Raw genomic sequence first — 60948 nt, 5'->3', positions numbered from 1 at the left:
GCTCCCTAGTCGGCGGGGAGCCTGCTTCTCCCTCTCCCTCTGCTGCTCCCCCTGCTTGGACTTTCTCTCTCTCAAATAAGTAAATAAATAAATAAATTCTTAAAAAAATAAAAATAGGGGCGCCTGGGTGGCTCAGTCGTTAAGCGTCTGCCTTCAGCTCAGGTCATGATCCCAGGGTCCTGGGATCGAGCCCCACATCGGGCTCCCCGCTCTGCGGGAAGCCTGCCTCTCTCTCTCCCACTCCCCCTGCTTGTGTTCCCTCTCTCGTTGTGTCTCTCTCTGTCAAATAAATAAAATCTTTAAAAAATAAAATAAATAAAATAAAAATAAATAAAAATAAATAAATGGCATTGGACATTTGGGTTAGTTTCAGTTTCCTCTCATAAATAAAACTGATACATAAAACTTGTGTGTCTGTTCCACCCTTGATGTTTTAATTCAAACCAAACCATTTACACAAAAATTCCATTACTTGTTCCTGAAAATATCTTTTCATCACTAACTAATTTTGAGGGCAGCTGTTTAGAACTCTTCTGATCCTACTTTCTAACCGCCAACCATTTGCTCTCTCTCTAGTGTCAAATTAATGACCTTATCTGGATTTACTATTCTCTCTCTCTCTTTTTTTTTTTTACTGGCGTTTTATTCATTGTTTCAACTTAGTATTTTTTCTCTATTTTCTACATTTAAGGGCACGTAGGTAGATGCTTAGAATACAATAGAAGACCAAAACAAAAGATATGGGCATCTAGATAGACTACTTTAGTGCCAATTAAAAGTTATTATTTGTCTCGTGTTTATTATGGGGAATGACCGTGCTCCCATTCTAGGTGGAGAGAGGGGCCTGAGAAGGTGAACTGCTCTCTATGGGAGCTGCTATCCATTGCTATTCAGCTTCCGTCTCAAATCTATTTAACCATCCCTCAGGGGAAAAAACAAAAATGAAAACAAAAAAAAGTAAAGAAAAGATTTATTGTCAAGTCCCTTCTCTTTCAAAGCGTTTTAGCCATACTTTGGTATGTCCTCCAGCAGCTTACGAAAATATTTTTTCCAAACATCTTCTGTATTCTTTGTCTAGGTTTTCCTGATTTCATGCATAATAATAACTGTCTAATGTTAAAATATACTCACAACAATGCTCAAAATTGATTGGTCTTTTGACATACTATTGAATTCAGTTAGATAATATTTTATTTAAGGATTATCCTTTTCTTTTTTTTAAGATTTTATTTATTTTTGAGAGAGAGAGTGGGGGGAGAAGGAGAAGCAGACTCCCTGCTGAGCAGAGAGCCTGATGTGGGACTCGATCCCAGGACCCTGGGATCATGACCTGAGCCGAAGGCAGATGCTTAACCGACTGAGCCACCCAGGTGCCCCAGGATTATCCTTTTCTATTCATAAATAACAGTAGTGTTATTCTTTCAAGGACTATCCTGAAGTTGTTATCTTCATAAGATTCATTAGATGCTGTCTCATTTTTTTCTATGCTCCACACAGAAAATAAATATGTCCTGAGACCTCTTGAGACTAGAGAAATTTTAGTAAGTTTTTAACTTCATTTTCTATTTTTTTCTATCCTTATTGATTCATTTAAGTTTCCTACTTCTAGATAAAAAAAAAAAAAAGATCTTTTAGTGTTTGAAATGGCGATTCAATTCATTCCTGTATTTCATTAAGAGTTGAGTTTTTCTTATTTCCTATTATAACCCCTTTATAATATATAATAGTAGTAGTTACTATCTAGTAAATGCTCACTTGGTACTCTGCCTGTGTTGACCTTAACTACATTTTTCTCACCTGAGCCTCACAATAATCTTCACTAGTCACAAATGATTCATCTGAGAATGAGTGGATTCAGCTTTATCTCTGAAATGTATTTCCTAGCTATCCACCCTCGTGTAATCCATCATTATTTTCCCTTGGGCTATTGCCTTCTACCTTGTCTCATTTCCACTTTTGCCCAGCTATACAACACATTGCACAGCAGTCAGAGTGATTTTTTAAAAGGAAAATCCAGCTTCCTCACTCCAATCTTTAAAATTATCTTTCTACTCTTTAGAACAAAACCAAATGTTTTGGTGTAGCCTACAAGGTCCCTCATGCTGCTTAGCTATCTCTTAAGCCATCCGGTAATTTCTTTCACCTCACTTGACTTTGCTGCAATGTCAGATTGCTGCTTTCCATTGACACAAAATCTTTTATTTCATTTATAGCCATCTGCTTCAAATTCTAATCTGTCTGATAGTTTAAATTCTGATTTTTACAATATTCATATTGTCATCCAGCTTTGCTGATATTTCCCTGGTTTATTTTTACTCAAACTTTTATTTTTAAACTTTCCGTGTTATTTTCTTAACCAGAAGTTTTAGTTAACTTAACCTAAGTGCTAATCTAAAAGAGTTTATTATTCCTATAAGATAGATCCTTTTAGAAGTCTACTCTATTTTATATTATAAATGTATTGAGAAAAATTATCCATAATAAAGCAAAAGGGTGGCTGTGCGTTCATTTAATACCATCCTGGAGCCCTAACAGTCTCACCTGAGAATTACTTATTCGTCTAAGGATTGTCCCTTTGTTTGATATGCTACTTACTATTGATTATGGCCCAATCTATAAGGTTACATATTAACTTGATTGTTGTACAAAAAGCTACAATTAATTTCTGTTGAGTAGAAGATATACCCCTAAAGTTATGGACATGAACTGGATCATTGTTATTATTAAGCCTAATAATTTGATTTCAACATTCTTTTTTTAAAACTCTGTGAATACCCAGTTTAACAAGTGCTTTTGAACCAACTTTACCATCCTGCTGATTTCCTCATTAAGGACCAAATGTATTTTGGACATACATTCTCTATTTGTGTCAGTAATCTTTTTAACTTTTTGAAAATTATACTTTGATAGATGTGGAAGTCTAGCAAAAGAATAACATAAAATAGGAAATTGGTTTTTATAAAGGAAAGAAGGCCAAATATTTCATTATCTATGTCCATCCTAGTCCTGGATCTTCCAGTTATTGGAATGAGAGTAAGAGAAACACACAAAATTTCAATTTCCTATCCAGTTACACCCATCTTCTATCCCCCTGTGTCCACCGTTCTCCCTGTGTTTACTCTGAGGCGGTATTAACTGCACTGAACTCTTTAGTCAGAGGAGGTTGTGTAATCTCAGGAAAGCAGAAAGCCATCCAACATCTCTGAGCTCTATTTCAAGATGGAAATGAGATAATATGTTCTTTTGTTTTATGATTTTATTTATTTGAGAGAGACAGAGAGAGCGAGAGAGAGCACAAGCGGGGAAGAGAGGGAGAAGCAGGCTTCCCACGGAGCAGGGAGCCTGATGCAGGGGCTCGATCCCAGGACTCTGGGATCATGACCTGAGCCGAAGGCAGACACTTAACCGACTGAGCCACCCAGGCGCCCTGAGATAATATGTTCTAACCCATAACATGTACAATGCAAATGTAGATGGATTACAGATGTAAGCATCAACAATTAAACTAGAAATAGCCTAAAAGAAATACGGTTGGGATGAGAAGAACTTTCTAAGCATAATGTAAAAACCCAATGGCATAAATGAAAATACTGGTCCATTTGACTACCCTGTTGTGAATATCTGTTTCACACACCTACACAAAATGCAATGATCAAAGCATATGAAAAGATATTCAAACTCATTAATAACCATGGAATTGTAAATGTACACAATAGTATGATAGCATGTACAGTTTCTGGAAAACTACATAAGAAACTTGCAAGTGTTGTCATTACTAGATGGGAGGATGAGAATTAGGGTACTTTTACTTTCCACCTTATAAACTTGGTGCTTTTGGACTTTTACCATAAACATTGATTGCATTATTTTTATTTTTTTTTTAAAGGTTTTATTTATTTGACAGAGAGAGACACAGCGAGAGAGGGAACACAAGCAGGGGGAATGGGAGAGGGAGAAGCAGGCTTCCCGCGGAGCAGGGAGCCCAATGCGGGGCTCGATCCCAGGACCCTGGGATCGTGACCTGAGCCGAAGGCAGACGCCCAATGACTGAGCCACCCAGGCGCCCCTGATTGCATTATTTTTAATCATCATTTCCAAAAGAGGTATATTTCTTGTGAGGTTAATAAGTTTATTAAATATTAAAATAATTATAGGGCGCCTGGGTGGCTCAGTCGGTTAAGCATCTGCCTTCAGCTCAGGTCATGATCCCAGGGTCCTGGGATTGAGCCCCGAATTAGTCTTCCTGCTCAGCGAGGAGATTGCTTCTCCCTCTCCCTCTCCATCTGTGTGCTCACTCTCTCTCTCTCTCAAATAAATAAGTAAATCTTTTAAAAAAATAATTATAGAATTTTAATACAATAATATAATACATATCCTATCTTAAAAAGCATAACAGGGGCGCCTGGGTGGCTTAGTTGTTAAGCCTCTGCCTTTGGCTCAAGTCATGATCCCAGGGTCCTGGGATCGAGCCCCTCATCTGACTTTCTGCTCAGTGCGAAGCCTGCTTCTCCTTCTCCCACTCCCCTTGCTTGTGTTCCCTCTCTCGCTATCTCTCTCTCTGTCAAATAAATAAATAAAATCTTAAAAAAAAAAACCAACATATAATGTATTATTTGTTTTTGGTGATGGGTATTAAAGAGGGCACGTATTGAATGGAGCACTGAGTGTTATATGCAAACAATGAATCATGGACTACATCAAAAACTAATGATGTAATGTACGGTGATTAACATAACATAATAAAATAAAATTTTTAAAAAAAGCATAACAAAATGAAAAAAAGTTTGGTAAAGCTAAGCTGGTACTCCCATTATATATCACATACTATAATTACAATTATAAATCTATGTAATTTTTCTGTTAGAAAATCAAGAAGCAGTTTTCAACCTTTCCATGTGAAGAATCTTTAATCCAGCAAATCCACTTTCAGAAATTTGTTCTAATAATAAGAAAATATCCAAAATTACATGTATAAGGATGACCATTTCAGATTTCTTAATAGTGAAAAATCAAAAACAATTAGTAATATTCATTAATAGAATACTGGAATACCATACAAGTTTTAAAACAGATGTGCTAGATATGTGTGAACTGACAGAAAAGGGTGCTATTTCATGAAAAACTCATCAGCTAATCCTGTCTCCTACCTTGTAATTAAAAAAAAAAGTCTGACAATGAAAAAATAATTAACAATTCAATTTTTTCCGTCTCTAGAGGAAAAGCTAAAAAGAAATGCTACATTCTTAATAGATTATGAAATATCTTTAAAATCCTTTCTCCCCTTCTTGATCATTTTCAAGGTCCCCACATCAGCGGTTTTCAAACTTTGGAGTACATCAGCTTCACCTGCAAGGTTTGCTAAAACACACACTGCTGGGCCCCACCCCAGAGTCTCTGATTCAGTAGGCTTGGAGTGGGGCCTGAGAATGTGCATTTCTAACAAGTTCCCAGGCTGTTGGACTAGGGACCACACTTTGAGAGCCCAGATGATTGCAAAAGCTCATGGTTTTCTTGTGTTTGTGGGTGATATACAGAAACTCAAACATTAGAACTTTTGATTTTTTTTCTTTTTTTCTAATTTTTATTGAAATTCTATTTAGTTAACATAAAGTGCAATATTGGTTTCAGGAGTGGAATTCAGTGATTCATCACTTACTATGACAGTGCTCATCACATCAAGTGCCCTCCTTGATACTCATCACTGGGCAGCCCCTCCCCCACCCACCTCCCTCCATCACCTCGGTTTGTTCTATGTTTTTAAGAGTCTCTTATGGTTTGTTTCCCTCTTTTTAAAGAAAGGAGAGGAAAAAACAGGAGGAAGGCAGAGATTCCTCTAGGAATCTAAGGGAAAAGAAAAAGGAAATACTCCACTGCAGCCTAGCTGAAGGCAAAAGGTAGTATGTAAGGATTTCCATGCAGGTGAGGAAAGCAGAAATCCGGGACGCCTTCATTTAATTTTCAGAATAGGATTCCTGTCTAGGCATCAAAGAAAGAAGGCTGGAGGTGATGATTTGGTTACAACTTTCCTTCTTAAAACCCACTTTATTTTGATTTTATTTATTTATTTGAGAGAGAGAACAGAGAGAGTGGGGGAGGAGGAGCAGAGGGAGAGGGACAAGTAGAGTCTGTACAGCGCGCGGAGCCCCAAGTGGGGCTCAATCCCATGACCCTGAGATCAAGACCTGAGCCAGAATCAAGAGTCAGACATTCAACCGACTGACCCACCCAGGTGCCCCTTAAAAACCCACTTTAAAAGGACCCTTTTAATATTATGACTCTGCATCTTTGATTTTTCTTTTATGAAGATTATATTTCACTGTCTCTGTAAAATTGTATTCAGTTTTTATTCATAAAACATATGCATTGGGGCACCTGGGTGGCTCAGTCGGTTAGGTGTCTGCCTTCAGCTCAGGTCGTGATCCCGGGGTCCTGGGATTGAACCCTGCATCGGCCTCCTTGCTCCGTGGAGAGCCTGCTTCTCCCTCTCCCTCTGCTGCTCCCCATGCTTGTACCCTCTCTCTCTGTCAAATAAGTAAATAAAATCTTAAAAAATATATATATATGCATCATACAATTGAGAAACAAGTTGCCAGTTCAGAGTCCGTTTACCATAGACGTCTCTCCCTTTATTCTTGCTAATATTCTCAACTCTGCCACCACTCTGCAAATCCCCAAACTTGTGTCAATATAATTATCAGCCCTCTTCAATTCTGCACCTACTGCTGAGCACTGCTGGGGAAGGTTATACTACCATGCTTATAAACTTTTTCTCCCAGGGAAAAGAGCAGGAAAGCAAGGTAGACTTCTTCCCAGAAGCAGGGGTATTGTGTGAAGAACACCTGAGGATGGGATGCCTGGGTGGCTCAGTCAGTTAAGCGTCTGCCTTTGGCTCAGGTCATGATCCCAGGATCCTGGGATTGAGTCTCAAATCTGGCTCCAGCAGGGAACCTGCTACTCACTCTGCCTCCCTCTCCCCCTGGTTGTGCTCTCTCTCTCTCTCTGACAAATAAATAAGTAAAATCTTAAAGGAAAAAAAAAGGAACACCTGAGGAGCAGAGTGTGATGGAATTTTCTTTCCATGACATCTCAATCTATAGCAAAAATAAAAATAATATGATGCTGGTATAATCTGATTTGTTGTGAAAGCTAGTAGGGGGTTCTCAGTTTGTCCTGAACTGATTCGGTTTTAAAGATAAAAAAGAGAGGATTAAATAAAGTCTAATTTTCAGAGATTGTGGATTGAACGTTAGATTCACCCAGGTTATGAATTAATTAGGAGTTTGAACCCAATTTTGTCTCAGATTCTGACAGGGGATCACCTCCAACAAGTGATTCATAGGTAACTTATAGTTCCATACCTCTCCAAACTTACACTTTTCAAACTGCACTGGGTCTTATATAGCATTATAATATAGTATAACGTACATAATATAAGGCATATTATAGGGTACTGCTTGTATTTTTATGTTTAATTTCCTGTTCCTTCTTCCTTCTATAATTAAACACCAACCCTTTTCTTCAACTCATAGAACCTGATCTTCACTCCCATTTAATGAGAAATTGAGTTCATAAAGAGCAAATTTCCTCAAACTCCAGACTTCCTCTTATCACTTCAAAGCCAGATGCTTCATTTGGCCTCTTACTCCCCTGTTCGCCTTCCTCTGTGACATTCTGCCTGCGGTTACTCCTGTCTGTCCTTTATCTTCAAAGTCTCCTCTTTCAAGACTAAACTGCTCAAGGTTCTCATTTTAAAGTTGAGATAGCTCTCAAACCCACATGCCTCCTTGCTAATGCCCAAGGCTCTCCTAAAGATAGAAATTTACGCTTTCGCTCTCTATGTTCTCACTTCCTCAACACACTAAAATTTGAACCCTGCTTCCATGACCCTGACCTAACTTTCTACATATAGAAAGACTGATATACATGAGTACCTTAATTTTTTTTTCCAAAGGAGACAATCTTCCTTTAACTTTCTACTGATACGCCTGACCTTCTGATGAGTCCCTTCTTTGATGTCTTCTAATGTCTTCTAAAATATTGATTTCTGTAGGATGATTCTCTTCTGGCCCATTGAACCTCATTTTGATCTGTGTTGCTGGATTCACTTCCTCTGCCTGCTTTGTCACTATTCCCCAGTGAGATGATCTGGGCCTTCTCCGTTCACTTTGGGACTTCTCCTGAATGACTTTATACACTCTTGTGGTTTTAACTACATATGGAGTTTTTAACCACAGTTATGCCTCCCAACTGTGCATTTCTAATACTAATTTTTATCCTGAACTTCAAACTGCAAATGCACTTGCCCGGTATGTGGCCATATCTTGACATTCCACAGACATTTTAGGCTATAAATATTGAAGAATAAATTCACGATTTTTATGCCTTCTCTTTGACATCCCCCTGCATTTCTGTTTCAATCTGTGTTCCAATCGCTACATTCAGTAACCTATTTCCTAAACCTGGAAATCATCCTTACGGCCTCTCCTTCTTAACCCAGAGACACAACATTCAGCTGCACAGTTTATACTCTGAAAAAGGAGGCCCAGACCATAGGGATAGATTGGGAGTTGGCAAACTTTTCTGTAAAGGGCCAAATAGTAAATACCTGAAGTTTTGCATACCATACAATTTTTCTGTCACAACTACCCAAGGCTCTGCTGCTGTATTGTGAAAGCAGCCATTGACAATATGTAAACCCACAAGTGTGACTATGTTCCAATATAAGTTTATTTACAACAATAGGTATAGTGTGTCATTTCCTGGGATGGAGTTAGGATTGCTGAAATTCAGCCTATGTTCTACTTGTCTAAACCCTGGGTCCAGCACAGGCAGTGCTATTAGACTAGAAGCCATCTTGCCCTTAGCCCCCACCTCTAAATTTAATCATCTCATCATTTTAATTTTACTTTCCAAATATTTCTCTTTTTTATAAGATTTATTTATTTATTTGAAAGCAAGAGTGCAAGCAGGGGGAGGGGTAGAGGGAGAGAAACACAAGCAGACTCCGCCTAGCCGAGTGCAGAGCTCAATGCTTAATCTCACCACCCTGAGATCATGACCCTGAGATCAAGACCTGAGCTGAAATCAAGAGTTGGACACTTAACCAACTGGATCACATAGGTGTCCCTTTCCAAATATTTCTTGAATATTTCCTTTGTAAATTCAATGTCATTGCCTAAATTTAGTCCTCAAATAGTACTTCAAAGCCTTCTTAATCTGACCTTATATCTTCAAATCTTACAAACAAAATTATCTTTCTAAAATTCAAATCAAACCATGTTACCAACTAAATGAAAAGAAAATTCTTATGTAATTTTAAAAAGCACGTTTGATCTGACTTTCTGGTCTCATCATCAATCACTTTTTCTCCTGAGCTTATATTCCAATAACACTGAGTCACCTGTAGTCCCAGGAATCATAGTTATCTCTATATCCACTATGTCTTCTGTTTTACTGCCTTCCCATTTTCAAACTTCCCCCTGGCAAAGTCACTTTCAGACTCTAACACTGGCCCCACTTGTCATGTTTCTACAAATACTTCCCTTTAATTTCCCACAACTGCTGACAGAATTAACAACTTCCTCTTCTTTGCAAGTTCTTAAGCTTATACACATGTCAGTAATTGAACATATTACACTGCACTGGGATATATCTGACTACATTTTTTTTCTCCTTACTAGACCACATGCTCCTTAAGCCCAAGGATTGTATTTCAGTCATCTGTGTGTTTGCAATGCTTAGCATAGGGCCCAGCATAGAGTGAATTCTCAATACTTGTTGAACTGAACTGACCTGAATTTTAATTTAAAACTGAAATCTGTAAGCAGCTACTCCCGCAGGCTGCTTCCCCAAGAGGTCTAAAATACTGAGATGTTTCCATTTTGAATGCAGAAAGAACTTCCAGATCATTTTAGGCCTTGGATGGAAATTGCCAACGAACTCCCTCATTTGATTGAGAGTCACCAGCTTCAAGCTCGAGTGAACAAGGTATATATTTTTTTATTCTTCTCTTTAAGTTCTTCTTTTTTTCTCTTTAAGTTCTTCTCACCATCCTATTTTCAACCCCACACCACATATCTTTACCAGCATTATGATAGTGGGTCAGTGGACCCAGGGACACCCATCATTGCCATTGAAATTACCAAGAAAGCTACCTCACCTTTCCTGAAGAGTGGAATGATATTATATCATATTACACACGCATTTCCCTAAAATTCCCAGAGCCTGCCCAAAACAATTTCTGGAACATATTAAGCACTGAACAAATATTTGTTTAGAGAAGGGAGGCTGTCTGGTTAGGAATTATAGGTAAGCTGATGGATAAGCTCTAGCTGGAGAAGGGTAAGCAATGAAATTCTCAGTGTCCTCCTTGCATGTCACATGGTTAGTGCTCCTCTCCCTTGATTTTACCATCGGGGTCTCATAGAATAGTTGGGTCAAGAGAATTACTGAGTTATGAAGTCAGGTTGGTAGGTTCTGCAGAAATAATTGGTAAGAGGAGCAATATTTCCAAGAGTGAGTAAGAAAGAGTGAAACTTCTTGGTCCCCAGAGCACTGACAGTATCCCACAGTAATAATAAGAAGATGCAACAAGAAAATATAGACTCTGATTCAGGAAGACCTGAGTTTGAATCTTGGTTTTATCATAAAGTAGCTATCCAACTTGTAAAGAAATTATTTCACCCCTGTAATTCTGCCTCCTTTTTTACAGAAGGGGAGAAGTTCTGGTTTCATAGAATTGTTGTAAGGGCTAAATGACTTCCTAAATCCCTGCCATTCAACAGTGTTCAATATATATTTATACTTCCCTCTAGTCTCTTCTCCATGAGCTTTAATCCCACCAATTTGGAGTGCCATGAGGTTTCAGAGATACAAGAAAGGTTTTCCATTCTCCCAAATTCTCCATCACTGACTTAAATATATTTAATATCTACAAACACTAATGGATTTAAAAGTACTTACTAGATGCCTGCTAAGTGCAGGCACAAGATTGGAAATCCTGTAAGAGATGCAAGAGACTGCCTTCAGTGTTTATGAAGATGGCAAACTAAACCTAAGAATTTATTTTCCTGCTGCATAAAGTCTCTAATATGACCAAAGAAACACAAAAAGAAGAAAAATAGGAAAATATCTTTAAGTGCAGGAAAACAAGAGAAAAGTACCAAAGGTGGATAAAACTTTAAGAACATTTGTTCCATATTAAGCAAATTATATCAGAGTGTATGGTACCCATGCAAAGCATTCAACCAAAGCAAATTGAGCCTTTGTAGCCTCCTTCTCCTGTCTCAGATAGCAGAGCATAGAAGCAAGGTGGAGTCAGGAACAATTTGTAGAAGGACAGATTAAGGTTCAATTTGTTAACTACACAGATCTCGGCACCAGGGTTTCCTTAGGCTTTATTTGATTGAACTATCATGAGTGAAGTGAATAACCCATTGAATTGGTGCTTCTCATATGTTAAATATCAGTGAGAAAAGGCCGGGAGTGTACAGCTAACTTCTGGCTACTGAAAACATGGAAGTTCGGGAAAGAGTTTAGTGCAGCTGTGAAAATAATCCCCTGACACTTCTACTGGGTTGAATAGTGTCTCTCCAGAAATTGTCCACTTGGAACCTAGGACAGTGACCTTATTTGGAAATAGGGTCTTGGCAGATGTAATCAAGGTAACTGAGGTCATACTATATTAGGTTGCATTCTAATTCAATATGACTGGTGTCTTTATAAGAAGAAGGAAATGTGGACACAGACACACAGATACACAGAGAAGAACACCATGTGAAGACAGAGGCAAGAGATAGGAGAGACGGATCATCTAAAAGCCAAAGTGTGCCAAGAGTTTCTCGTAATCACCAGAACCTGGGAAGTGGACATGGAATGGAATGTCCCTTAGAAACTTCAGAAGGAACCAACCTTATAAACACCTTAATCTCAGACTTCCATTGCCCAGAATTGTGAGAGAATACAGTTCTACTGTTTTAAGCTTCTGAGTTGGTCTTCATTTGTTGAGGTGGTCCTAGGAAACTATTACAACAGTCGTGGCCAGTCATTACATTTCCAATTACTTATAAAACATCTAACTACATGAAACCACTTTTAAGACTTCACTGGGCACGTGGCAGTCTCAGTAGGTAGAGCATGCAACTCTTCATCTTGGGGTTGTAGTTTCGAGCCCCACATTGGGTGTGGAGATTACTTAAAAAAAAAAAAAAAAAAAGATGTCACCAGCACAGGCTGAGACTGAATCAATTGGAAATCAGTCATGAAAAGCAAATATTATGGCTTCCAGGACCATACATGGAGCTACAGACTAAAAAATTGTTCTCTTGAGTCCTTTACTTGGCACAAACAACACAATAATTGCATTTACATTTTTGATCTTAAAGTACCTCCAGGCAAGCCACCTTGCTCTTAGAAAGCTCCAGGAAACCTATCCATATTTTGGTAAAAAACCAACCAACAAACAAACAAAACTTGCTTATTGGTTTAGGCACATCCATCTTATTCCAGAAAGAATCCCCTTTCTCCACTCCACCCCCACAGAACACTACAGGCAATTGACCTGTTCACAGGAAGCTGCACAAGAAAAGATTCAGCAGCATTCTGGGAACATGATTAAGGTATGCTTTATTTTTTTATTTTTTTATTTTTTAAGGGATGCTTTAATAGCTACTAGTTCTGATAGAACTGACCACCATTCCTGAACATGAATCAATAACATCAAATTACCATATAATATGAAGAGAAGGAATAAGTCAAAACACAGTAGGAAGGGACTGGACATTCACAACTAATGGCTCTGATGGGATCAATGTTTTTAAAATTTTAATTAATGTCTCCAGTGTATTACTTCATAAAAATAGGTGAAATTGTACATAAAAGGAACTAATGGGGGAGCAAAGAAATAAGCAAGCAAAACACTCAATATAAACTCAAATAAATCAGAGAAACATTGGTTATAGAAAAAGGACACGCTTTTCATAAAGTATAAAGCAAAAATTAAAGAAACGCCAACTCTCAGGAAAATAAAGTATGTGAAAAGGAGAAATGGATGACCCAAATTCTACTAAATCGAATTTCCCAAAGCAGAGAGGTGTAGGTGGGGAAAAAACAAAGCTTCAAGCATGTAAGAACAAAGTTTTTCAGATCTTATGAAAGATTTGAGTATTTTATCAGAAAGACAATGGGGGTGCGGGGGACACATACAGATATCCTTGTGAAATTTCAAATTTTCTAGAATAAGAAGAAAACTTCGCAAGTTTTAATCAGGAAACAATAAAAAACAAAACTAGTTTACTTATGGAGTAATGGGATTATTTATAATAATAAGTATTAAGAGACAATTTAACACGTCTTTGAGCAACTAAAATTAAAAAAAAAAAAATTCAGCATTACCAAGTGCTGATGGCGATATGTACCAAAAGAGACACTCATTCATTTTGCTGGTGGGAATGCAAAATATAGTACAGCTACTTTGGAAGATGGTTTGGCAGATTCTTAGGAAGTTGAATATAGACTTTCCATAAGACCCAGCAATCACATTCCTAAGTATTTACCCAAGTCAACTGGAAATTGATGTGCGTGGAAAAGCTTGTATGTGACTGTTTATAGCAGCTTTATTCATAATCCCCCAAACTGGAAATAACCAGCTTGCCTCTCAACAGGAGAATAGTCAAACTGAGTATGTGGATGGAACGTTTTTATTGCCCCCAAACACAGATTTTGAATTCCTAATCCCCAATGTGATGGGATTAAAGGGTGGGGCTTTGAGGAGGTGATTCAGTCAGGGTTCTCTAGAGAAATAGAAGCAATAGGATATAGAGAGACATAGAGAAAAAGATTTAGTAGGAAGGACGGGCCCACATGACTATGGAGGCTGCAACCTGCAAGTTAGGGGCCAAGGAAAGCTGAGAGCCAAGGAAGCCAACAGTGTGCATCTCAGCCTGAGTCCGAAGGTCCAAGCACCAAGCCCCAAGAGCACCGATGTCTCAGCATAAGCAGACAGAAAATTCATCCTTCCTCCACTTTTTTGTTTTATCCAGGCTCTAATGGAATGGATGATGCCCACCCAAATCGCTAAGCACGATGTTCTTTACTCAGCTTACTGTTCAAATGCTATTCTCTTCCAAAAACACCCCCTCAGGGGCGCCTGGGTGGCTCAGTTGGTTAGGCGACTGCCTTCGGCTCAGGTCATGATCCTGGAGTCCCGGGATCGAGTCCCGCATCGGGTTCCCTGCTCAGCAGGGAGTCTGCTTCGTCCTCTGACCCTATCCCCTCTCATGTGTTCTCTCTCTCTCAAATAAATAAATAAAATCTTTAAAAAACAAAAAAACAAAAACACCCCCTCAGAGACATACCCAGAAATAATGTTTTGCCAGTTATCTGGGCATCCCTTAGCCTGGTCAAGTCGACACATTAAACTGACCAACACAGAATGTAACTAGGTCATGAGCATGGAACCCTCATAAGGAGGATTAGTGTGCTTATAAAAGTGGCTCCTGAGTGTATCTGGCCCTCCTTAGCTATAATGTGAGGTTACAACAGGAAGACAGCTGTGTGCAACCCAGCAGAGGACCCTCCCCAGAACCCAGTCATGCTGGCACCCCACCCTGATCTTGCTCTTCCAGCCTCCAAAATTGTAAGAATTAAATGTCCACTGTTTATAAGCTACCTAGTCTGTGGTACTTTGTTATAACATCCCTGACTGGATGAGACACCGAGTTATATCCACACAATGGAATGCTATTCAGTGTCAAAAATGTATTTTGCTAAATGAAACATGTCAGACTCAAAAGACTGTGTATTGTATAATCCCGTTCAAATGGCATTCTCAAAAAGACGAAAGTGTAAGCCAAAAACAGATCAGTGGTTACCAAGGACTGAGGAGGAAGAAGTGGGTGGTTGACTACTGCAGGAGGAGTTTTAGGATGTTAGAACTGTTCTGTGGGGTACTCAGGTGGTGGCAAAACCCATAGAATTGTATATCACAAAGAGAGAATTGTATGCAAATTAAAAAAAAATTAATCGAAACTGGGGGGGAATCTTGGGATGGAATGCAGACTATGACAAACAAGCGTAACTGTGTTCCAGATGTATGACAACTTCGCAGGAGGGAGCGGAGAGAAAGGAGCTGATCTAAGCAGGTGGGAAACGATGCTGTGGCTGCAATCTGTATGGCCAAACTCAAGAGGAATTGCACAGAATCACTATACTCTAGTTGGGAAACTGTTTTTTCTGGGGGTTGGGTGGTGGATGATACTTTGCTGCCAGAGATGAAAGTTATAAATTGGCCAGAGGGGAAGGCTAGAATCAACCTGTGGCCCTGGATTAGACTTGGAGACATGAGTATAAAGTCATGCTTAGCATTACATATGTGGGTAAATAGATAAACATATGTGGATAAATCAATATTATATGGATATGGATATATGTAATATGTGTGGACACACATGCACACGACACAGTTCCTAGCTTTGTCCCCTGTGAAGACCTAGGAGCGGTGGCTCCCAGGAGCAATGGGCAAGCCCAGTGTCAGGACAAATAACCCTTCTCCAATAAAAAGAACTAGGGCTCCTTGGAGAAAAGGCTGATTATAAACTTGGGACAGGGCAAATACAAGATGAAACATCTTGCACTGCTGGAAAGTAAAGGAATGCTAACAAACAAACACTAAAGGTTGGGACATGTCAAATGGGACACAGAAACAAACCTGAAAGAGCCCCCAGTGGCCCATATAGAACAATATAGCAAGCAAGTAAATAAAGTAGCATTGGGTTATAATCCAAAGTATAAAATAAATATATGTCTGTCTATACTGATATTTTTTAAAGATAATGTATGAATATTAATAAAATTTTAGGAAAAGGTATTTAGAACCCAGATTTTATTAACCATCCATAAGAACTAAAAAAAGTAAATTATCAGTCAAATCAAGAAATAAGAAAATATACTATCCAAGCACTTTGTCTCAAATGTTCAAAAATTATTCTAGCATCCTGAATCTAAATCAGAATAAAGGACTCAGGAAAGATGAAAAATGAGTATTTAAGAAACATCCCCAAACAATGAAATTAATGAAATATATGGTCAATTTTTGGGGGGGGGGTGTACAGTTAATTCTTAGTAATCACTACTAATGTGTCTGTGAAATAAGAAGGAATTTCTAAAATAATTTGTGCATGCATGTGTGTGTATGGACATAGTATTGTGGCCAAAGTGCATTAACATGATGATGGAGTTAAAATTCTATATTTATTTTTAACAAGATGTTAAAAAAAAAAGATGTGGAAGTTGTGAAAGTAAGATAATGTTTAGTTTATCATGCCATCTTACATAGTAAATTAACAAATATATGTATATTTAACAACAGCAAGGTGAGAAGATTTGCCTTATCAGTTATCATGACATAATACAAAACTACAAAAATTAAAATCAGTTGATATGGGGCCAGCAATAAACAGAGAGGACCACTGGATTGGCTACTTTTATCATAAACAAAAATAAATTCATTCCAGATGGGTTAAGAATTTATATGTAAAAGACAAAAATGTAAAAGTTATAGAAGAGAATTTAAAAGAATATGTACTTGGACTAAGGAAGATTTCCTAATGACTAAAATTGGGATATTTTTCTGATAGACCTCACTTTATTAAAATAGAACCTGCATTCATCAAAATAGACCATAAAGAAAATGAAAAGCCAAGCCATAAACTGAAAGATGACGTTATCACATATATAACTGAGAAAAAATTTGTATCCTGAATATACAAAGTTCTGGAAATAAAACAGAAAGACAAACAACCAAGTTAAAAAAAAAAAAAAGGTGCAGTAAACATGAACATTTTGCAAAATAGCAAACATGACTGACCAAGTGACATATGAAAGATGCTAACCTTTATTAATAATCAGGAAAATGAAAATTATAACTGTAATGAGATTGCATTTTACAACTTCTGTATTTTCTTTCCATCTTAAAACACAAATATGAAAACAAGTTGATTATTTTTTTTTTAAGATTTATTTATTTATTTGATAGAGAGCACAGGTGGGCAGAGTGGCAGGCAGAGGGAGAGGGAGAAGCAGGCTCTCCGCTGAGCAGGGAGCCGGATGTGGGGCTCAATCCTAGGACCCCAGGATCATGACCTGAGCCAAAGGCAGCCGCTTAACCGACTGAGCCACCCATGTGCCCCATAAGTTGATTGCTTTAAATTGAGGAAAACATTAAGTTTATGACTCATTCTTCCCCTAACCATTTCATCGTTTTTTGTAGAAAAAACTTCCACTACGAAGAAGAGTATTTGTTGTTGCTGTTTATTTTTTTTCTAAATATATTTTTTTTCATTTTTAATTATTTGTGTTTGCTTGGAAGGGAGAGTCCAGGGACTCTGGAATGTGCAAGAAATTTCCAAGAAAACCTCTAACCAAGAGCCACATTTCCAACTCAGACTTTGTTCCTTTCCCTTAAGGCTGCATTAGAGGTAGCCAAGAGGGGCTTATGGCTATTGAACGTCTGAAATGTGGTTAAGACAAATTAATAAGCCACTCACTGGATTTTGAAGACTTACTATAAAAAGAACACAATATCTCAAAAATTTTATACTGACCATGTGTTGATAATATTGTGGATATACTGACATAGAAAAATATGTTATTAAAACGAATTTCATGTTTCTTTTTAGTATTTTTTTTTTATGTCACTGCTAGAAAATTTGAAATTACAAGTGTGGCTCTCATATTTTTATCAGGGAGTGCTAACTTGAGAAAGCAGGACAGTGATCAGTAGAACTTAAGTAACACCCTGGCTCAGTCCCTCCCAGGTCTGTGACCCAATACCTACCCTCTCTGACTGTTTTGTCCTGTGGATTTGGCGGGAAGATGGAACACCATCTGGCGTGGGAAGTTTTTAGCATCCTGCCTAGTAAACACTTTAGTTAGGAGCCTTATAACAAGTACTCAATAACTATTAGAATTTTCAGGCTGCTTCCTGTTGAAATGCAACATTTCAGCGGCCACCACCCCGCCCCCCTTCACCCCATACACACACGCAAGCACGGAAGCCTAGAGCACGTCGCATTTGCGATTCTATCAGAGCCAATTTTAAGGAGGAATAAACACGCAGTTGCGAGGGGCGGACAGACGCGGAAAGCTGCCCTCTAGCGGAGAGCAGAGGGAGGACTCCGCGAGCTGCCGGGAGGGAGCCCAGGCGGGAGGAGCAGCGGGTCTGAGGCTGCTCGGGGGTGCCTGGAGCTTAAAAGGATACACAAGACGTCCGCCACCACCTTTTGCGGCACTTAAGGACCCCGGAGAGGGGAAGATCTGGATGAGGCTGTGTCTAGAGCTGGGCCAGCCATGGGAGGAAGGAGGAGAGCAGAGGTGGGGAGGGGGCGTGCCAGGAAGCTGGAGCTCCTTGTTGGTGTCAACCAAGACAGGCAAGGCTGTTCCAGGCAAAAGTGAGAAACCCATTGTTCTTTAGGCAGGGCTGTCAATAATTAACTTCTGTGAAAGGTGTGGCTTTCATGAGGACGCCATCAGTAAACTTCCAGGTGACACATTTCCACGAGGAAAAGGGCATGGAGAGGTGAAAACACCCAGCCAGGGTCATCGGAAGAGTTCAAACAGGGACTGCACACCCTTTGGCCCAGCTCGGCTAATGCCCTAATGCCTAGGGATTTGGTCAAATTCCCAACTCCACTGGGCCTCCTTTTACTTCGGAATTAAGCGGAGTCAGGCCCGCTGCACAGGCTTGTTACCGGGGTTACAGGATGTCAAGGAAGCAGAGCTGCCTTGATAGGTAGGGCTATAAAAGTTGCCACGGTACGCTCCGTGAAGTAAACGATCCCGGTCTCGGGAATTCATTGTACGAGAACGCTCTAACCAATCTGTCAGTTCGGTGGAGGCGACCAGTGGTTGGCACAACCACGGGGGCCATAAGGGAGCTTGGGTGGAGTGGTTCGGTACATCCTGAACAATGTTGCCCGGAATCCCTCCATACTGCAGGGTCCTCAGATCAGGGGGAGAATGGGTGTGCACGGAGGCTCTTCGTTCCTCCACAAAAATATAACCTGTTCCCTACACCTGACGAGCCCTTCCAGTCAGAGAACCCCTGTGCCCATCCTCAGCCCTGCAGCTGATAATGTGTGCATATTGTCTTGAACAGATGCCCCTGCTGGACTGCCGGTTCCTCAAGAGTTACCGGGAACAGCGCCTGGCCCACTTGGTCCTGAGCTTCATGACCATGGGCTACGTCTGGCAGAGAGGAGAGACACAGCCGGAAAAGGTACGGGGCAAGTAGATGCCCGCCTTGCAGTCCGGCAGGTGGGCTGTTCCTGGAATGCGCTCCCTGCTTGGCCCCCCACTGTTTTTCTGGAAGATAAGTCCTTTCTTGTTCTTTTCTCTGGCTATCCATTGAAGGAAGGGCAAGTGGCCCACTTCAATGAAAGAATTTTTTTCCCTAAGAAGGTAATTTTCTTTTTTTTTTTTTTAGAACTTGTAGCCATTTCTCCCTTTCATTAGCTTTCACATCTGTTTTCTTTCTGGCAATAATGCTTCAAGATGCATTTGAAAGTAAGAACTGAGGTCTCATAAAATACTTAATGATAGCTTACCTTTTACCGCATTTTGTCTGCCTCTGCACATACATTATCTCTTGATTTTCACAATCCCATAAAGTAAGTAAAACTCCACTATGCCCATTTTACAGATAGCTGAGGACTACAGAAGATAAAGTCCTTGTCCGAGGTCAAAGAGCAAGTCAGTGTAAAATGCAAGGCCATGCTCAGACCTTCTGATTCACCAATGCAAACCTCTTTCCCTAGAGGCACTCTCTGACATTAACAAGATTAATTTTAAATTTTTAATACTCCTTTCTTTCTACTGATTATTGGTCTCTTAATAATGTATTTAAATCTCTTCTGAATCGTGACTTAACGTTTTATGGTTTCAGCTTGAACCTTGCAAGGTGAAGTCTCTGAGTTCCACTGACAGCAGTAGTAAAAAGCACTACTCCCTCTCATTTTGCAGAAGTGTCCCTTTTCCAGGAATTGGAGTTTACATTGTTCCAGTACTTCATGTTTACTGAGCAGCCCCAGCCTATTTGGTTTGCTTGATTGATCCTGCCTCTTTTCTTCCAAGTAAACACGGGAAACTCCCATGGGAAAAGGAAGGGAGGTTGAGAAATGAGAGAGGAGGAAAGTATAGAGTTGCTTCAGAGTTTTTAAATGTTAGGACATCTTATTTTTAAAAATTGTGTGCCTGATATAAGAAAGTATGGAATCTAGGCACACTACCAACCATCCCACTGGGCCCCCCTCCCCCTTGGGTTCTCCAAACCATAATCCTAGATGGGGGAAGGAGTGGAGTGAAGAAGGCTGACAGGAGAGGGAGTCTCTAACGAGGTGTGTCCATTCACTTCCAGGTGAACAGGAAACCCCTGGCCATGGCCTCAGATCATCCCTGACTTTCTCTGCGTCTCATCTTTTAACTTTTCACTGAAATAGACACTGCCCTTCTGCACTGCCCTCCTCATCCCCTGATTCCCAAGGAAAGCTAAACTTCAGTTTGAATTTTAAGACTCTTTAAACTTCTTTATTGTTTTCCACCTAAAAAACAGTTCTGTCCCAAGTCTAATCTAAAAATCTAAGGGAAAGCAAAGGCAGAAGTGGGGCTCTTTTAATAGATACTTTTATCTTAGGGGGAAATAAAAATGGAAGTGGGAGATAGGGAGCATGAGAGTGTTCTTTTGGATCCAAACTAATTTAGCCTTGTCCGCAAATAAGAGACCCTTTCTGGTCTCCCATAGATCTGAATAGTTTTTCTGGACTTGTGGGCAGATGAGTCTCTTTGGAGTGGTCCTCAGATAACTTAGGGGTTGAAAGGCAACTGTCTTGGGCGCCTGGGTGGCTCAGTCGTTAAGCATCTGCCTTCGGCTCAGGTCATGATCCCAGGGTCCTGGGATCGAGCCCCACATCGGGCTCCCTGCTCCACCGGAAGCCTGCTTCTCCCTCTCCCATTCCCCGTGCTTGTGTTCCCTCTCTCGCTGTGTCTCTCTCTGTCAAATAAATAAATAAAATCTTAAAAAAAAAAAAAAAAGAAAGGGAACTGTCTTGAGGTCACTTACTTGAAGGTATTATTGGGTTTGACTTATGAAGTGATGGACAGAGTTGGCTGCCACACAGGATGAAGTGTTCTATCCTCCTCATTCCTCTTCCTGAGTGACACATAAACACACACACACGTACGTGTGTACATACATACCCACATGTGTAAATATGCTTGTGTTCTTATACACACAGATATATCAACATATTTATGTAGTTGTCTCTGTCTATAGATAAGTAGATAGAGATAGAGATTTTTTTCCCACTACACATCAACCCAGTTCATGTTCAAACATTTGGTCAAACATTTGATGCCCTTCTTTGTAGTCAGTTTTCAGAGATCATTTTATGCTATATCTGTATGTATGTGCTCCAGCTTTGTAATATTATTATATATTTCAGCTTGTACTTATAAACAATATATCCACTAGATTGTAAACAGAAAAAAAATATGAAAGTGAGGTGTGTATTTATGGATCACTCAGATAATATCAGTTTTATTGCCCAGGTCATTTCTCTACCACAGGATTGCTGGAATAGAGGGCAACCATGACTACTTCCTCTGTGGCATTCTTTCAAGAATATACTAGTCGTATATTCTATCATATCGTATTGTATCACAGTCATATGTATCTGGATTTATCTATCTGCTGTATATTCTGTCTATCGTATCATGATCGTATATATCTGGATTTATATCTAAAAGGTTCTGCCAAGAAATCTTGCCCTTCCCCTTGTTGAAGTCTCCAGAAACTTGGGGCTCCCTCCTATCCTGGTCCACTCAGACCTGGTGCTGACAAACTGGACCCCTAGGGATCCAGAAAGGTAAGATGCAGAGTGAGTGCTTTGGATGTGAACAGACTGAAACTGAGTAAAGGGCAGCCCTGTGACTTTTACTCTTCCTACAGTAAAGGCCCTGGGTTTTTCAGCCACTTGCAATTAGAGATGTTCATATTTATTATCTACTTTATGGTTGCAAAGCAGGATCAGCCTGAACACAAGTTCAAAAATCACAATTCCCAGCAGTTTCACTCTGAATACATTGGTCCAAGCTACATTTTTCTTGTTTGCTCGTTTGCTTCCACATCCGATCTCAACTTGACCTTCAAGCTCCTGCATGATTAGACTTCGCTCATTCTTTCTCATCAAATTATCTCCTGTGCCCTAACACGCCCTCCATTCATGTCAAATTAGGACCAGTGACTTCAGTAAGTGATCATGATGTAGCGATCATAAATGAATGATTATGGGTGAATTAGGCATAGGGCTCTAGATAAGCTGGATTGAGAATTTGATGAATAATGCCATCTCTTCTACCTAGTTGGCATCAATCCTCTGAAAGCTGGTTTGGGAATGTAGGTAGGCAGTAGTCTAAAGAAGTAGCGAGAATTTTTTAACAAACAATCAATAGTCAGAATGGGTGGAAGAGAGGAAGTATTTAATTTCCCTTTGAACTTTATTATCACAGCCAAATTTATTTCAGGCTATAGATGCAAGAGAGAGTGCTTTGTGACTTCATAAAATAGCTAAAGGGACATTTAGGTTAGATGTGAGGAGGAACTTCTTTAGCATGAGGTTTGTGGGTAACCACAGGATTTCAGAGATGATGGAAATCTGTTCTAGAGGATTAAACACTTAACAGACAATATACCTTTCTGGACTAATTTGTGTGGCCTTTGGAAGAAGTGAGGTCATCTCATCTCTCTAAGGAGCTCTGAGCTCTGGGAGGATACATTTTCCATAATTATTAATAATGATCTTTGACCAATTCTGCTTTCATAACAAAATTGATGACCAATATTCTCATAAAAAGCTGCTAAATCTGGCTCAGAGATTTGACAGAAAAAAAATTATAAATATATGTGTAGAAATGATTCTGGTCGGGGTGCCTAGGCGGTTCAGTGGGTTAAGCGTCTGCCTTCGGCTCAGGTCATGATCCCAGGGTCCTTCGATAGAGCCCCACATCAGGCTCCCTGCTCAGTGGGGAGCCTGCTTCTCCTTCTCCCTCTGCAGCTTCCCCTGTTGTGCACTCTCTTTCTCTCTGACAAATAAATAAATAAAATCTGTAAGATAAAAAAAATAAACCTCATGCAAGCAAGTTTATTACCACATTTAAAAAAAAATTCAGACTTTTACAAAAAAAAAAAAAATCAGGAAGTAGCTTGGTGAGGGGGTGAAATTTGACCTAGGTACATGCTAAAGGCGAGTAAGAGTAGAAGAGCTACAATAGAAACGTGGGTTTGTGGCAATTACAAACATATAAAAGGAAGAAGATAATTTATGATGCTGGCCACAGGCTAAATGTTCTGGGGCTCGTGTATGAGCTGAGATTTAGCTCCCTCTTTGTCACACAGTGGCTTGCAGGAGAGGAAAACTTCTCCCTCTTCCCTTCTAGGTTCTTTGGCTGGTTTGATAATTAACTTGACGTAAGAGAGATTAATAAGAGAAAAACAAATTTAATTTTGTGCATGCAGGAGCCCATAAAAATCTGAGACTCAAACAGGTGACCAAAACAAGCAGCTTCTATACCTTTTACACAAGAAAGCAATACATTTGGGAAGGATTGATAAGACAAAGGGGTTTGGACTTGGGGCAGCAAATTAGGGAAGAAGTAATAAGATGTGTTTTCTCAGGCTCGTCAGCCCTAAATTCCCTATTGCAGGTGATAAGGACACTTTCTATTCTCCTGGTTCAGGAGGATACCTTTCATGTAGCAGATTTATTTCCTGCTTTCAGGGGAGCTAAGGTCAGAGTGTGCTTCTTGTACCAGCTCTTTCTTAAGTAATGTTAGTTCAAATGATGAGTGTGCCAAAGCAGTGCATTTTGGGGTGGCAGATTCTGCTCACAGTGTAGTCACTAACTGTGACGTCCAAAGTGTGCATGGGTATGTGTGTGCACACAAATGTGCATGCCTGTGTATTTGTGACTGCAAAAGGCATATCCGGTGTACAAACTGATTTGTTCTTTTATTTTCTTTTTCTCTTTGTGGTTGTCAATACCGAAGACCCTTGGAAATTGGGTAAGTTCTCCGAAGTCCTTCACTCACTTTAGAATCCATGTGAACTCAAAGCTTACAATAAATAAAAGAGAAAGGCATACCAATTTTTTATGTATGGTATATAAACTATCTAAAAATGCCCGAAAAACGACTAGAAGGACATGTGCCAAAAATTAACAGCGCAAAAGTTAACAGTGGTGCCCTGCTTTGTAAGGATTAGGGGATTCATTTTCTTTACTATGTTTTCCAATCTGTGCATAAGGCAACAAGTAAAGTGCAATGCAAAAAAAAAAAAAAAAACTTTACCAAGTTTCTAATTCTCTGTGATTCTTTGAAGTCTGATGATCTGAAAAAGATCTCTGGTCTCACCATAAGGTCTATGAACGGCCCAGCTGCAGGCAGCGGTTGCTCCAGCTACAAAAGAATCCCTTTGCAATGTCTTGTTTTACACGGACTGGCGCTCATGGGGCAGGCCTGCTCCAGACATCCTCAGTCTCCTCTTTCCCCAGCGAGCAAAATTACCCTCTAAAGGAGCCAAACCTCAGCTCAGGAGGGGGTTCAGTATAAAAGTTGTAGCTCAGAAGATGGAGGGTGGAAAGGCAAAGACACCACCTTCCACGCTATCGTCTCTGCTGGCACAATGGAGTTCCGGACCTATTTTTCTTTTGTGTTTGTTTTTCATCTCTCGTCGTGCGTAAGATGTTAGAGGCAGAAGTGACTTATGGAGTGAAGTTTTCGGTTTTATAGACTGGATCGACGTCTGGGATATTTGCATCCATATGATAACTGGTCATTTAAAATCGATCCCTGTTTAACAGTCTTCCTGCTGTCATTCTACTATAATACAGCACTTGGGGGAAAAAAATAAATCACTGATGAGAAAGAGCACTAGTCTGAGTTATGAGATATTCCTGCCCTGGTCCTGGGACTCATCAGCTGCATGGGGAAACCACTGTGCTTCTCTGGGCCATAGTTTCATGTCTAAAAGAGGAGCATGGAATTAGCTATGGCCTGTGGTCACTATGGCTCCGAGACTCTCTGCCCCTGACAGGAATGGTGTGATGGGCCCCAGCTGGAGAATCAGCAGGGCCTGCCCACTTATGCTTCAGCTGATCCCCTCGGGAAACGGGCAAGGACCATCAGGGCCATGCTAGACTTTGACAGTCTTCAGGTCCTGTGAATGGGGGCTGGAATAGATCTGCTCTCTCTTTCTCTCTCTTTTTTTTTTTTTTTTTTGGAATATGGCTGGAGGCGGAGGCTCCTCCCCAGGGCAGTCCTGTGGAGCCGAGAGGGTTTCTTTCAGAGTCCACTTGCTCTCATGGTTGTCTCACTCTGAGGTGGCCTGGGGCTGTGCGCCTCGCGGTGTCCAAGCCTCGCTAACCATGTGGTCATTTCCTTCCCAAGGAACTTGGACCTCATTGTCTCATTTCCTGGGGGGGAGAGCCTGCGTGGCTTTATACTGGTGACTGTTTTGGTGGAGAAGGCAGCAGTGCCTGGGATTAAGGTATTGTCTTCACAGAACTTTTTTTTTTTTCCTAAATGAGCAATTAGTGTGAGCTTTACTTCCCACCAAGTCCCTCTCCCTGTGGTGAACTAATCAATATAGATGGACAGGCTTTGTCCTGCTTGGTTTATGTCTGAGCTCTAGCCCACAGAGATCTCTGCCGTTCCTCAACCACCGTAAAACTTGGAATGACCATTTGTCCACTCAACAGACTAGCTTAGTTCTAAGCAATGGATGTCTCTGGGGGAACAAAACAGACACTGCTCTGGCCTCCACAGAAGCTCACCGTCCAGTGGAGGAAGATGGGCCGATATATAGGGTAACAAGAAAAAAAAAGCAGTGTTTCATGAAAAGACATCTAAAACCTAATCCAGACTTGCAGGGTCAGGCAAAGGGAAATGAGAGCTGGAGTTAATATCCTCATGATGTACAGGAATTAATCAGGGGGTGGGAATGGGGGGTGGGGAGTGGTATTCCTGGCCCAGAGAACTGTTATGCAAAGCTTCAGAGGACAATGAATCATCATTGAGATTCCCTAGCCCTGGGGGTGGGGGGAGTTGCAAATTTGAATTCCTTCAGGGGTCAGGTGGGTACAGAGAGGTCAGGTGTAAGACAAAAGAAGGTGGAGTGGCAGGTGATCAGCTAGAGATTGTGTGCCTTATTTAAGTGAGATATTTAAGTGAGATTTGTGTCTTTCCTCACTTGCTGCCTTCCCTGTTAAGCATACTTTGAGTGCTTACTGTGTCCTCAGTAGAGTGACCAGATTGTGGTACAATTATTTTAGCTCCCCTCTTTCCCTCTCAAAAGTGAAACTGTATGGCCACTTTACTTCTCATTCTTGTGTTTAGTTCATTGAAAGATACGGAGTAAAGTATTGGTCTTCCAAATACAGCTTACATGAGGTGGAGACTGCTGGAGACAAGGAAGGCTTCCTGGTGGAGGGGGCTCTGAAGCTAAAGGATCTACAGAATCTGTCCGATTTTATGTACAGCAGAGCTCAGGAGTGAGGGTGCCCCAGTTCAAGATCACAGAAGGAGCAAGCAGAAGTAGAAATGATCATAATATGAGATAAATACAGAAGAAGGAACAAAATTGATAGGGTTATGCCCTTGAGAGTTACAAGAAGTAGTAGCCAATGGGAAAGATTCAGAAAGACTTAATTAGGGATCTATCTGGGAGTGCCCAGAAAGATTCTGGCTCTCAGGACATCTAGTTCAGGAATGCCCCCCAGGGAGCCCTGCCAAACAGCCCAGCAGTCAGAGCGGTGCCCTTCCTCTAGGTTCCCCCAGCTCTGCCTCTCTCTCACTCTCAGCGGACTGAATGCTCCTGAACTGAGTGAATGAATCTCCTCCGCAGGCACTTGTTGAGGCCGTGAATGCCATCTCACAGCGCAGCCAGAACGCCCTGCTCCAGGCCATGCAGCGACTGAGACTCTCCATTCAGGAGATCACCAGAACCTTAGGACAAATGCACGGTATGAGGCTCCTGAAGAGTGAGGGCTCTGCTTGGGGCAAAGGGGCCTGGAAGTTTGGCAACGTCCACAAGATGGCGCGGGTGCATTAGCTTTGTTTTAAGGCACCCACTTGTTCGTGCTCCTGGAAAATGATCTCTCAGTTTGCAGGGATTTTCTTGTGGGTTTATCCTACTTTATATTCTCTTGTGATTTGGTGGCTTCTTCTTCTTGTTGGCCATGTATTTCTTTGCATGTCGAGGTCTTGCATGAAACTGGGGAGGGAGGGGTGAAGCACGCCACATTGGTTGTACATGCCTCTATCCAGCAACGTGAGGTTACTGCAGGGCAGAATTAGGGTATGAGGGAGTTTGGGCTTACACTCTCTAAAGCCTCTTTGATTCTTGTTCTCATGTGGGACCTGAGATGACTGACGTTGGCTTTGGGCCTTATCTGAGGGCCCTTCCTGTGCTCCTCCACTGTGGCTACTTTAGGGATGAGTTATCATAGGTGTGGCCAGTTAAATGCAGCCACCCCCCCTCCCCCCGCTTCCTGGGGTTGATTATATCTTATTTTGATGACTGCAGCTCTTCAACTTCCTCTATCAGAAGAATCTAGAAAATGTAACTAATGTGTGTTTAAGGAAGGTGTGGGAGAGGGGTGTGATCTGTTTAACAAGGGGTGAGGATCTAAGTATCAGTTCCCCTCAATCCTGCTGCACTGACGGAGGGAGTCCAGGAAAAGAGCGGTTTACGAGAAAGGACTGGAGGGAGGGTGGGAGCGAGGGAGGACATGGGGTGGTGCCCAGCTTTATGGCCTTCTATTAAAGGAGTAAATTTATTTGTCATCTCAGACTCTACACGAGTGGAAATCCATCTGAAATCACAGTGTTATGTATTATGGAAATAAGACATTTTCAACTTCTTGTTTTATATTTCAGATTCACATTTCCTCCATTTCCCTGAGTTTTAATTTTAAAGCCCTCCGGATCACATCAGGAGGTCTCCTGCCAAACAAGCTCTCCAACCTGGGTGATGTGGATTTTAGCCTTGCCGAGGGACCCTGAGTCTGTTACTCAGGACACCGAGACCAGGGAAGGCTCACTGCAGGTGCATTCAGATCATATGGATGAGCCAAAGCGAGTAGTCTGGAAGCTCTGGAGAGGCCCTCCCCCCATCACAGCCTGCAGCAGTGGGATGGCACAGCTGTCCCATCACAGGCTTTTCTTGTGCTCCTTGTCAGAGGCACTTCCTTCTTCAGCCCGGGCCAGCCCCAGGGCTCTCTTGACTATCACCTGTAGGAGGTTTGATGGCTAGGGGAGGTACCAGGGCCACTTCCCTTGTTTCCCCGAAAGGCAACTTTTCCCACACAGACATACTGTCTCTTAAAGGTTTTACCTGTGGTCACTGCGGTGAAATAGATGAGTGCATCATTGTGCATTTTCCATCGCGACTGTCATGTGCCTGCCGTCTGTGTCCTCGCTTGTGACGCTGGCAGGCTCGGGACATGCCTGTAATCAACAGCATGCAGGGGCGCCTGGGTGGCTCAGTTGGTTAAGCGACTGCCTTCGGCTCAGGTCATGATCCTGGAGTCCCTGGATCGAGTCCCGCATCGGGCTCCCTGCTCGGCGGGGGGTCTGCTTCTCCCTCTGATCCTCTTCCCTCTCGTGCTCTCTGTCTCTCATTCTCTCTCTCAAATAAATAAATAAAATCTTTAAAACAAAACAAAACAACAAAAAAACAGCATGCAGCAGAAGTGACCCCACATGAGCTGAGGCAAGGGTAGAGGAGGGAGGGGATGCGACTGCCACCTTGTATACGAAGTCACCACCCAAAAATGCCACTCACTCTGAGGCCATGGCTGTGAATGAGGGTGTCAGGCCACACAGGGGGGCCATATGTAGATGCTCCGGTTGGCACCTGACCCGGGAGCGAATGAGCCCTTGGTTTGATTCTAGGTTCCCAGCCTCAGATCATCCTCAGTCTTCAAGTCTTCCCACCTGAGGACCCAAACACTATCAGAAGAATCTAGAAAATGTAACTAATGTGTGTTTAAGGAAGGTGTGGGAGAGGGGTGTGATCTGTTTAACAAGGGGTGAGGATCTAAGCAGAGGAAAGCCATCCACTGTGTCCTGTCCAAATTTCTAACCCACAGAATCCATGAGCGTAACGTACTGGCTGCCTGACTTCGGAGTGGTTTGTAATGCAGCCAGAGTAAACAGAGAAATGAAATTACAAAAATAAGAAATACTAGAAACTGCAAGGTTTACGGAATCACACAGGTTTGTTTGTCACTGTGTCTGGTTTATGGTTAATGGCATTTTTTCCTGCGTGATCAGCCGAGCTCAGCTGCACTTCTTCCCTCTGCTTTCTCCCAGAAAATGGAGCTCACCCAAACATTCTTTCTTTCTGAGCTCAACTTTAGCAAGAGCGGTGGAGTCTCCTCCCTTCCTCCATACATACCTCATTGCCAGGCAGGACAGCCTGAAAACATGCCCGAGGCAGAGGAGAAGGTACTCTTCTTTGTAAGGCTGCAATTTGCTTTGCTGAGGAATCCCTTGCTGTCACTTGGCCTTGGCCTAGCCCACATGTGACTTCTACCTCACAGCCTTACATAATCCTCACCACGGACTGGAAAATAAAACCAGATGACTCCGTTTTCACAGCCTGAGTCTTCTTTTTTTTTTTTTTTTTTAAGATTTTATTTTTATTTTTGACAGAGAGAGAGAGTGTACAAGCAGGGGAAGCAGCAGGCAGAGGGAGAGGGAGAAGCAGGCTCCCTGGCTCAGCAGGCTCCCCAATGCGGGGCTCGATCCCAGGACCCTGGGATCATGACCTGAGCCAAAGGCAGCCGCTTAACTGTCTGAGCCACCCAGGCGCCCCCACAGCCTGACTCTTCTTAAGGCAGAAGTCCGCACCAGCAATACACTAATAGACAGTGCCCCACCTCACTGCATTGCTGGCTGCCAGTCAGCACTGGGCACCTGCGGGATCCCTGGCTGTGCCCCTCTTCTTCGTGATTTGCAGAGAACTTGACCTGGTCTGAGTGTTGTGCTCTGTTGGAAGGCTAAAATATGTTTGGATTTCCAAGCATCCAGATTACACTGGGATGTCTTTTGGCATGTTTCTCAATAGCTCTTGTTGTTGTTTTTTTCTTTTTTAAAATTTTATTTTATTGTTATGTTAATCACCATACATTACATCATTAGTTTTAGATGTAGTGTTCCATGATTCATTGTTTGTGTATGACACCCAGTGCTCCATGCAGAACGTGCCCTCTTTGATACCCAACACCAGGCTAACCCATCCCCCACACCCTCCTCTCTAGAACCCTCAGTTTGTTTCTCAGAGTCCATAGGCTCTCATGGTTCGTCTCCCCCTCCAATTTCCCCCCCTTCATTTTTCCCTTCCTACTATCTTTTTTTTTTTTAAACATATAATGTATTATTTGTTTCAGAGGTACAGGTCTGTGATTCAACAGTCTTCAATAGCTCTTGTTTTTGAGAATTAATTTCCTCCTTAGAAAAGCTGAGGGGTAAATTGCTCTCCAAAAAGCCGTGGACATTTTTACCTCGTATTTCCTTATGCATCAACACAATTTCTAGCTACTCCCTGACCGATTGGTAGCTGTAAGAATTTATCCTTTAATAGTAGAGCAAGGAGTCAAAAAGTTTCTTTCTAACAGTTTGGTATGTGTTTAAATCAGGTTTCTTAATCAGTGAATTGGTGCAAAATGGTAACGTCAACTTCAGCTACCGGCCCCATCTGATTGGCCCACTTAATTTTGTCTAAGGGCTTTTTTCCTAATTTGAGAACTTATTTTGTCTAAAACCAATTGGAAACAAAATTCTTGTTTTCATTTTCTTAATCTTAAATTGAAGCTTAAAAGTGGCGTGTAATTAGGACACTCTTAGATTTGTTGAAAGCATTTTTGACATCTATATAAAAGAATTTGTGATAAAGTTAGTATATCCAGGTGCTCACCAAAGAACCATTTAACAACTAAGTTTTGTTTTGTTTGTAACTGATCCATTTTCACCCATTTATAATCAGTAGGAAAGACTGTCTGGATGTTGGGGCAGCTCTATGCTTTGGGTCTGTAACCTGTAATAACTGAATTCAGTACCCTAGATTTATGTTTAGCTGTTAGGACTTTCTTGATGAAAGTTATTTTCCTTCCCTTCCCAGCCTACCGGTATTTCTCTTCATGACTTCTGGAGCATGAGCTCCCTGTGCTGTCTGAAGAAGGTATTACAGTTAGAACCATGTACTGGTGATAAAAGTCTTTGCTAGCAATAAAAGCAGTCCTTAACCTTTGAAAAAATAAAATAAAAAATAAAACCCATTGGAAAATAATTAACATGGAATTCTTCTCTACTGAATACCACAGGATTATACGACCACATTCATATCTCTAAAGATACCTTCTCTCGTGGATTAGTTACACACGGTAATCTGGTTATACCCTGGTCACATGAGCCATCGTATTTTATCTTAAATCCAATTTTATTATGTCAGTGCATCAAATCCAGAAGGATGCCCACACAAAACCAGTTCTCCAAATATTGAAGAGTCCCATTAAGTCTTCACAGAAGATGTTTTTAGGCATACAAAGAAGAATATACATTGCATGTCACACATCAAAAATATCCAGAAATCTACAATGATTATTATTGTTGCATATGGTTAAGATTCACTCAGATTTGCTTACATATTTATAACCTATTTTTTTTGCCCTTCATTCCATTACACACATTTCTTTTGCCACTAGGATTTCCTCTAGTGAGGGCCTGGGGCTGGCAAACTCTCTCATCTGCAAATTGCCCTGTTTCACTCCCATTCCTGAAGAATATTTTTGCTAGCAACTATATTCTCTTAGATGCTGAGTAGATCACTACAATATCTTTCGGTTTCCACTGTCACTATTGAGAAGTTAGATGTCAGTCTCTTACTTGTTTGGGGGCAACCCATCTTTTCCCCGTCTGCTTGTGAGTTTCTCCTTATAGGTCTGTCTTTCCCGTTGTTCCATTTATTACGCGTGGGCTTCCTTATGCTTCTTTAGTTCATATGCCTCGTTGTTCTGGAAAGTCCTCATCCATTAAATCCTTGCAGGTTACACCTCACTGTCCCCTGTCTTCCTACTGCAGCTGTGATTGAAGAGATTAGATCTTGCTCTGCTGTCCTCCATTCTTAAAGCCTTGCTGTTTTTTCCCATCTCTTTATTTCTTTGTGCTGCATTCTGGATTAATTCTTCTGATCTAATTAATTAATTCTCAACTGCTTCCAACCTGCTCCTAAATACACACATCCAATAGGTTATTGTCTCATTTCCAAAAGTTGTATTTTATTATTTTCTAACCTGTTCATATTTTACAACATTCTGTTCCTTGTAGATGTTTTCAAGTTTGCTTTTGGTTTTCTTCAACATACTATGTGTGGCTGTTTCATAATTTGTGTGTGATGATTCTAATATTGGAAACTTGATTCTGTTTCCTTCTTGTTATTTCTTCTTTCCTACTGGTTCTCATTGCTGGTTGTCATGTTTTCTTGTGTCTATGCTTGCTTTTGTTGCTTCCCCCCCCCCCCCCCCCCCCAGGTATTGCTCATTGTCTTTGAAACCCTGTCTGTAGGTAGTCTTTTGGAACTGGGGTAAAGAAATATTTGTATTCAGTTCTTCCTGGTTCTTGGGACATTAAAATTCTGTCCCATCTTGAATCAAGTTCAGCAAGTGAGGGCACATGTATCAATCAGGCAATTAAACTTGGGCTGAAAATGTGCAAAAAAAGAAGTCACAACTTCCAGGGACAGATTTTTTTTTTTTTTTTGGTCTTCCTGTTTTGCTCAATGCCAAGGTAGCCCTGATTTTGTCTTCTAGGGCAAGCAGTGGTGGGGTGGGAGCCCTGATGCACACTGATGTTGAGATATAGGCAGCTGAGACCCCCAGATTAATATGAACAGGGTATCCTGTAAAATGCCTCACCATGGCTGGGACCAGGGTCTTATGGCACGGACCATACAGAGAAGCCACCAAAACCAAGCCCAGGTGTACCTGGATTGGCAAATGCCTTCAGGGAAAAGTGGTTTTGCCACTCTAATTTTCCACCTCCCTTTCTAGGGGTTCCTGCTTTCCCTTAAATTTTTGCTTAGCGGTTCCTTGCTATTTCTTCAGCTTTGATGCCTTTAAGATGTTTGCATCTCTTATCCCTCTTTTTGGATTGTTTTTAGTGGAAGGATGGGTCCAAGTGAAGTAGCACTCCATTACCCCAAATGGAAGACTCTTTCTGGAGTGTCATTTGCATCCCTTCCTTTCTCTCTGTTTCCATCACTTGCTCTGGACCTGGCTCTCCTCATCACTTGCCAGAACTCTGCAGTGACCTTCCACATCCCGTCTTTCATCTGCCCTTTACCTAGTCTAATTCATTCTTTACACAGAAGCCGGAAGTGCAAGCTGAATCACTCTTACTCCTAAAACTCTTCAGTTTCTCTCCTGGCACGGTGCAGGAAGGTAGCCTCCAGCTCCATGTGGCTACTGAACACTTGAAATACGACCAGTGTGAGTGGAAAACTAAATTTTAATCATATTTCATTTTAAACAATTGAAATTGACATTTAAAAATGGAATCAATGTAAAATGGTTTTTTGTTAAACATAGCTTTATTACTAATGGTCATATTTCACTTAATTGTTGAAAATTAAGCATCCTAGTTGAAATGCAGTATAAGTTTAAAATATTTTTTTTTTACGATTTTATTTATCTATTTGAGAGAGAGAGAGAGAGAAGGGGGTGGAGCAGAGGGAGAGGGACAAGCAGACTCTGCACTGAGCAGGGGACCTGATGCAGGGCTCAATCTCACGACCCTGAGATCATTACCTGAGGTGAAATCAAGAGTTGTTGGCTTAACTGACTGAGCCACCCAGGCGCCCCAAGTATAAAATTTTAAGTCTGTAAGCATATACAGAAAATTTCAAAAACTTATTACAAAAAACATATTAACAATTTCTATATTGATTATCTTTTAAAATTAAAATATTTTGGATATTTTGTGTTAACTAAAATATAGTATTGGTATTAATTTTGCCAACTTTTTTTTTTTTTACCTTTTGAAATATGACTACTAGAAAATTTTAAATTACATATGCCTGTCACATTACATTCTTATTGCTGGCACTCTTTCATCCATTATTCTAAGGGTAAGGACAAAATCCTTAATCCATTCTGTATGATCTAACCCCAGAATATTTTAATTTCAATTTCTTTATTTGACACCATGTTTCCCTTCACTTGTTCTTTCTGATACTAGCTTTTAGTTCCTGAAAATACTTTTATCATGAGCACACTCGAGTTGTGTCTTTCCACAGGGTCAGCTTTATTCAGTCCTAAAGCAAAGTTAAATCACAATTAGAAAGCAGGTTCGGGATTCCAGGCTCGGTTCACCATGTGATTAAACCTGGCTTCTTACACAGCACCCAGAGCAGGAGAGAAGACAAGCCACACACCGAACAAGGTAACAGAAGGTGCAGGAAGTGAACGAACCAAACTCAGTCAGGCTGTGGGCGTGTGGTTGAGCCAAGGCCTCGGCCTGGTCCGGGTCAGCTCTCCGCACTCGGCTTCTGGTGTTCTGGCGGCGAAGACCTCGGTTCTGCTCGGAGACCCCGGGGATCAGCGGGGCAGAGCCTTCCGTGGCCATTGCCTTTCTCGAGTGGCGAGACCGAGGGGCCAGGTCTGAAGAGTCCGCCAGTTCGCTGCCCAAATCCTTCCCTTCTTAAAGGGATTTACTCCGTTTGGGGTCTCTGCAGACCTCCTCTGGTTCTTCGTGATCAGTTGTGGGGTGTCGGCTGACGTGGGTCCGGGCGATACCTCGTAGCTGCCGGACCTTGACGCAGGCTCCTGCTTGACGTGAGAGACTCCATTTTGCTCTCCACAACTTTCTTCAACTTCAAGGCTTGTTTATGCACTATTCCTTCTGCTCCATTCATTCTTTCCTATTCACCCTCTGCCTGGTTCACTCCTACTTCCATCAACTCCAGATTTAAGCCCTGGTGTCGTCCAGGCACATATAGCTGCTTACACCCTGCCAACAATGCTACCAAGTCTGGGAAAAGGGGAAGGGGCTAGAACAGTCAGAGCAACAGAAGAGATGGACAAGAGACATCAAGGAAAAGGACGAAGGACTGGCAGAGTGTAGGTATGATCAGAGACAGAAAGAGTTGTCCAGGAAGTATACATGATTTCAAAGCCGGTTTAAAAGAAAAAAATCACGATGCCTCTGGCAAAGACCTGTCACTTGGAAGATGGAATCAAGTTCTGCTTGATGGGTTGGTTGGTTTTCAAAGTAAATTGGGACACAGAGGAAGGATGATGAACTTGCTTTGAGATATGTCATGCTTAAGGTGATGACAAGACACCCAGTGGAAATATGTGGCTTTGACAGTTGGAATTATGTGAAAAAGTTACAGTTTGGTGGTCGTGAGCATCAGATGTATGGTTCGATTTGCATCTACCGTGCTTTATCGTATGTCAGAACACCTGCCATGCTACTTCCCTGAGTGGGACCGGATGAATGTTACTAAAATAATGTGAAAACACTACGGTAATTCCACACCTGTGATTTTACAGCACTGATCCAAAGCAAGGATTTTCTAGTTTTGCTTTGTGTAAAGACTACTTCTCAGTATAAAATCTAAATCCCTACCCCTGAAAACTTTAAAAGCTAGTCTCCTTAGGTTTTCCAAACAAAACAAAAATAATGCTTATGACACAAAATTATTATCAGTGTAAATGAATCAAAAGCAGACATTATATTTCTCTAGAGATTCACTTGGATTTAAAGAGAAGGATGCTTAGCCAAAATGTTTTGTGTTTTGCTGAACACAACCACAGAAACACTGGAAGATGTCTGGCCAGGCACTAAATGGATCTGAGCTTGCCCATCTGGGCAGAAGCTGTAGTTCTTGGTGCCTTTTTCTCACTCTACTGGGAAGCCACATGGAAGGAAAAGGAGGAGGCGTAACTCAGGTGTGTTCTTAGATCCTCCGTGTCACTGGCTTTTAAGAACCACCCTTCTTAGCCAAAATGTGCACACATGAGACCCAGAAGCCAGACTGTTTACATGGTTCTCCTACCTTACCAGCCCCATGTTAATAGTGCAGGAAGTTTTCTACTTGGTATTTTCTGAACAGTGTTCAGAGTCCATCACTAAAATATATTTCCTAGTAGTCTGTTCTTTTTTATGATTTTTATCTCTCTGTTAAAGTTCTCATTTTGTGCATGTGTTGTTCTCTTGATTTCATCGAATTGTCTTTCTGTGTTTTCTTTTTTCATTTTTTAAAATTTAAATCTGATTAATTAACATATAATGTATTATTGGTTTCAGGGGTAGAGGTCTGTGATTCATCAGTCTTATATAATACCCAGTGCTCATTACAACACATACCCTCCCCAGAGTCCATCACCCAGTTACCCCATCCCTCCATGCCCCTCCCCTCCAGCAACCCTCAGTTTTCTTTCTGTGTTTTCTTATAGTTCACCTGGCTTCCTTAAAACAGATATTTTGAATTAATTTTATCAGGCAAATCACAGGTCTGCATTTCTTTCAGGTCAGTTACAGGAAAGTTATTTTGTTCCTTTGGTGGTATCATGTTTCCTTGATTTTTTTATGTTCTGTGAAGGTTTGCATTGCTGCAAGAAGTATTTGAAGAAGTATTCACCTCCTCCAGGATTTACCGACTGGTTTCAGGAGAGAAATACCTTCCATCAGCCCTGGTAGGGATCCCAAAGCTTTCTCAGACCTTCTATGGATACCCTGCTCCATACTTCTTGCTCCCTCTTGTGGCAGAAGTTTTAATTGCGTGCGCCTTCTCTTGATCCCGCAAAGCCAGGTGCTGACCACCTTCCATTTGCCTTCCCCAGAGGAGTGTTCAAGGCTCAGGTTTGTGTGTTTTCTCCCAATCCCACAGAATCAGCCAGCTTGCTTCATGAGCTCACTAATCCTCAGCAAAGGCTCACTCTTTCTGCCTTCAGGAGTGCACACAAGGAGCTGGCCTTGGACTGGGTGAGACACCAGAGCACTAGGGGTGTTGGAATGTTCTCAGCATCTCATGGGAGGGTTTCTGCATGGACTCTGTCAGGTGATCAATATGATCTGCATCCCTTTAATGAAACCCCCAAGAGCCCTATGTGGCATTCTCCTAGCTCCTCCCCATGCCCAGTCTCCCCAGTTGTGCAGTACACCTCAGTGTTCTGGATGGGGCGAGAAAGAAGTGGATCTGCTTGGCAGCATTCCCATGCAGTTGGGGAAGCCAGGCACTCACTCATATGCTCTCGTTTTCCCTCACGGGAAGAATCACAGCCCTAGAAGGTCTCTCTTAGCACCGAGCTGTGCTGCCTTGTGGACAGGGTGATGTGAGCAAAGTGAAATGTTCTTACCCTCTTCAGTACATCCAGCTCCGGATCTTTTTGCTCAGTGGTGTGCTGGAACGTCTCCACTGAATTCCCGGACTTTCACAAAGGCTCTCTTGTCTATGTGTGATTATCTAAACCAGTGTTCTCTGTGGGGAAGACAGTGGAAAACTTTTACTCCACCACGATGATGACGTCACTCCCGCATTCTCTGATTTGAGTTAACTCTCTTCTGTGTGTGTGTGTGTGTGTGTGCATGCACGTGCTGGTTGGTGCTCACCACTCAGGTCCCTCTTTTGTGAATGCATGCATTTCCTTATATTTTTAATGGCCTTTTATCTTTTATCTTTTTGTAAATTTTTTGTGCATCCTGGCGGTCTGCTCTTTTTTAGTTATATGTGTTGCAAATATTGTGGTTTGTCTTAGGACTTTGGAAAGCAGAACTTTTTAATTTAAATATAGTCAAGGTATCTGTCATTTCTTTTGCAGAAGTCTATGTTTTAGGAGGTCTTGCCTAAGATATTTTTCCATAATCGTAGGTCATAAGTATATTTTCCTGCATTTTCTTCTCGAATTGTTGTCTTTCACATTTTAGACCTTAATTCACATAATTATTATCTATATGTAACATGACATAGGAAATAAATTCAATTTCCTTTTTTTTAATAATCCCTAATCTTCAATATTGGCACTGTCTTCTATCAGATTTTCTGAAATGACTGGCTCTGTTTCCAGGTTCCCTAGTCTTTTTCATTGTCTCTTTCCCATCAGGAATTTCATTTGTCTTAAGAACTATAGCTTCATAGTATTTCTCATTTTCATCTTGCCCTTCTTTTCCAGAGGTGACTGACTGTACTATTTTCAACCCTTTGCCTTTCATGTAAACTGCTAGAATCAGCTTTTCAAATTGCATTGAAAAAAATCTGTTAAAAATTTTGCTCACATTGCATTAAATCCATACGTTGATTTGGAGAAAAATGACATGCTTCTGATATTACATCTAGTCTTTCTGTCTTATGATCAAGGAAGTGGAGAGTCAGAGAATAGCACAGAAACACCAACTAAGGTTGTTGGACAAGCCACTCCAAATCATGCCTTCATATTGCTGGCTGCCGGCTAAAATTTATCCAGATAGAGAACTCTTTCTTAGATACATTTCTTCTCTTTGATATTGATACTTAATTTTCTTGTCCATCAATATAAATTTCTTCTTTAATTTCCTGAATTTTTAAAAATTTCATTCAAAATAAGAGACTTAGATATCTTCTGGGTTTTTTTCATAGTTACCTTAGATTTTTGTTTCTAGTGAATATGGTATCTTTTGATTTAACTAACTCCTAACTATTTGTTGCTGGTTTATTAAGTGAAATTGATATTTGACTATTAACCTTGAACTTAGTACCTTGGTAAACACTCTTATTAATTCTAATAATTATTTGCAGATTATTTGGGTTTCCTATGTTGAAATCATGTTATTTGAGAATCATGTTTTGTTCCTTCATTTATAATACTTATAACTTTTATTTCTTTAAATATTTTTTTTGTACTCTTCTAGCTAGGATTCCTAACACCGTGTTGAATGGAAGTGCTGATCCTTGTTTTGTTCCACATTTTAAAACACTTATTTTTAATCTTTCAGTATCAAGTACAAAATGCACAATAGGCTTTCTGTGAATTTATCAGTTCAAGAATGTTCCTCCTATCCTTAATTAGCTAATTTTTCTCTTTTTTTATAATCATAAATGGATTTTTTTACATCTATTGACAATTTTTACATTAAAATTATTTTATATCTACTGACTAATCATTTTACTTTTGTGGGTAAAATATTACACTATTGCTGGTCATTGTTGCTTCAGCAAAAATTTGTACATAATACTTAACATTTTTGTGGGAGCAGAAGACCAGATGGGAAAGACATAGAAACGGGGCCCAAATAAAAGTCCAGCACATGGGTCATTGTCACAGAAGAGCAGAGAGAATGTGACACCACTCAGGAACACTGGGAAACCCTGAGGCTAAAGGAAGATATGAGTGATCCGAGCCCATGAGGTTTCAGAGAAAATAGAGATGGAGGAACAGAGAGTAGGTATGATGGTAGAAAAGGGAATTGATGGTATAGAGATGACATTATTTGGGTCTCATAAAAACGATGTTTTTGGGTGTTTTGTTTTGTTTGTTTATTTAAGATTTTATTTATTTATTTGACAAAGAGAGAGAGAGAGAGCACAAGCAGGGGGAGTGGGAGAGGGAGAAGCAGGCTCCCCCATTGAGCAGGGAGCCCGATGTGGGGCTTGATCCCAGGACCCCGGGATCATGACCTGAGCTGAAGGCAGCCACCTCAACCACCCAGACACCCCTGTTTTTTGTTTTTTTGTTTTTTTTTCTCAAAGAGAAACAAGGAAATATGGACAGGAATCCAGGTAAAAGAAACATGCCAGGTCACAGGGGGGCCCTATTATGCAAAGAAGAAGGAACAATCTTCAAAAGTTAATGAGAAGAGATGTAGTACAAATGTGAAGACACGCTTCTTTAAATGCAAATTAATAAACTAGTGGAATCAGTTATCCCCAAGCCTTGGCTCAGAGGCAAAACTAGTTGCACAGACTAAGGAATGCAGCTCCACGAGCCCATACCAGACCTGGTGTGGCAGCCCCTGGTCAAGACATTCTCCCCTCCATCCTTTGTTGCCTGTACAGAACTCTGCATGAGCATTGATGACTTTAGGTTTCCTCTCTTGTGCAACCTTTGAGAGAGGTGACTCTTTTTCTCTGCTTTTCTTCTTTCTACTTCCTACGCTCTCTCAAATATCATGTCTGTTTAAAAATATTAATTTTTTAAAGATAGCTTTGACCTCTCCTTTTGTTGTTATGAAGTTCAGAAAAGGGAAGTGCCACAAATAGAAAAGGGCAGCATTTGGAACAGTTTAAAATTTCTGTAAGTGCCAGTGAGGGGCCACAGAAGAGAACATTCCATCCCCCCCCTGCTGCTGCCTTCCTTCCAGGTTTCCATGAAGATCAGATAGAGGAAGCGGCCCCAGGAGAGCTGCAGGACCCATGCACATGTAACCAATTGCTTTTTTGCCTGTAGTAAAGTTCACATTTTGATTGCTTCTCCAGATTATGTTGATCCAGACATATTTTATGCAGTCATCCGGATCTTTCTCTCTGGGTAAGTACAGTTCAACCGTTTTCCTGCATGAGGCCTCTGTAGCATATTCCAAATTTATGAAAGGAGGCAGAAGCTTCCTATAGTAAGAAACACACCAAGAAACCCTTGCTAGCAGCTATCCACTCTTGGATAAAAGAGGTAGGGTACCATCTGCATGACAAATGACATTGAAGTTTGAATATTTAAGTTTAGAATAGTTTTCCTTAGATGACCATATTAGATTCATTTGTATTCACTTAGAATCCCATCTTGATGGCAGAAAAAAAAGCCCAGTATGCAACCACAAAGCTCTATCATTTATATTCATTCTCTCCCCTTTGTTACTAAGGCAGATGGGAGCATAGAAAGGGCTTAAAAGCTTTCTTCTAATATTCCTGGAAGAGCTCCCCCAAGTCATTTGTTCATATTTGCGGGTCTTTTTTTGACGTGGTCTGTTAATTTCTCCAGTTAGAGAACTCTACCCTTAGATATATTTCTTCCTTTAAATACATTAGTTATACCTTGACATGTTTTAATCAAATTGCTTTCCTATTTACATTAACCAAGAGAAACTAAGTTTGTTTGTTTGGTTTTTTAATGGTGAAAAGTGAAAAGTGGAGGTAGTGAATGGATGAGGTGAAAAATGTGAAATAGAGCTCATCTAGTGTTCCGTCTTGATAACTAGGAGATGCCTAAGTGCTATGTACAGAAAGAATCTGAAGCTGTGCCCTGAAGTAGTAAGAGACAAGTCCAATACCAAAATCAACAGATCTATTGATTTATCAGTAGATGTAGTGGATATTACATTGGTGCAAGAAGGGAGTGACAACATGAACTCAGTATTTTCTCTAGATTGAGTAGGTCTGGAGTGTGAGACAGTCTAAGGGGAGGCCAGCCTGGGTGGGCATTCCTCACTGCAGGGCTCAGAGAGTGGAAGCAGGAAGGTTTCCAGAGAATAACTTGAGAGTAATGGGTACCTGACTGATGAGGAAACCAGAGAAATGGGGAAGGGTGCCGAATGGAATTGGGAGTGTTTCTCAGAATTCAGACTTTTGCTGTATACCCATTCAGTCCCGAAATCCTCCCCAAAGAGATTATCTATCCTTAGAACTCTTCTTGCTCTCTGTGCGTTTTGCATGTGCTCAGGGTTAAGACAAAGATCTGATTGTACAATAGTGATTCTAGCAACAAATGTTAAGCAAAACTTGAAGATAGGTTTTGGTAGAATTAGAGAACAAAAGGGCATTTTTAAAACATTTTAAATAGACTGGGATTTAGGAAGTACCAAATTCTGGAAAATCTCTTTGTGCTTCACTTTGCTGTCCAAGTTTGTATTAGCCTTCCACCATTGCATAACAGATTGCCACAAATTAAAACAGCAGTTTAAAACAACACACATTTATTATCTCGCATTTCTGTAGGTCAGAAGGCCAAGCAAACTCAGCTTGGTTTTCTGCTTAGCGTCTCCAAACGCTGAGGTCAAGTTATCTGCTTGGCTGAGCTGTTATCAGGAGAATCTGGGGAATCATTCACTTCCAAACTCATTCAGGTTTGTGGTAGAATCCAGTTCTTTGTGGTTTTGGAACTGAGGTCTATGTTTCCTTGCTGGCTGTTGGATAGGATCTGTTCTCCGTTTAGAGGCCTCCTGCTTTCCTTGTCACATGGTATCCTCCAACGCAGCCATGGTGCTTCCAATCCTTCTAGTACTTAAATCCCTCTGATTTCTCCTTCTGCCATTAGGCAGAGAAAATCTCTGCTTTTAAGGTCTTATGTGATTAGATTGAGCTCACGGAGACAATGCAGAAAACTCCCTATGTTAAGGTCAACTGATTAGTAACCTTAATTACATTTGCGAAGTCTCTTTGGCCTTGCTATATAATATATCATATTGACAGGTGTGGTAGTTTATAATATAAAGAGTTCTAGGAATTAGGATGGAGATCTTGTGGCAATATTTTCAAGATTCTACCCATCATGATTAAATGGTCACTGCAGGGTGATATTGTTTTCATTAAAATAAGTTCTGGGTCAGTGGTGCATCTTATCTGTGATCTCCATAAAAGCCTCCCCTCTGTCTGACCCTCAAAAATATTTCCCATGTAGCACAACTAAGTGGGCGGCACAAATCTTAAATGTATTGATAACTGTTGATGGCTAAAATCATCTGGATTGTTGAGAATTCTCAAGAGAGTTGTCTTGAAAAATCGAAATCTACTCCTATATTTTTGGTTTGTCCTATGTTTGTTTTATTGTTTTTATTTACTTTTTTTTAAAAAAGATTTTATTTATTTATTTGACAGAGAAAGACACAGCGAGAGAGGGAACACAAGCAGGGGGAGTGGGAGAGGGAGAAGCAGACTCCCTGCTGAGCAGGGAGCCCGATGCGGGACTCGATCCCAGGACTCCAGGATCATGACCTGAGCCGAAGGCAGTCGCTTAACCAACTGAGCCACCCAGGCGCCCTACTTCTTAAAAACATTTTTATTTAGGAGAGTTTCATCATCTGTAGATTAAACATATTCTTTTTATTTCCCACTCACATTAAATTTCACAGGGAAGTCATCAGCCCCTGTTGAAAAATGTCACTTCATTTCTTTCTTTTTTTCTTTCTGTTTACACTTCCTCTTGGGTTTCCTAGAAATATGCTATGAGAAAGATTAAAAATAACCTTGTCTACAGAGATTTGAAAGGAAACTAATTCCTTTCCTTTACAAACAGTAGTTTGGGCTGAGAGTGCATGGGAGCAGTCCTTGGGCTAGTCAGAGAAACCCTATTTCCCTTCCTCAGACTAATCTCATCACAGGTGGAGAACATGGGTTTTGAAAGTAGATCCCCTTATTTTATCTTTTTTGACCTACATGCTGATGTTTTCTCTATCACCTTCAATGTGGCTTTGATACATCTTCTTCATGTTGGGGCACCAAAAAGACATTGATTGATGTCTCTTGGCCATTTGAGCATCTGATGGCTCCTTAAAGCTGGCTAGGTCCTTTCCAGACAAACATTTGGGTCCACATAGTCTAGATATATAATATGGAATTATAGAATGATATTGTTTTCATTCATTCATTCATTCATTAACTCTTTAGTAAGTACTTACCATATGCCAGGCATAGTTCCTGGTTCTGGGAATGGTGCAATAAAGCAAAACAGCAACTTCATTCCCATGGAGCTTACATTTTATTTATTTATTTATAAATATTTTATTTATTTATTTGACAGAGAGAGAGAGAGCACAAGCAGGGGAGCGGCAGGCAGAGGCTCCCCACTGAACAAGGAGCCCAACACCCCTGGAATATGACCTGCTGAAGGCAGACACTTTACCAACTAAGCCACACAGGCATCCTGGAGCTTACATTTTAATCATGGGAGCCAGATAATGCATAAACAAATATAATTAAAGCAAGTATCATACAATATATGTTACAACAATAAGTAATATGGGGAAATGTAAAGTAAGACACAGGGCATCAAGGGAGAGCTAGGGGTGGGTGGCGGCTGAAGTTTCTTATTTATTGATTATGATCTGGGAATGCCACACTTCTAGGTGACATCTGTGTAGATACCTGAAGGAAGTGAGAACTAAACCTTCTAGATACCTGTTCCAAGCAAAAGAAACAAAAATTGCAACAACCCTGAGGTTGGAGCATGCTTGTCATGGAGGAACAAGGATTCCTTGTTGCAAGGAGGCCAGTGTCGCTGGGATGAAAGACACATGAGGGAGAATGAGAGAGATACAAGTAATAGCAGAAGACCAGATCATGTTGGGGCTTGTTGGCTCCTTTCTGAGAGAGAAGAGCAGCAGTAGAAAGTCTGGAGACAAATGACATGATCTCTCTTAAGTTTCGAATCATTGCTGTATCTTCTAAGTGGAAAATAGATGATTTGAGAACAAGAATGGAAGCCAGGCAAGCATTTAAGAAGCCATCCCACAATCCAGCATGGTGGCTTAGACTAGCGTGGAAACAACGGAGGTGCTAAAAAATGTTCAGTTCCGGACATGACTGAAGGTAAAGTTGACGGGAACTGCTATTCGATTGCTTATGGAAGGAGGAGAGCAGGATTAGTTGAAGAGGACTCTAAGGTTTTGGCCTGATCCACTGAAAGAATGGAGCTGCCATTTTCTCTGATGAGGAAGGCTATCGGAGGATCACATTTGGCAGAAGGGAGGGGAAATTGGCAACTTAGTTTGGGACATGTTCATTTCTGGTGGAGGTATCTGTAAGTAGGCCATTGAATACATGAGTTTGGACCATAAGGGAGAGGCCCAGGTATAAGTGTATGCTTTTAAATAGTCCTAATATAGTTGCCTTCTAAATCAATGAAGCTAAATAAAACCACTTGGAAAGTGAAAGTAGCAGGAAGCCCAAGGACTGAGCCCTGAGAAAGTCCAACACGCAGAAGTGGTCATGATGAGGAGGGACTGTTGAAAGAGACCAAAGTGACCATCTGAGATCATCCACAGGATGGCAAAAACAACTCTGAACCAGTGTGGCCGCTCTCTGTTCCACTTACGTTTTCAATACTCCTTCCCCATAAAATGTTGTTTAGAAATTTTATTGAAGCAGTGTCCTGAACTCTGATAAGTCATAAAACTTCTCTGGAACCCATTTAATTATGCAGCAGCTTTAGGAAGTAGGTGCAAATTGGGACCAAGACTTACGAAGGTGCATGCAAAGTTACAACATAATGAATGGAGGGAGCCGGGATTCCAACTCACTCTGAACAATATAAAATGGCTAATATTTAGCAAATGCTTAATATGTTCCAGGCCCTGAGCAGGTATTATTTTAATTAGTTCCCATAACAACCCAATAAGGTAGATCCTAATATCACTTGGATAAGGAACCTGAGGCTCAGAGAGATTAATTACCTAAGCCAAGGCTCACAGTTAATAAATACCAAAACTGAGATTAAATTCTCTATCTGCCTGAAAAAGAGCCCTCTCCCCCAACAGCTACAGCATGTTCTAATCTTATGATCAGAATCCTTCCTTCGCTCTCCCCTGGCTCTGCTTTCTGTGCCTCATGTTTCCAGAGTGATGTCACCCCCACTGCAAAGGCCATTCTGACATTCATGCAGTGGAAACCATACAACTGCTGAACAAACCAACCTGCAAAGAAAACAACCCAGCTCCTTATAGCCTTTCTTACCTCAAGGAAGTATTGGAAAAAGGGCATGAACAGCAAGCTGAGCAGTCTGGCTACAGCTTTTGTATGTGTTTGATGTTTCCCTTCTCTTGAGCAAAATGACTTTTAGAATTATAGGAAGAAGGCGAGACATCAATGTAAGCCTGTTATTTAAACTGTTCACAACAGGGACTGTGGCTCGTTCCTGGAAATAAGAGGAAAAAAGACTCTATTCCTTAGTAAAAGTGCAAATCCACATGCGGGGGTCTCGGGAAAATGATAGAAAACTACAAGTTTGGGGCGCCTGGGGGGCTCAGTCGGTTAAGCGTCTGCCTTCGGCTCAGGTCATGATTCCGGAGTCCTGGGATTGAGCATTGCATCGGGCTCCCTGCTCAGCCGGAGTCTGCTTCTCCCTCTCCCGCTGTGCCTCCCCCCCGCTTGTGCGCACGCGTGCGCTCTCTCTCTCTGTCAAAGAAATACAATCTTAAAAAAAACGTATTACAAGTTTGGGATTTACGTTCTGGTTTCCCCATTTTCTAACAATGTGGTCCTGGAGCCTTAACAGCTTTGAGTCTTTGTTTATCTGTAAAAGGGGTTTTAAAAACCTGCCTTCACCTACTCAAAAGAGGTCAAATAAGAACATGAATGTGCAGGGGTTTTATAGACTAATGCCTTGGAAGTACAACTAGAATGTGTTCTTGGTGCTATTGTTTTTGTCTTATTATGGAGTCACCCACATAGTCTCTGGAATTGTTCAAGACTCTATAACAAATGTGACAGGGAAATGAGTAAAATAGTTGGAGGTAGAGGTAGGGGGACTCAGACACAAAAAGACAAAGAAATGGTATCAGGGAGACAGAAGAAGAGAAGAAGGGAGGAAAACCCACTTCATCTGAGCAAGACTCAGAGCCTCAATTCAGTCCAGCTCCACGTCCCTCTGGTAACCTGTAGGGTTGTACTATGTTCTCTTTATTGCTGCCCTCGTTATCAATACCTGCCATCAAGAACATATTTGACAAAGGTATTCCCACAAAGTCAGGTAGTGTTTAAAACTGATAGTTCAGCATGACAACTGTTAAAGCTATTTCAAGGAAGGGCAAAGGTGTGTGTGTGTGTGTGTGTGTGTGTTTACTTTCAAAGCCCTGTTTGCAGAGTTAAAGGTATCAGGTTATCAGGGTTGAGATTAGGTGAAGATTATAACAGAGCCCCTAAATTGCTCCTATTGATCAGCACTGATAAGTGATTTTTTTTTCTAATAAATATGTCATAGGACCAGTGCTAAGGATTCCTCTCTAAATATCCTTTACTTCTCTGGAATAATCCTTCAACTGAGGAAAGGAACAGCTGTATTCTGTGGCCTGTTACAAAATTGAAGTATGCCTAAGTACATATCCTACAAAAATATCCAAAGTCTTTTGCTCTAAAATTACCATTGAAGCTGTGTTTGCTCTCTTACTCACTGTTTCCGTATCAGAAAATATGCTCTTAACTCCTAGCACCCACACCTTCTCTTTGACTTTTCCTCTGGCTTAGATGGAAGGATAACCCAGCAATGCCTGTGGGGTTGATCTATGAAGGAGTCTCCACAGAGCCCCTGGAGTACTCTGGAGGGAGTGCAGCTCAGAGCACAGTGCTTCATGCCTTTGATGAGTTCTTAGGCATTTGCCATAGCAAGGAAAGTGGTAAGTCGGACACTTTCTTTTTCTTTTTGTTCTTTAACAGGGAGGAAGAACAGAGATGTTTTTACCAATTGATAAGACCAAGTGTAAATTAAAATGTCATGAAGTCTATACTTCTCTAAGTCAACCAGGAGGCTGTGTGCCTGCCAGAAGTTATTGTGTCAAGTCATTTAATATTCTATCTCAGCAGGATATTGGGTTTCATTTCCAAATCTTAAAACATTGCTACATATCCAACTGTTCCCTGTAATTTTGTTTGGATCCTTAGCCAGTGGCCTCCTTTCTCTAAAATGGGGGAGAGAGCTGGAGTTTGAAGGCTGTGGCATTAAGTTACTAAGTCTGGATATAGCTGGTGATGGGTCTGAGCTCCTCCAATAAAGCCTTTCCCTGTAAAAATGCTGCAACCTCGGGCCACGCCTATTTAGACTAGAAGAAGGGTCTACCAGTTTAGAAGCTTGAATTAGACTACAGAATTTTCAAGATGGGTAAGGAAAAGAAATGACTAGAACTTTGTGTCATAGGGTCCAGTCTCGTCCACAAAAGTCAGTTGTCAAGAACTATGATAGTATTTTTTTTTAAAGATTTTATTTATTTATTCATGAGAGACAGAGAGAGAGAGAGAGAGAAACAGAGGGAGAAGCAGGCTCCCAAGGAGCAGGGAGCCCGATGTGGGACTCAATCCCAGGACCCTGGGATCATGACCTGAGCCGAAGGCAGACGCTTAACCATCTGAGCCACCCAAGCACCCAAGAACTATGATAGTATTAAATACCTAATGGATATCCTATAAATGATCAATCTATCCACATTTTCTATAAATATCTATTGATTTGATTTTTAAACGACTTGACTTCAAGAGCCTATTATGAAAAAGAGTTTGTCATTCTTTATTTTCTTGCCCTTATAAACTCTATTACTTTACTCCTCCTTAGAACTCCCTCCAAACAAAGCACTTAGGAAGCAAAATTTAGCAGAGTATTTAGCAAATCAGTTTAAGGGTTTATGCCTTACGTTTGTAGATATCTCTCATGATGATTAGCAATATACTTTGCCCCCCCTTGGGTATGCGACAAATATTTATACATGGACTGATAGATCTAGTTCCAACTCAATTATCCGAGATGTATTTGCTTCATTTTTCCTTCCCCAGCTCCTGTTGGTAGTCAAGAAAATAGTACTTGATATCTGTGAGTAAAAGAGCAAGCAATGTAGAAAATGGACAGTTAGGATGAAAGCAAGTTTTTGCTGCACTGATGTCCAGAAAAGCAGATAGGCTGTCTTATCTTTCCATGTGGAGCTATGACACTGTTCTGGTTTGTTTCTTTCAGCTGACTTTCTGCATAGGATGAGGGAGTACATGCCTCCTTCCCATAAGGACTTTATAGAAGAAATCCAGTCAAGTCCCTCACTGAGAGACCACATCTTGTCCTCTGGAAATAGCCAACTTCTGACAGCCTATAATCAGTGTGTGGAGGCCCTGGTGGACCTGCGCAGCTATCACATCGGTGTGGTGACCAAATACCTCATCACAGCGGCTACCAAAGCAAAGGGCAGGAGGCCAAACCCTCTCCCTGGGCCATCTCAAGCCTTAGAAGAGAGGGGCACAGGCGGGACTGTAGTTCTGAGGTTCCTGAAGACCGTCAGGGATAAGACCTTAGAGGCAATTCTCTACCAACGTGATTAAGAGACTGCCTTCTGCCCAACAATGCAAAACCAGCAAACACAGGTTTTCCCTTACCCTCTCCCCCATTGGAGGGCCTGTGGACCCAGCGAATAAGAATGTCTGGAATAATCTGAAGGGGACCTCAGCCTTAGTTATGTTCCTGCTCCTCCTTTGTTGAGAGCTGTTAGTCTTCACAGAGAGGAATTTTCATGGCCAGAGACTTTCCTGATTACTGGTTAATAGCGAACAGGTATGGACACTTCCTCATTCAGAACCCCACAGAGGAGTGAGTTACTCCTATTCTATTTGCAAAGTGATAGAAAAATCAATCTAAATTTCCAAAACCAAATAAAATTGCCTGTAGACAGATCCCTTTGTTGATTTCTTTAAAAAGCAAGTTAAATATTCATGCATCCGTTCATTCAGTTAAAAACTTACTATGTTCCTACTGAACACTGGTTTAGGGATTAGAGCAGAGATTTTTTGTGGCCCCAGTCCAGCCTTCTTCTTCTCCCTGAGTGTGCTGAGTTTGTGACAGGAGGTTGGAAATGCTCCAGTGGTGAAGCGGAGGAAAGAGGAGGCTCGCGTAAGTCTTAGAAGTCACCAGTATAGCAATGAATAGTCAATGATGTGGGAACGGAGGAGGCTCTTCCACATGGTTCATCAATTTGCAAATTCTATTTTAGTTTCCTTCTTTATTTTTAGAAGAATGATTCTTTCTCCTTACACTGAAAGTTTGTATTTGTAAAATGAATTAATTGACCCATTAGAAGTAAATGATCAAAATGGGAATAAATAGTAAATCCACGTGGTTCGTTCACAAATATATGTAACTTTTTATTGATTTATTTTCTATCTTAAGATCTCATTTCATCTGACGGTAGAAAGCTAGAAAACTTTAATCTTGCCAATTTAGAGTAAACTCCATTAATTTAGGCTTGCCTCCCACTATGCACACACACGTATATCTGGGACAGTATCTACATTCCTGAGGCCCAATCTAGTATCATGGCCTCAAGAGGAGGTACCTGGTCATTGGAGGCAGCCTCTGCCCAAGTTAGCATCTGCTGAGCAATCCCCCTCCCCATATGTGTACTGGTCAAATGGAGCTTGGCAGCTTGTCTCATCCTGTCCAAGAGGCCTTTCAGATTCCTCAGCCCTCAATGTCCTATTATGCCACTTGGAAAACATTTGACTATTTTCCAGGTCCCTCCGATCCTTAAACCCCACTCTGACTATGTAGATAGATGATAGATAGATAGATAGATAGATAGATAGATAGATAGATAGATGATAGATAGATAGATAGATAGATGATAGATAGATAGAGAGATAGAGAAAGATTTTAAGAAATTGGCTTATATCATTATGGAGGCTGGAAATTCCAAAATCTGCAAGGTAGACCAGCAGGCTGGAGACCCGGGAAGCGCCAAGTTGAAAGGCTGACTGCCTTTTGATTTACATGTTCATCTCATCCAAGCAAAACACCCTCACAAAAACATCCAGAATCATGTTTGACCAAATATCTGGGCATCATGGCCCAAGGTGACAAAAAATTAGCCATCACAAGCATCCTTGAGAAGAACCTGAATTAGGATACAGTTATGGTATCTGACACACACTCTCCCCACATCTCTATTAGAAAAGAAGAATCATCCTTTGTAATGATGGAGAGGAGGAACAAAAATGGTGTAGAGTATAGCTACTCCCTAAGAGATGCTACGAAGGGATGCAGCAGTGCATTGGAGGGAAAGCCCGGAATACTGCCCAGAAAAATCTGACTATGTTGATGACAGCTCTCCATGCTGGGTGATCCATGTAGAATGAAACCACTGTTTCTGTTAATAAAAATATCAACACTGTTTTGAGGTTGATATTATAGGGCTAATCTTCACCTGGGAAAGGGGACAAGGCCTTAAAGTCCTAAACCTTCTACATGAGGGTCACCTTCACCTATGTTGCCCCCATCTAATCCTGCTGGGGACAAGGGGACACTGAATCCTTTTCATCCTGTGCCCATGTACAGCTAGGATTTGATTAGTAATTTTTAGAAGACTTTAGTAAAGACTCAGGGACAATTTCAAAAGAAAGCAAACAAAAATCATAAAGGAATACCAGTTAGATGGTGTGGGTAATATTCAGTGTTTGTTCTGTGGGGCACACAGGCCCTACACTTTCCTCATTCCTAGGCTGCATGCAGGTGAGCAGGATCCCCCGAATTCTCAGCTTACAGAGCGTCAAGCCAAGACAGTGAGGCTCAGAGGCTGAGTTTCTCCTCCCCCGTTGTTAGTCTGAAATTTGTTTTTTGTTGTCTCAATACAATCTATATAGGGTTAAAATCAAATAAAACTAAACACCAACGATAAGAAATGCTTGAAACCTGTGAGATCCTATCCGATTTAAGATCTGGGATATAAAACTTGCGGGACCTACAAGCCAATTATTCCTTTCACAACAATGAATTTCACCCACCAAATTCTGACTTGCATTTTCTTACGCACAGATGTCCTATTTGCTTTGCTAATGGAAGAAATGTTCTCCTCTTTCTTTGTTCACATAACAGTAAACTTAATAAAGAAGTCGGATATTATTGCTTTCTGGAATGCAATCGCTAGTTAATTTTTGCAGTTTAGCATCTGCTTCCCAGTAACATTAAAAAACTGAGTTCTTGAATGTTAAGCATCATCAAAAATAAATGATTTTTTTTTTTTGCAAAGTAATGTCCTTTGTAAACTCACAAATCTATTGGCCCACATGGTTTTTGGCAGCTGTAGATTTCAAACCAAACTCGATTATGGTATTTGTTTTTAATTATCCACAAATAGTTTTTTTTTTTTAAGGTATCAATCAGAATTTGGCCTCATGGTACATTGGGAGCCATTTGCAGTGACGTCTTAGACCCCCCTCTGACCCCTCACAGGTCACATCCTTCTTCAAAAGGCAAGGGGTCCTGGGGCCAGTACAACTCGCTTTTAGGATGATCAGCTTTTTAAAGAACCAGTCAGGGGCACAGCCATAGTAGACAAAATAATAATGATAATAATTAATAGTAATAAAAAGTAATTATGTACATAAGTGTTAATAATTTGTCACTAAAATATGAGAAATAAGTATCCATTTGAAATTATATTACCATATTTGGCATTATTTATTTCTCTCTCACATAAATGTTATTATTTAAACAAAATAATTGGCTAATTAACAGTGGCAGTAAATAGTAATTAATAAGACTAAACAAATACTATGTAATTACTTTCATTTTAATTATCTAAACTTTTCAAAAGAGTTCTGGAAACGTGATGACAATACTCACAATGTGAAAAATCATACTCAACTATCTCAATACAAAACACAACAGTTAATTCACAGGCAGAGCTGCTGCCTACTGTTCAGACTCAGAATGAGGACCCACTTCAGATGCTGGCTTTGGTCACGTCATTCAGACGGAGCAGCAATGGACCATCCGTCATTGTGGAGCATGAACTACATTTGCCAACAGAAAAGATCAGGGGACAACCCACTAACAACGAACGACTATGGAAGATGGATAATCTGCACCAAATCCATTTGACACTAAAACTGTTGCTGTCATATGGTTGCTGTCATATGGATTTTTCACTCTTCTTTTTTAATCTGACACAATATTGAAAAGTGGGGCTTTTAACATCCCAATGAAGGGGTTCACAGGACATGAGATTTCCACTGCTAAAAGCAAGTCAGATTCAGGTAACCAGTTTGGTCACCAGACCTGCCCTCTAAGAGCTCACACCACCTCAATTACTACCATTTTCCAGATCATGCTCTGGAGACCTAGAGCTCCAGAATACCTTGCACAAATGGCCTCAAGAATGCTTCTGGAACCTGCACAGTCTTGTCTTCTGTGTTTGCTCCTGACTGTGCCATTGGTAATCATGTACCTCACAGGAAAGTTAGGACTCTTTACAGGTATGTGGATGGAGCTCAGGCAGGAGGCTGGGGTGTCTACAGGCATGAGGGAGTGGTCCCTGGATGTTACAACAGAGAAGAGCTGGAAAGAGTGAGGTTAGATCTGAGACTGTCTTCATGCCTCCATGTTTGATATAGATTCTAAGGAGTGAGAGACTTTTACTTTGAATGGGCTTCCAGGTCTTCATGCCTCCATGTTTGATATAGATTCTAAGGAGTGAGAGACTTTTACTTTGAATGGGCTTCCAGGTTATTTTGAAGTATCTTTTTCAGTTAAAAATAAAACTACCTTGGGGGGCGGAGCAAGATGGCGGAGGAGTAGGAGACCTGGATTTCATCTCCTCTCAGGAATTCAGCTGGATAGGGATCAAACCATTCTGAACACCTACAAACTCAACAGGAGATCGAAGAAAAGAAGAGCAACAACTCTCTCATCAGAAAAGCGACTACTTTCTGGAAGGTAGGACGTGCGGAGAAGTGAATCCGAGGCGATATTCGGGAGGATAGATGGCGGGGGAGGGGCCTCCGTTGGCCGCTTCTGGCAAGTGATAGAGCCACGGAGCACAAAATCGGAACTTTTAAAAGTCTGCTCCGCTGAGGGACGTCACTCTGGTGGCTAAGCGGGGAGTGGAACCCTCCGGGACAGTGTGGTCTCAGGACCCTCGGGGTCACAGAAAGACCGGGGGTGCCTGAGGGCGGCAGAGCTCCCAGGTAACGGAGCGGGGAAGCCGGCTGCAGAGGCGGAGCCCAGGCGCGGGCTCTCAGCTGAGTTGTCATAAACCGTGATCCGCGGCCCAGTCAGGCCCCTGCTCCTCCAGCAGGGACCCAACAAGCGGCAGATCCGGGGAGACTCACCTTCCTCCCACGGGAGGAGCTGCGCGGGAGTGCACCGCAGGGATCTGCTGGGTTTGGAGACTCCACCCGGGGTCGGGTGCCAGAGAGAGAAATGCTCCGTCACAGGCCGGGTGAGCACGGAGTGCGGCCAGAGACCGGGGAGACGGGAGTGACTGACGGCTTTTCTCTGGGGGCTCACTGAGGAGCGGGGCCCCGAGTTCTCGGCTCCTCCGGGACGGAGATTGGGAGGCCGCCATTTTCACTCTCCGCCTCCAAAGCTGTACGGAAAGCTCGCAGGGAACAAAAGCCCCGGAGAGCAAACCCGAGCAGATTACTTAGCCGGGAGGGGGCGAGGGTGGGGCAATTCCGCCTCCGGCAGAGACATTTGGAAACCACGGCAACAGGCCCCTCCCCAGAAGACCAGCGAGAACAGCCAGCCAAGACCAAGTTCACCGATCAATGAGAACGGCAGAACTCCAGCGCTAGGGGACTACTGCACATAGAATTCACGGCTTTTTTACCATGATTCTTTAGTCTTTTAAAGTTAATTTTTTTTTAACTGTCTTTTTGTCTTTTTATTTCTTTTTGAATTTTTCTTTTTCCCTTTTTCAACCAACATCTTATCAATCCCTTTTTAAAAAAAAAAAAATTTTATTTTTCATTTTTAGAGTCATAGTCTATCCCTTCATAGTAGTTACCCATATTTTTGGCTTATATATATAAGTTGTTCTCTCTTTAAAATTTTGAGATAGTTTCTTCTAACAGATTAAAATATACCCTAAATCTCTAGTATATGGTGTTTTCTATTCCCCTGCCTGATCACATCCTCTCCCTTTTTTTTTCTTTTTCTTTTTTCTTTTTTTAAATCCTCTTCTTTCTTTTTTCAAAAAACTTCTTATTAATTCCTTTTATAACATTTTTTATAATTTCCATTTTTACAGTCATATTCCATCCCTTCATCATATCAACCCTTATTTTTGTACATATATAAGTTTTTCTTTCTTTAAAATTTTGGGAGGTACTTTCTTCTAAAAGACCAAAATACACCCCAAATCTAGTGTGTGGCACTGATCTATATACCATATAGATCATATTTGATCACATTCTGGTTTTTCTTTTGTTGTTGTTGTTTTGTTTTGTTTGGTTTTGTTTTTGTTTTTGTTTTTATCTTTTTCTTTTTCTTTTTTCTCTCTTTCCCTTTCTTATCCCACTGCTTCAGGTCTTTTCTGGTTTGTTTAGAGTATATTTTCTGGGGACGTGGTTACTCTGCTAGCATTTTGTTCTCTCATTAATCTATTCTCCTCTGCACAAAATGACAAGATGGAAAAAATCACCTCAATAAAAAGAACAAGAGGTAGTACCGACTGCCAGGGACCTACTCAATACGGACATTAGTACGATGTCAGATCTAGAGTTCAGAATCATCACTTTAAAGATACTAGCTGGGCTTGAAAAAAATATGGAAGTTATTAGAGAAACCCTTTCTGGAGAAGTAAAAGAGCTAAAATCCAACCAAGTAGAAATCAAAAAGGCTATTAATGAGGTGCAATCTAAAATGGGGGCGCTAACTGCTAGAATAAATGAGGCAGAAGAGAGAATCAGTAATATAGAAGATGAAATGATGGAAAATAAAGAAGCTGAGAAAAAGAGAGATAAACAACTACTGGATCACGAGGGCAGAATTCGAGAGATAAGTGATACCATAAGATGAAACAACATTAGAATAATTGGGATCCCAGAAGAAGAAGAAAGAGAGAGAGGGCCAGAAGGTATAATGGAGCAAATTATAGCAGAGAACTTCCCTAATTTGGGGAAAGAAACAGGCATGAAAATCCAGGAAGCACAGAGAACCCCTCTCAAAATCAATAAAAATAGGTCAACACCCCGACATCTAATAGTAAAACTTACGAGTCTCATAGACAAAGAGAAAATCCTGAAAGCAGCTCAGGAGAAGAGATATGTAACCTACAAGGGTAGAAACATTAGTTTGGCAACAGACCTATCCACAGAGACCTGACAGGCCAGAAAGGACTGGCAGGATATATTCAGAGCACTAAATGAGAAAAATATGCAGCCAAAAATACTCTATCCAGCTAGGCTGTCATTGAAAATTGAAGGAGAGATAAAAAGCTTCCAGGACAAACAAAAACTAAAGGAATTTGCAAACACAAAACCAGCCCTACAGGAAATCTTGAAAGGGGTCCTCTAAGCAAAGAGAGACCCTAAAAGCAACATAGACCAGAAAGGAACACAGACAATATACGGTAACAGTCACCTTACAGGCAATACAATGGCACTAAATTCCTATCTTTCAATAGTTACCCTGAATGTAAATGGGCTAAATGCCCCAATCAAAAGACACAGGCTAACAGACTGGATTAAAAAACAAGATCCATCGATATGCTGTCTGCAAGAGACTCATTTTAGACCCAAAGACAGCCCCAGATTGAAAGTGAGGGGGTGGAAAACCATTTACCATGCTAATGGACGCCAAAAGAAAGCTGGGGTAGCAATCCTTATATCAGACAAATTAGACTTTAAACCAAAGACTGTACTAAGAGATGAGGAAGGACACTATATCATACTTAAAGGATCTATCCAACAAGAAGATCTAACAATTGTAAATATCTATGCCCCTAGCATGGGAGCAGCCAATTATATAAGGCAATAAATAACAAAAGCAAAGAAATACATCGACAACAATACAATAATAGTGGGGGACTTTAACATCCCCCTCACTGAAATGGACAGATCGTCTAAGCAAAAGATCAACAAGGAAATAAAGACTTTAAATGACACACTGAACCAAAAGGACTTCACAGACATATTCAGAACATTCCAACCCAAAGCAACGGAATACACATTCTTTTCTAGTGCCCATGGAACATTCTCCAGAATAGATCACATCCTAGGTCATAAATCAGGTCTCAACCGGTACCAAAAGATTGGGATCATTCCCTGCCTATTTTCAGACCACAATGCTTTGAAACTAGAACTCAATCACAAGACGAAAGTCGGAAAGAACTCAAATACATGGAGGCTAAAGAGCATCCTACTGAAGAATGAATGGGTCAACCAGGAAATTAAAGAAGAATTAAAAAAATACATGGAAACCAATGAAAATGAAAACACAAGTGTTCAAAATCTTTGGGATGCAGCAAAGGCAGTCCTAAGAGGAAAGTATATAGCAATACAAGCCTTTCTCAAGAAACAAGAAAGGTCTCAAGTACACAACCTCACCCTACACCTAAAGGAGCTGGAGAAAGAACAGCAAATAAAGCCTAAACCCAGCAGGAGAAGAGAAATCATAAAGATCAGAGCAGAAATCAATGAAATAGAAACTAAAAGAACAGTAGAACAGATCAACAAAACTAGGAGCTGGTTCTTTGAAAGAATTAACAAGATTGATAAACCCCTGGCCAGACTTATCAAAAAGAGAAGAGAAATGACCCAAATCAACAAAATCATGAATGAAAGAGGAGAGATCACAACCAACACCAAAGAAATACAAACAATTATAAGAACATATTATGAGCAACTCTATGCCAGCAAATTAGATAACCTGGAAGAGATGGATGCATTCCTAGAGATGTATCAACTACCAAAACTGAACCAGGATGAAATAGAAAACCTGAACAGACCTATAACCACTAAGGAAATTGAAGCAGTCATCAAAAATCTCCCCAAAAACAAAAGCCCAGGGCCAGATGCCTTCCCAGGGGAATTCTACCAAACATTTCAAGAAGAATTAATACCTATTCTTCTGAAACTGTTCCAAAAAATAGAAATGGAAGGAAAACTTCCAAACTCATTTTATGAGGCCAGCATTACCTTCATCCCAAAACCAGACAAAGACCCCATGAAAAAGGAGAATTACAGACCAATATCCCTGATGCACATGGATGCAAAAATTCTCACCAAAATACTAGCCAATAGGATCCAACAGTACATTAAAAGGATTATTCACCAGGATTTATCCCTGGGCTGCAAGGTTGGTTCAACATCCGCAAATCAATCAATGTGATACAATACATTAACAAAAGAAAGAACAAGAATCATATGATCCTCTCAATAGATGCAGAAAAAGCTTTTGACAAAGTACAGCATCCTTTCTTGATCAAAACTCTTCAGAGTATAGGGATCGAGGGTACATACCTCAATATCATAAAAGCCATCTATGAAAAACCTACAGCAAATATTATTCTCAATGGGGGAAAACTGAGAGCTTTCCGCCTAAGGTCAGGAACGTGGCAGGGATGTCCACTATCACCACTGCTATTCAACATAGTATTGGAAGTCCTAGCCACAGCAATCAGACAACAAAAAGAAATCAAAGGCATCCAAATTGGCAAAGAAGAAGTCAAACTCTCACTCTTTGCAGATGATATGATACTTTATGTGGAAAACCCAAAAGACTCCACCCCAAAACTGCTAGAACTCATACAGGAACTCAGTAAAGTGGCAGGATATAAAATCAATGCACAGGAGTCAGTGGCATTCCTATACACCAACAACAAGACAGAAGAAAGAGAAATTAAGGAGTCGATCCCATTTACAATTGCACCCAAAACCATAAGATACCTAGGAATCAATCTAACCAAAGAGACAAAGGATCTGTACTCAGAAAACTATAAAATACTCATGAAAGAAATTGAGGAAGGCACAAAGAAATGGAAAAACGTTCCATGCTCATGGATTGGAAGAACAAATATTGTGAAGATGTCAGTGCTACCTAGAGCAATCTACACATTCAGTGCAATCCCCATCAAAATACCATCCACTTTTTTCAAAGAAATGGAACAAATAATCCTAAAATTTGTATGGAACCAGAAAAGACCCTGCATAGCCAGAGGAATGTTGAGAAAGAAAAGCAAAGCCGGCGGCATCACAATTCCGGACTTCAAGCTCTATTACAAAGCTGTCATCATCAAGACAGCATGGTACTGGCACAAAAACAGACACATAGATCAATGGAACAGAATAGAGAGCCCAGAAATGGACCCTCAACTCTATGGTCAACTCATCTTCGACAAAGCAGGAAAGAATGTCCAATGGAACAAAGACAGTCTCTTCAACAAATGGTGTTGGGAAAATTGGATAGCCACATGCAGAAGATTGAAACTGGACCATTTCCTTACACCACACACAAAAATAGACTCCAAATGGTTGAAAGACCTCAATGTGAGACAGGAGTCCATCAAAATCCTAAAGGAGAACACAGGCAGCAACCTCTTTGACCTCAGCCGAAGCAACTTCTTCCTAGAAACATCGCCAAAGACAAGGGAAGCAAGGGCAAAAATGAAGTATTGGGACTTCATCAAGATAAAAAGCTTTTGCAAAGCAAAGGAAACAGTCAACAAAACCAAAAGACAACCGACAGAATGGGAGAAGATATTTGCAAATGACATATTAGATAAAGGGCTAGTATCCAAAATCTATAAGAACTCATCAAACTCAACACTCAAAGAACAAAGAATCCAATCAAGAAATGGGCAGAAGACATGAACAGACATTTTTCCAAAGAAGACATCCAAATGGCCAACAGACACATGAAAAAGTGCTCAATATCGCTCAGCATCAGGGAAATCCAAATCAAAACCTCAATGAGATACCACCTCACACCAGTCAGAATGGCTAAAATTAACAAGTCAGGAAACGACAGATGTTGGCGGGGATGCGGAGAAAGGGGAACCCTCCTACACTGTTGGTGGGAATGCAAGCTGGTGCAGCCACTCTGGAAAACGGTATGGAGGTTCCTCAAACAGTTGAAAATAGAGCTACCATATGATCCAGCAATTGCACTACTGGGTATTTACCCCAAAGATACAAAAGTAGGGATCCGAAGGGCTACGTGCACCCCGATGTTTATAGCAGCAATGTCCACAATAGCCAAACTGTGGAAAGAGCCAAGATGTCCATCGACAGATGAATGGATAAAGAAGAGGTGGTATATATATACAATGGAATATTATGCAGCCATCAAAAGGAATGAGATCTTGCCATTTGCAACGACATGGATGGAACTGGAGGGTATTATGTTGAGTGAAATAAGTCAAACAGAGAAAGACATGTATCATATGATCTCACTGATATGAGGAATTCTTAATTGCAGGAATCAATCTGAGGGTTGTTGGAGTGGGGGGTGGGGTGGGAGGGATGGGGTGACTGGGTGATAGACACTGGGGAGGGTATGTGCTCTGGTAAGCGCTGTGAATTGTGCAAGACTGTTGAATCTCAGATCTGTACCTCTGAAACAAATAATGCAATATATGTTAAGAAAAAAAAAAAAGAAGAAGAAGAGGGTAGAGAAAAGGAGAATTTTCTTTTCTAGAATTTCTACTGTTCTTTTAGTTTCTATTTCCCCTTCACGAAGCGGGGGAAATCGGAGGGGTAGATGAACCATGAGAGACGGTGGACTCTGAAAAACAAACGGGGTTCTAGAGGGGAGGGGGGTGGGAGGATGGGTTAGCCTGGTGGTGGGTATTGAGGAGGGCACGTTCTGCATGGAGCACTGGGTGTTGTGCACAAACAATGAATCATGGAACACTTCATCTAAAACTAATGATGTAATGTATGGGGATTAACATAAGAATAAAAAAAAAATGCCAAAAAAATAGTTAAAATGGCAAATTTTATGTTATATGTATTTTATCACAATAAAAACTTTTTAAAGGAAAAACAAACAAACAAAAAAACAAAAACTACCTTACAACCCAGCAATTGCACTACTAAGTATTTACCCAAAAGATACAAAAATACCGATTCAAAGGGATATATGCACCCAGATGTTTATAGCAGCATTATCAACAATAGCCAAATTATGGAAAGAGCCCAAATGTCCATCCAAATGATGAATGATAAAGATGTGAGATATGTCTATATATACACACACACATATATAATATAGAAATATAGATAGATAGATAGATAATGGAATATTACTCAGCTATCAAAAAAGATGAAATCTTGCCATTTCCAATGACATGAATGGAATCAGAAGGTATCATGCTAAGTGAAATAAGTCAGAGAAAGGCAATACCATATGATTTCACTCACATGTGGAATCTAAGAAACAACACAGATGAACATAGGGAAAGGGGAAAAAA

At 40.9% G+C, this 60948-nt stretch overlaps 1 protein-coding gene and 1 long non-coding RNA gene across 2 annotated transcripts; one reads left to right on the top strand and one right to left on the bottom strand.

Moving 5' to 3' along the window:
• The first annotated feature begins 9869 nt into the window (after positions 1-9869).
• Positions 9870-49865, top strand: IDO2 (indoleamine 2,3-dioxygenase 2). The gene is made up of 9 exons (XM_045879886.2): positions 9870-9987; positions 19154-19273; positions 21799-21917; positions 24097-24111; positions 25495-25594; positions 26951-27068; positions 40562-40613; positions 47255-47403; positions 48729-49865. The coding sequence occupies exons 1-9, from the start codon at positions 9886-9888 to the stop codon at positions 49082-49084; spliced, it is 1131 nt and encodes a 376-aa protein (XP_045735842.1). The 5' UTR covers positions 9870-9885; the 3' UTR covers positions 49085-49865.
• Positions 21911-29919, bottom strand: LOC129045962 (uncharacterized). Its single transcript, XR_010409680.1, has 3 exons — positions 29507-29919; positions 28442-28755; positions 21911-23133 (listed from the first exon to the last, which is right to left on the bottom strand). It is a non-coding gene; the product is annotated as an uncharacterized LOC129045962 (long non-coding RNA).
• Positions 49866-60948: the final 11083 nt, after the last annotated feature.

The sequence above is a fragment of the Mirounga angustirostris genome, unplaced genomic scaffold (genome assembly GCF_029215605.1).
Source record: "Mirounga angustirostris isolate CCGP_5_RB_7025 unplaced genomic scaffold, mMirAng1.0.hap1 SCAF_2, whole genome shotgun sequence".
NCBI lineage: Eukaryota > Metazoa > Chordata > Mammalia > Carnivora > Phocidae > Mirounga > Mirounga angustirostris.
Note: the sequence above shows the minus strand (reverse complement) of the source record. Positions and strands in the feature narration are given on the sequence as shown.

Bases quoted from the DNA above. Each gene is read 5' to 3' on its own strand.
- IDO2 (XM_045879886.2), top strand. From the start codon at position 9,886: ATGCAGAAAGAACTTCCAGATCATTTTAGGCCTTGGATGGAAATTGCC. The intron at 25,595-26,950 runs GTATTGTCTTCA...TCTCCTCCGCAG, and splicing joins CAGCAGTGCCTGGGATTAAG to GCACTTGTTGAGGCCGTGAA. The intron at 40,614-47,254 runs GTAAGTACAGTT...CCTCTGGCTTAG, and splicing joins ATCCGGATCTTTCTCTCTGG to ATGGAAGGATAACCCAGCAA.